The sequence below is a fragment of the Gossypium arboreum genome, chromosome 5 (genome assembly GCF_025698485.1).
Source record: "Gossypium arboreum isolate Shixiya-1 chromosome 5, ASM2569848v2, whole genome shotgun sequence".
Taxonomy (NCBI): Eukaryota; Viridiplantae; Streptophyta; class Magnoliopsida; order Malvales; family Malvaceae; genus Gossypium; species Gossypium arboreum.
The window spans coordinates 48621041-48693129 of record NC_069074.1 but is presented as its reverse complement, the minus strand read 5'-3'; positions in this window follow the sequence as shown (position 1 = coordinate 48693129).

Below are 72089 nucleotides of genomic sequence, written 5' to 3'. Positions count from 1 at the left end.
CATTCTCAAATGCTATCACATTGTCAACTAATCTTATTGGAAGGGGGTGAGGCTGTAACACTTCTAACTTCCGTCTTATATATTCATGCATATAACTTAACACTTATCAATATATATATAATTTGCTTCAAATAACTCAACATGCATATTCATTTTACACAACCCTCCTATCATCTTATACAAAAAAATACACTTATACATATGTTCATAATTCTCAAATAGAATTACCATGTGTTCATAATTCTCAAATAGAATTACTCATAACATTCATTTAATTTCACAAGTTACACTCATAGCATCACACAATTGCCAATCAACTTGAACAATTATCATAATATAAGCTTTCTCTTCATCTCATCTTTCATATTCCAAGAGAAATTCTTATTCACAACTCATTCATTATCACATAAACATCATGAACTAATACTCTTACCTTTTACGAGTCTCATTTTATCTTAATATTATCACAGTTATATAATTCACTTTAGACAGACTTACACACATATTCATATCTTAAAACAAATGCACTCAAACATACATTCCACGAATTTGAGTTAATCTATTTATCACATCGAATTATTCAAATAAGTTAGACACATAATATCATGTCAATGTCAAACGAACATGGATGAGTTTATAATGATGTAAACTTTCACTTCTTTTCACTTTTCTATATTTCTCCACTTATATCTATTTCATTTTACACTTGATCTCACACATATCATCACAAGTCACCAAGATCAATTTTTAAGTACACCAATATATCCACCAAATTATATGAACTTACTTAACCCCTTTTTGCACGTCGATGGTAGCTTGATTGGAAAACACTTCTGTCTCAACAGACCTATTTCATCGGGATCGTGAGGCATCACACTATCACAGGTAGTAATATGGCATATATAGCTTAACTCTTGCACATGTTAGGTTAGTTTGAGAACCGACTAAACTATAGCTCTGATACCACTAAATGTAACACCTCTTACCCGTATCCGACGCCGGAACAAGGTACGAGGTATTACTAGACTTGACTACTTGTAATCATTTAAAATCGATACATAAAATTTCATCAATTTTAAACTTTTCAAACATATTCAAGACTATCTACATTAAATGACTTTATACAATAGAGACCTTCAAATAACATAGGTCAGTATTTTAGGCCAACTCCTAGCAACATAATAATAATTAAACGAGTCCCCATACATGCCAAAGACTTAAGAATACTTTAAAACCTTTATATATCAATCAATAGTTTGATAGTGTGATTTAACCTCCGACGACCTCCAACTCGAGCTAACATCTGCTATACTATAGGAAAAAGGAAAGGGAGGGAGTAAGCATAATAGCTTAGTACGTAAATATGTAAATATTAATAAACAATACATTATCATACATTAAACAAAGTCACAATATGTTCCCGGAACATTACCATCACAAACACTCATACTTTCACTATTACAATTATAAACAAGTTCAAAATAAGCTGTCTAGCAGAGTACCAGTAGCTAAATTATTTATTTCTAGAGATACAAAAATCAAAATTACAAACCGTTAATTTTCCTTGAAACTAGATTCACGTATATTCTTACCATAAAATTTTCAGAATTTTTGATTTAGCCAATTTGTACAGTTTATTCATTGAAGTTAAACCTGTTTCACTGTTCAACTTCCTGACCACTCTTCACTACAAATAAATTTTATCTTCATAAAAAACTCATATGATGTTCTCGTTTATTTTATTTGAAACTAGACTTATTAAGGATTGCAAACATATAAATTATATCCCGTAATTATTTTTGTAAAATTTTTAATGATTTTTCAAAGTTAGAACAGGGGATCACGTAGTCATTCTGAACCAGTCTCATAGAAACTTAAGTATCTCAGAATATAGAATTCCTTTGCTTGCTCTGTTTCTGTTATATGAAAATAGACTCATTAAGCTTTAATTTGATATCTCATTCAGTCTCTGATTCAATTTTTAATATTTTTGGTAAATTTTTAGATTCTCATCACTGTAACTATCCAGAACAGTTTTATTGTCAATTTTGATCTTTCACACTTCAATTGTATGCATCACTTACCCATAACAATCTTTCCAATTTCCAATCACATATCAAACATATTACTCATAAGTTATACACATATATACTTACACTTATCTTCACAATGTCATACATAAATTCATTTAATCAATTTCCTAGTTGAACACTTCGGAATAATAACAGATACGCGATGGTATCGCACACAGTCCACCTTTAAAATCGAAGCTCTCTTGTACACATAGTGGCCTTCACTTAGCACCACTCATGTGATCTAGCTCAATTTTTCACATAATTTTGGCTCTCTTGTACACATGGTGTACACATAGTATCACCCATGCGACCTAGCTACCTCATAATGTCTCGTAGCTCTCTTGTACACATGGTATACATCCTGTATTACACATGTGACCTAGCTACATACCATCTGTATCTTTCGATTCAGAAGGTTCAAATGGGAAGTATCTCACTTTCTAATACTTTATTCCATTCTTCCAATAGTCAATTATGATTCAAAAATCAGCTACAATACATAAAATATGCTGAAATATAAAAACGTAATAAAGATAATGTATTATTTACATACAAACTTACATACTTTCTCATTTCCATGTCGAATTAATATTGAACATCTAAATCATCATAATTATACTTACTTTCAATACCTCGGCAATCATAGTAAATATTTTAATTTTACATTGAAACATGCATAAATTAATGCTTATTATACTTATGAACTTACCTCGATACTAAAACGACCATTTTACTAACTTTTTCGATTTTCGATTTTTCTCCCATTCTAGGTTGAAATCTCGTTTTCCAGGAATCTAAAACATCATAATTTACTTGTTTAATTAATGTACTATTCAAAATAGTCCTTAACTCAAACTTTGGTAAAATTACAATTTTGCCCCTAAATTTTTGCATATTTACACTTTTGCCCCTAGGCTTGGGAATTAAACTTCATCCCTTATTCTTATGTTTTATGACATGCTGATCATTTTTCCCTTCCATGGAAACATCAAATTCTCACTCTAACACATAGTTATGAACAATAACAACTTTTACCGATTAAGCCGTTTTACTCATTTTTGCTTAAAACCGCTTAGCAAAAGTTGTTTAACATAATTTCAGCCTTTATATTCTAAATAAAACATCAAAATAAACACATTTCACCTATGGGTATTTTTCCAAGTATGAACCCTAGCTTAAATTATTGCTAGAATAAGCTTAATCAAGTTACCGGGATTCTAAAAACATAAAGAGCTTGAAAAACGGGGCTAGAACGGACTTACTATTGAGCTTGGAAAGCTTGAAAACCCTAGCCACGGCTTCCTCCATGCTAATTTTGGTCTCCATGAAAAAGATGAGTCAATTTTGACTTTATTTTCCCTTTTTATTTCTTTTAATTACCAAAGGACTAAAATGCCCTTAAGGCCTTTCTTTAAAATTTTGTCCTATTCATGCCCATTTTTGTCCAAACGAAATATAATGGTCTAATTACCATTTAAGGATCTCCTCTTTAAATGTAACATCCTAATTTTCGAATTTATTCGCGGTTTTCAATATTTTGTAAAGATTTTAAAATTTTGTATTCGGATGTGAAATTAATATTTTGAGTAGGTAAATGGGCTTATAGAAGGCCCATGTGTTGGCCAAAACCCGGTTGAATTTTTGAATTTTTGGACTTAGGAGTTAGGGGTTCTGGCTAGATGGTCCTTGTATAGAGTTATGGGAAAATTGCATCACAAAAAGAGCCTTGGTAAAGTGGCCAGGGTGACGCCACTAGGCTCCTAAAAAGGTGGCGTGTGGAGCTTTGAGGGAGGCGTGGGATCGATCCCCTGTGTTGACAAATAGATGCATTTATTTTTAAGTGCAGGAGGGGTAGTGTTGGAGTCCAGGTGGATTCTGTTAAAGGAGAGTTTGGATCAGTCCAAACGCTTGGATTAAGGAGTGATAAGGGGAGAGATTTAAGGGATTAGGAGAGAGGTTAGGAGTTGGCTGAATTTTGGGAATTGAAGGGGGAAAAATCGACAGAGGGTTATGAGGTTAGTATTTCGGCACCTATGGTATTGAGTGGTGCCGTTCCTTTCTGCTCAGACATCACAAGGTTTTTCTTTTCTCTCTTTTTCCTCTCTAGCCAAAACTACCACTTCCCTATTCTTCTTTTTCTATTTTTCTTCTTCAAAACTATTCATCAATTCTGCTGTTCATCAATACTTTTGCCGAATCCATAAAAGCCGAAATCTTGAACACACATTACAGGTACCGATTTCTTCAGAGCCAAACCCTTTAACATTGTGTTTCCATTAATCAACGATTATTCTTTTGGAACTCTAGAGACCTATCAGCAATTCTACATCCAGGTTATAGTTCCACATTGTCATCTCCTTCATCACCCAAAAGCCGAAAAACCATAGATTTGGGGGCTTATAGCCGAAACTTCAAAACTTTGGGAGTCGAGTTCTACCGTCGTTTGAAAGATAAATCTGCATCAGATTGCATGGAGATCAAAGAGGAGTAAGGGCTAAGTGTTCATCATCTCAGATCTGGTTATATTTTACAAAGTTAGGAAAAGCCGAAGTCCCTAAAATCTAGGGAGGCTGTCGATTTGGGCATGTGGCTCTAAGGGTTTTAATCGACGTTTTCATCAATGATTAGTGTCTTCTTAAGTGTTGAATTGAAGGCGTGGGTTGTTGGAGCAATCGGATTCGGAGCTAGCTATCGATTTTGGCAAAAAGGTAAGGTTTCAAAGGCTTTTAGGGACATGGTTCGATCATGGATAAGTAAGTTTTGGGGTTTAGTGATTATGGTTTGTAAATAAGAATTGTGCTAATCAATTGTAGGACATCGAAGAGATCTCAGTAGCCGTCGACGCGAATCAAGTGTGTACCGAACACCCTTTCTTAGCTCAATTCGGCAAAAGCCGAAATGCCGAAATTCCGGCATTTCATGGGCGTATGCGAATGCTCTCAAAGACGTAGAGTAATTGTTAGATCTAGTACCGTAAGGTGGTAAGTAAGTTTGTGTGACGTCTTAACGTACTTCGAAAAAAGAGGGCCTCGATGGGCCAAAACTGGGCCCAATGGGCTTACGGACCAATATGGGTAAGAGATGGGCAAAGTAGCTCATTAGTTAGATGGTGGAATCAAATTGCATAAAAGCGCTAAAAAATTACTGAAATAGCTTATGTAGTGGCGTAAATTACGAAATTACCCTAAAGAGCATAATTACGAAATACCCTAGGGTTTAAATTGGCTAAACCGCATGATTGATTGATCTTGTATTTTGCATGATATGCTTTTATTAATATCATTGCATGGGATTGGGGTATTGATGGAGGAAGTATAGAAAGTGGTTCATCCACGCACGGAAGGCTTTGCCTCAACTTATCGATATTTGAGTTGCGTTCTTTAACCTGTGGAGTGTAAATTTGGGTGGGTTGAGATATTCCCACATGGAGTGTAGGGTGGTACAGGTGCAAGTGTAGCGGTTGGTGGGTTGAGTAGTCTCCCGGATGGGCTTGCATGCATTACTCTGTTGTCACTTATGTTCTTGAATCGGGCCTATGGGCCACACTGTTATGTAAAAGGGTAAGGCCTTGCTATTGTATTCTAAAAGGGCTTGGTCCATGTGTGTATCGTTATCTGAATGGGGCTTAGGCCCAATGGGCTTGAGCTGATTTGGGCTTTGGATGGGTTTCTCAGATACATCGAGTTTTCCCAAACTCACCCTTTTTCTTCCATCCTTGCGGTGAGCCCTAGTTGGTGGACTTGGAGTAGGCGGGATTCGGAGTGGCCACACGTTTTTCGCAAATTCGTTTTCTTCCGTGAACTAGATTTTCCATATTTTCGTTTATGGTTTTGGGTTTTTTTTGTAATAAGGCTGCTAATTATTTTTATGGTTTGGGTTGTTTCTTTATTATTTAATTCTATTATGATAAAGCTGATCTATGATAACTAACGAAATAGATTAGCTTTAGGACGTGTTTTCAAAAACATTAAGTGATTTCAAAATAACACGAATACGAGTAAGACTTCCGCTAAGCAAACGTTTTCAACCTTAATCATTTTCTTAAGATGGACCTAACCAAACGGTTTTCTCAAAATTATACGAGATGTTAGAGTGTGGCAATGGCGGTGTACATGTCTAGGATTGGATCCGAAGGGAGCTTGGTACTTAAGCAGTCCGACGGATTCACCTCCTCTTCTTCCTGGTTTCCTACCTGGTGCACAGATTCCATTCACTTTAACCTACTTTTAAAAGTGTCTTTTACAACACCAACTAAGTTTTCCAACTAAGTAATACGGAATGTTTTGAACGCTTCGATGCGGCGCATCAGATCCAGTCATAACGTCTAGGTCGGGTTTGGGGTGTTACATTTAGTGGTATCAGAGCCTGGTTGCAACAACTCGGCTGTGGATCGGGTCCAAAAATCTTTAAAAAAAAGTTTTTTCTATAAGTTTTTCAAAGATGTTGAAAGTTTTTCTATTGAACGAGGTTAAATCAATAGTTTTAAAATAAAAGTGTTTTCAAATGAAATCTTTTTATTTTCGGTAAACAAAAACATGGGTTTTTATGGACTGATAAAGAAGTGGCATACTGAATCCCCAGCACCAAGTCTGTAAGTGTTCTTTTTCAGCTTTAAATATTTATATGGAAATGGACTGGAAATAATACTATAGATAGTACTGAGCCTTAGAGATAGTGCTATTGATAAGGTAGTATTAGGGCTACAAAACTGGGACCGTAGCTAAATTGTGATTGCGCGAAAATAACTCTGAAACTCTACCTGTTCATAAGTCATTCTGTAATAAACAGTGGAACCAGTAAACTAACGTCATAAAATTCGTAATCAGATAAATCGTTATGAGTACAAGGGCTACTCGAGGAAGAGGCCGTGGTCGAGGCCGAAGTAGCACTCAAGCTGGATCTGCGTCATCTGAACACATGCCAACTGGCGAGGTACGTCCACCACCGGTTAATGAAAATGGGCCGTATGACCGGGCCGCAGGGGATGACGCTCTGTCTCAGGCCATGTTGAGGGTTTTGGAAAGGGTGGCCGGAGCTAACATCGGCCCATGAATAGGGGTCCATTTCGAACGCCAGCCAACTGATTTGAGATTTTTAAGGCGTATCTAGAGTGGCCCCAAATGTGGCCGAGTCTTGGTTGGAAGCCTGAGCGGATCATGGATGACTGGACCGCTCAAGAGAATGTAATTGAAAGGCGGTGTCGTTCTTTGCGGGATGAAGCGTATCGATGGTGGATTCTCGTGAGAGAGGGTACCCGGTGAGAGGGTAACATGGGAGCTGTTTAAACAGACCTTTAAGGCAAAATATGTTAGAGCTAGCTATGTGGAAGCACGCAGAAAGGAGTTCTTAAATCTGAATCAGGGAAATAAGACCATTGCTGAATATGAGGTGGAGTTTCTACGATTGAGTCGGTATGCTAATGGCATCATTTCCACCGAATACGAGCGCAGCGTTCGTTTTGAGGATGGTCTCAGAGATGAGTTAAGGGTGCTCATAGCTCCGCAGAGAGAGCGAGATTTCGCTGCACTGGTAGAGAAGGCTAAGATAGCCGAGGAGGTGAAACAAACTGAACGGAAGAATCGTGATAGGGATTAGAATCGGTTCAGGAGGGATGCTGGACCAGTGGGTGCTGCAAATCGAAATGTTAAGAGAGCTAGGATGGAGGAACCGGTTCGAGCAGTTTTGGTGAACACAGGTAGACCGCAACCTTGTGGGGATTATGCGAGAATGCATCAAGGAGAGTCTTTGGAAGCGTTAAGGGCTTGTCTTCATTGTGGGTCTAAGGAGCATAGGATTAAGGATTGTCCTAGGAGGGCCACTCAGCTCGTGGGCGAACAAGGGGTCTGGCGACCGCTCAACTCTGTGAGGGATGGACCGCCCGCCAAGAGGTCGTGGACAAGGTCGCGGTGGTAATGGCCGTGGGACGTGGGGCACCCAAATAGGGTATTGGTAACGCGGATGCTCGTCGGCCACTTTGGTGTATCTTCGCTTCGTCATGAGGAGAGTGACCTTTTGATGTCATAACTGTACGTTTTTATCTATGGTGTACCTTATACTACTCTGATTGATGTGGGATCAACCCATTCATATGTGGCATATAACATTTACGGGCACTGGGTGTGCACTTCGAGGAGACTGTATGGGGTGTCTGTGATAAGTCCTTTAGGTCATTCGGTTAAGGTAGAGAAACTCTTCAAGGAGGTGCCTTTGGAGATTCAAGGCGGGGTTTTCTGTGGGGATTTGATGGAGTTACCGCTTGAAGAATTCGATTTGATACTAGGGATGGATTGGTTGACCAAGCATAAGGCAACTTTGGATTGTGCAGCTAAGAGGATGGTGTTAAGGATATCAATGATGAAGAGGTAATGATTATTAGAGAACGGAGGGATTACTTATCCAATGTAGTATCGGCGTTGAGGGCTGAGAAACTGATGCGCAAGGGGTGCGAGGCATATTTGGCTTTGGTAAGCCAAGTGAAATCGAGGATCGATTGTGGAGACCATCGAAGCTGTTAGGGAATTTCGAGATGTTTTTTCGGAAGAGCTTCTGGATTACCTCCGAATCGAAGTCGAGTTTGGAATCGATTTGTTGCCCGAACGACTCCAGATCTATTGCACCCTATAGGATGGCACCAAGGAGTTAGTGGAATCAAGGCTCAAATTCAAGAGTTGTTAGATAGAGGCTTCATTAGGCCTAGTGTGTCTCCTTGGGGAGCACCGGTCTGCTTTGTGAAGAAAAGGACTGAACGATGCGCATGTGCATCGATTATCTCGATTGAACAAAGCGACGATTAAGAATAAGTATCCACTACCAAGGATTGACGATCTGTTCGATCAATTGAGGGAGCTTCGGTATTCTCCAAAATCGATCTTCGCTCGGATACCATCGCTAAGGGTAAAAGAAGGGATATTCATAAAACAAAGACATTTGAACTCGATATGGACATTATGAGTTTGTGGTCATGCCGTTTAATGATTTAACGCACTGCAGCTTTTATGGATCGATGAATCGAGTATTCCAACCTTACTTGGATCGGTTCAGTAGTCGTCTTTATTGACGATATCTGGTATACTCAAACGGAGGCGAAGCATGATGAGCATCTCCGATTGTCTGCAAGTGTTAAGAGAAAAAGAGCTCTATGCGAAATTGATGAAGTGTGAATTCGGTTGAGGAGGTAACCTTCCTAGGGCATGTGGTCTCGCCGAGGGGATTAAGGTGGATCCTCGTAAAATTGAAGCAATTCTGGAATGGAAGCCACCTAGGTCAGTATCGAAAATTCAGAGTTTTCTAGGGTTAGCAGGTTACTACAGAAGGTTTGTGGAGGGTTTCTCGGTGATGGCGGCACCCTTGACAAAACTCATAAGGAAAGGAGTACCATTTGTCTGGACTGACAAACAGCAAAAAGCTTTTAATCGGTTTAAAAAGGTATTGACTAAAGCGCCAGTGTTGATTCAACCGGTGCAGGAAGGACTTTTTATCAGATACGATGCGTCGCATGTGGGGTTAGGTTGCATACTGATGCAAGAGGGCAAGGTGGTCGCTTATGCATCGCGACAGCTTTAGGCTCATGAGGTGAATTACCCTACGCATGATTTGGAGCTAGCAACTGTGATTTTTGCGTTAAAAATTTGGAGACACTACTTATATGGGGAAAAGTGCATCATATACACAGATTATAAGAGCCTAAAGTATTTGTTGACTCAGAAGGAGTTGAACCTTAGGCAACGAAGATGGGTGGAGTTGCTTAAAGACTACGACTGTTCGATAGAGTACCACCCAGGAAAGGCTAATGTGGTGGCGGATGCGTTGAGTCGAAGGGTTGTTACTGATTTAAGAGCCTTGTTCGCATGATTAAGTCTGTACGACGATGGAAGCTTGTTGGCAGAACTGCAGGTAAGGCCTACTTGGACTGAGCAGATTAAGGAAAAACAGTTGAAGGACGATTCATTAGCTCTCCGATTCCAGCGAGTTAAGAGTGGTGAGAACGAGGATTTTGGGTTGAACACTGAAGGAGTTCTGTGCTTTCGTGGAAGGGTTTGTATTCCAAAGGACCCTGAATTGAGGCAGTTAATTCTAAAAGAGGCTCATGGTGGACTCTGTGCCATGCATCCTTGAGGGAATAAGTTATACCGAGACTTGCGAGAAGTGTACTGGTGGCCCGGATTAAAACGAGAGGTGACTGAATTTGTTGGGAAATGTCTGACGTGCCAGCAGGTTAAGGCTGAGCACCAATTGCCTTCGGGATTACTGCAACCTGTGAAAATTCCGCTATGGAAGTGGGAAAGAGTAACAATGGACTTTGTGAGTGGGTTACCTTTGACACCCACCAAGAAAGATTCGGTGTGGGTGGTTGTGGATAGGTTAACAAAATCTGCTCATTTCATACCTGTTCGTACCGACTACTCACTGCAAAAGTTGGCCAAGTTATATGTAGCGGAGGTGGTACGACTGCATGGGGTACGAGTGTCGATAATTTCTGATCGAGACCCTAGGTTTACATCTCGGTTTTGGCGGAAGTTGCAGGAAGCGTTGGGCACACGATTGGATTTTAGCACCGCTTTTCACCCACAGACAGATGGACAGTCAGAAAGGGTTATTCAGGTTCTGGAGGATATGTTGAGAGGGTGTATCATTGATTTTCGTGGAAGTTGGGAGGACTACCTGCCATTGGCAGAGTTTGCTTACAATAACAGCTATCAAGCAAGTATTCAGATGGCTCTATATGAAGTGCTTTATGGGCGAAGATGTCGTACGCTGACGTGTTGGACAGAGTTGGGTGAACGACGAGTACTTGGACCGGAATTGGTGGCAGACACTAAAAGCAAGGTTAGGCTGATAAGGGATCGGTTAAAGAAGGCATCCGATAGACAGAAGTCGTATGCGGATCTGAAGAGCAAAGAGATTGAGTTCGCTGTTGGGGATATGGTTTTCTTGAAGGTTTCCCCTTGGAAGAAAATTTTGAGATTTGGTAAGAAGGGTAAGTTGAGCCCACAGTTTATTGGGCCTTATCGAAATGTTAAGCGGGTTAGACCAGTGGCTTATCAGCTAGAGTTACCACCAGAACTGCATCGTATCCACGACGTTTTTCATGTATCCATGCTGAGGAGGTATCGATCTGACCCAACACATATCATACCAGTCGCAAAAATCGAGGTACAGTCAGATTTAACTTTCGAAGAGGAACCTGTGCAAATACTTGATCGTGACGTCAAGGTGTTGAGAAGGAAATCAGTTCCACTAGTGAAAGTACTTTGGAGGAACCATGGCAAAGAAGAAGCTACTTTGAGATCGAGGAGGCTATCGTCAACAAGACCCTCAACTGTTCTAATAAGGTAAAATTTCGAGGTTGAAATTTCTTTAAGGAGGGTAGAGTTGTAACATCCTGATTTTCGGATTTATTCGCGGTTTTCAATATTTTGTAAAGATTTTAAAATTTTGTATTCGGATGTGAAATTAATATTTTGAGTAGGTAAATAGGCTTATAGAAGGCCCATGTGTTGGCCAAAACCCGGTTGAATTTTTGAATTTTTGGACTTAGGAGTTAGGGGTTCTGGCTAGATGGTCCTTGTATAGAGTTATGGGAAAATTGCATCACAAAAAGAGCCTTGGCAAAGTGGCCAAGGTGACGCCACTAGGCTCCTAAAAAGGTGGCGTGTGGAGATTTGAGGGAGGCATGGGATCGATTCCCTGTGTTGACAAATGATGCATTTATTTTTAAGTGCAGGAGGGGTAGTGTTGGAGTCTAGGTGGATTCTGCTAAAGGAGAGTTTGGATCAGTCCAAACGCTTGGATTAAGGAGTGATAAGGGGAGAGATTTAAGGGATTAGGAGAGAGGTTAGGAGTTGGCCGAATTTTGGGAATTGAAGGGGGAAAAATCGGTAGAGGGTTATGAGGTTAGTATTTCGGCACCTAGGGTATTGAGTGGTGCCGTTCCTTTCTGCTCAGACATCACAAGGTTTTTCTTTTCTCTCTTTTTCCTCTCTAGCCGAAACTACCACTTCCTCTATTCTTCTTTTCTATTTTTCTTCTTCAAAACTATTCATCAATTCTCATTGTTCATCAATACTTTTGCGAATCCATAAAAGTGAAATCTTGAACACACATTACAGGTACCGATTTCTTCAGAGCCAAACCCTTTAACATTGTGTTTCCATTAATCAACGATTATTCTTTCGGAACTCTAGAGACCTGTCGGCAATTCTACATCCAGGTTATAGTTCCACATTGTCATCTCCTTCATCACCCAAAAGCCGAAAAACCATAGATTTGGGGGCTTATAGTCGAAACTTCAAAACTTTGGGAGTCGAGTTCGACCGTCTTTTGAAAGATAAATCTGCATCAGATTGCATGGAGATCAAAGAGGAGTAAGGGGTAAGTGTTCATCATCTCAGATCTGGTCATATTTTACAAAGTTAGGAAAAGCCGAAGTCCCTAAAATCTAGGGAGGCTGTCGATTTGGGCATGTGGCTCTAAGGGTTTTTAACTGAAGTTTTCTGTCAATGATTAGTGTCTTCTTAAGTGTTGGATTGAAGGTGTGGGTTGTTGGAGCAATCGAATTCGGAGCTAGCTATCGATTTTGGCAAAAAGGTAAGGTTTCAAAGGCTTTTAGGGACATGGTTCGATCATGGATAAGTAAGTTTTGGGGTTTAGTGATTATGGTTTGTAAATAAGAACTGTGCTAATCAATTGTAGGACATTGGAAGAGATCTCAGTAGCAGTCGTCGCGAATCAGGTGTGTACCGAACACCCTTTCTTAGTTCAATTCGGCAAAAGCCAAAATGCCGAAATTCGGCATTTCATGGGCTTGTGAGTATGCGAATGCTCTCAAAGACGTAGAGTAATTGTTAGATCTAGCACCGCAAGGTGGTAAGTAAGTTTGTGTGACGTCTTAACGTACTTCGGAAAAAGAGGGCCTCGATGGGCCAAAACTGGGCCCAATGGGCTTACGGACCAATATGGGTAAGAGATGGGCAAAGTAGCCTGTTAGTTAGATGGTGGAATCAAATTGCATAAAACTGCTAAAAAAATTACTGAAATAGCTTATGTAGTGGCATAAGTTACGAAATTACCCCTAAAGAGCATAATTACCGAAATACCCTTAGGGTTTAAATTGGCTAAACTGCATGATTGATTGATACTGTATTTTGCATGATATGCTTTTATTAATATCTCATTGCATGGGATTGGGGTATTGATGGAGGAAGTATTGAAAGTGGTTCATCCACGCACGGGAGACTTTGCCTCAACTTATCGATATTTGAGTGCTGTTTTTAAGCTGTGGAGTGTAGGGTGGGTGGGTTGAGATATTCCCCACATGTAGTGTAGGGTGATGCACGGGTGCAGTGTAGCGGTTGGTGGGTTGAGTAGTCTCCCGGATGGGCTTGCATGCATTACTACTATTGTCACTTATGTTCTTGAAGCGGGCCTATGGGCTACCTTTGTTATGTAAAAAGGGCTAAGGCCTTGCTATTGTATTCGAAAAGGGCTTGGTCCACTGTAATCGTTATCTGAATGGGGCTTAGGCCCAATGGGCTCGAGCTGATTTGGGCTTTGGATGGGTTTCAGTATACACCGAGTTTTCCCAAACTCACCCCTTTTTCTTCCATCCTTGCGGTGAGCCCTAGTTGGTGGACTTGGAGTGGGCGGGATTCGAGTGGCCACACGTTTTACGCAAATTCGTTTTCTTCTGGTGAACTAGATTTTCCATATTTTCGTTTATGGTTTTGGGTTTTTTTTGTAATAAGGCCGCTAATTATTTTTATGGTTTGGGTTGTTTCTTTATTATTTAATTCTATTATGATAAAGCTGATCTATGATAACTAACGAAATAGATTAGCTTTAGGACGCGTTTTCAAAAACATTAAGTGATTTCAAAATAACACGAATACGAGTAAGACTTCTGCTAAGCAAACGTTTTCAACCTTAATCATTTTCTTAAGATGGACCTAACCAAACGGTTTTCTCAAAATTATACGAGATGTTAGAGTGTGGCAATGGCGGTGTGCATGTCTAGGATTGGATCCGAAGGGAGCTTGGTACTTAAGCAGTCCGACGGACTCACCTCCTCTTCTTCCTGGTTTCCTACCTGGTGCACAACTTCCATTCACTTTAACCTACTTTTAAAAGTGTCTTTTACAACACCAACTAAGTTTTCCAACTAAGTAATACGGAATGTTTTGAACGCTTCGATGTGGCGCATCAGATCCGGTCATAACGTCTAGGCCGGGTTTGAGGTGTTACATTAAAACCCCATTTTAATCAAGTACTTATGAATTAGAACACATATTTTGTAACTTTTGCAATTTAGTCCTAAAAGTCCAATTAAGCACTTTATCAGTAAAATTTCTTAGCGATATTTTTACACAATATTTTAATCAATAAATAAACCTTAAAACTTAATCAAAATAAATTTTTTGACTTTGAATTCGTGGTTCTAAAACCATCATTCCGTTTAGGCCCTAAATCGGTACATTAAAGAACTTCGCAAATAAGCCCTAATAGGCAAATTAAACATGCAATCTATAAAATTTCTTATCAATACTCTAACACATGCATCTAATCACTCGGTAAATCATAAAAAAATTAATCAAAATAAACTTTTCTATCTCAGATTTGTGGTTTCGCAACCACTATTCCATTTAGGCCCTATTTTGAGATGTTATATAATATATTAGAAGAATTTATGGATGATGTATGATGTGGAAAATGTGATGAATGTTAAATTACTATTACATGAGTTGTGGGAATTGCAACACGGTTGTACCTGACGAGATCTCGACAAGTAAGTTGTGTGTAAGTAATTCAATAACACTGTGATAATTATGTGTTTAATGTTTGACATTGTATGATACATGTATGTATGACCTAATGAAATTGGTTTGTGTTGATTTAATGAAAGTTTGGCAATAGCCTTGTATCTCGGAAGCCCCGGGTGACCGAAGGAATACTTAAGACTTGGATATCATGACACTGTGATAAATGATAATTGTGCCTATGTAAGACCATGTCTGGGACATGGCATCGGTGATGATATGTGTGCAGTATAAGACCATATCTGGGACATGGCATTGGCACTGACATGAGACCTTGTATAAGACCATATCCGTGATATGGAAACGATATGTGGATCCATGTAAGACCATGTATAGGACATAGCTTTGGTATTCAAATTGGTGTATGATAATCCCGAGCATCCTTTAGTATTCTGGGTGGTTCAACGGGCAATTCAAGATATTTGGGTTAAGAGGTGGAATGATATGATTAAGAATATATGGTACAGGTAGTACACTAAGGTTATGCTTATTGAAACCTCGAAATGTCGGGACCTTGGTGAGCTAAGATGTATGAATTATGATTATACATTTTGTTGCAATACCATGCTAGCTTACATTGTGAAATTGAAAATGGAATCATGTATGGTGAGTTCAATATTAGTTGAAAAGGAACTTATGGTAGTTATCATTATATTTCATTAAAATAGTTTTGGACAGCAGTCATTGTGGGACTTTGAAAATCACCAAAAATGGTGGAAGTCGAATTAGAGACTGAATAATACATGAAACTAAAGCTTATTGAGTCTATTTTTATATAAAGGAAACTGTGTAAGAAAAAGAATTTCATACTATGAGATATTTGAAATTTTGTGAGATAGAGTCAGAATGAATTTTGATTCCCCTGTTCCGACTTTGGAAAATCACTAGAAATTGTAAAAAAATAATTATGGGCTGGAATTAATATTCTTAAAATTAATAATGAGTATATTTTCAAGGAAAATAGATAGGAGAATCATTTGAGTCCCGTACTATGAGATAATTAATTCGTAGTGAAGAGAGGTCGGAACTGCTAGATAGTTAAATAGGGGTAACTTTAAAGACTAAACTGTACTTATTGGCTAGACCAAAAATTATGAAAATTTTATGGTAATAATATATGTGAGTCTAGTTTCAGGGAAAATTAGCATATATTAATTTGGAGCTCCATAGCTCCAAATATAAATAATTTGGTAACTATGACTCGAGAAGACAGCATGACCAGAATATAAATATAAGTGCAATTGTGGTTGTATTATCTTAAGAAGCATGTTAGCATGTTGCTTATTATTTTCATATGGACTGACTAAGTGTAAAGATTACTCCCTCCTTTTAATTTCTTTAGTGTTAACAAGTTAGGTTGGGGTTGAAGATCGTCGGAGATAGCGTGACATTATCAAATCATCAACTTAAGGAAGCTGACATATATATATATATATGTGTGTGTGTGTGTGTTAAGCGTTTTCAAGTGAGTGGCTTGTATAGAGACTTAGTTTTTATTATAGATGTTATTATGAATAGCCAAATGTATTGGCTTGTAATGATCTATTGTATATAGCCATGAGAGGTGGCTTATAATGATTGTGGCTTGTAAGCCAAATTATCCATGCGGTGTGCTCATGCTCATGCTCTGTGATGTGATTATGTTTGTTTGCTATGAATGGGTAATGTATGGCACATGTACATGATGAATGCTTTAGGACCATTTGGCGTAGTCATAGCTATGGAATAAACGCGTAAATTGACATTAAGTTGTTGATGATTGAACATGGACATTTAAAGAATAAGTAGAGATTAATTATTGCGTAATATGCTATGGTTGATTGTTAAAAACGTGCCTTAGTGAGGCATGCTAAATCATTAATTGATGCTACAATATGTGTCTTTAAAGTGGTTAAGTTTGTGAAAAAAATTAAGGCAACAAAAAGGCTTGGAAAATAGCCTGAATATTGGCCACATGGGTTGAGACACGGCCGTGTGTCTTAGCCGTGTGGGGGACACGACCTAGGGACATGGTCATGTACCCAGGGCGTGTGGAGTTTGTATCATTTTCGTGAGAATTTAATTTGTCACACGGCCTAGCAAACGGGTGTGTGGCTTGGCCATGTGGTTCGATTTGCTTGCTGAAGTCATAGTCAGAGAGTTACACGGCCTAAGGACACGAGCGTGTCTAGGGCACACGGGCGTGTTCCTGTGTCCACATTGGCATGTGACTGGGTTTCATGGAAAATTTTTCCAAATTTTCCCGAAACTTCTAAAGTGTCCGGTTTAGTCCCTAGCTACTTTCAAAGTATGTTTAGGGCCTCGCAGGCCCTTCAAGGGACATCATGCATATATACGGATGTTTTTACAGAGAATGAAATCTTATGGCTCGTATTTGTATGTTTGTTTACGATTATGTCCGGTAATGCCTCATACCCTGTTTCAGCCTCGGATACGGGTAAGGGGTGTTACGTCAAGTCCCTATACATGCCATATACTTAAAATCATCGGTACCCAAAATAACAGTTTGATAGTGTGATGCGAACTCCGATAATCTCCAACTCGAGCTAGCTTGGTGACACTATAAAACATGGAAAATAAAATGGAGTAAGCTATATAGCTTAGTAAGCTCATATGAAAGAAATAAGAACTCGTATGAAAGAAATAAGAAAACCTTACCATACATTAACATGCAAGTAATATAACATAAGATGATGTAATTTACCAAAATCTCATGATCATAATTCACTTCCATCACAACTTACCTTGAAATCTCATTTCACGAATTAATAATCACAAGCTTTAAGTACATACCTATACCATCTCGTAATAATTTCATACTTAATCTCATCATTGTTATACCCAATGAACCACTAGGGATAGTAATATCGGATACTCGGGAAAACCTTGCACACAAGGTGCCACATATGTAGCCATTGCTACCTCTATCTCATAACACATATATGCTCGCTCTCGAGCCATTAATGGGCCCACTCACACAAGCTGTCAGTCAGGACATAGCTACTCAGTGCTGCTCACACAAGTTGTCAAGTAACCACAACATATGTTGGTATACTCAGCCACTGGTGGGATGTACAGGACCAGCACCCGGATCACATAACATAAAACCCTAGTGACATGTCACTTGTATGCTAATCTATTCCTAAAGTTTGATTAGGATTTCTCGCTTGCCAAAACATTATCGGACATGTCCACAGAGTCGATTATACAATTCATATAATATTAAAGCATTAAAAATATAATTATAATAAAGCTTATTTAACAGACGAACTTACCTCTGTTAAAAAAACGGCCAAAGGGATCTATTCGTCAATTACTTTGTTTTTCCCCCGATCTAGACCTAAACTTTATTTTTTTTATTTATAATACCACATTTAACTTATTTAATCATCACATAATTCAATTCAGCCCAAAAACACATTATAGAAAAATTTATGTTTTTGCCCCTAACTTTCAACATTTTACAATTTAGTCCCTAGGCTCGTAAAATGAATTTCTTTTAATTTCATCACAACTCAAGCCTAGCATAATATTATGTGTACTCATAAAACCCTACATTTTTCATTTATTCACACTTTTCTACACATTGTACAGATTTTTACAAAAAAGTCCCTATTTAACGTTTTTATAGAAAAATCACTTTACAAACGTTATTTAATTGATAGCAAACATGCATTTTCTACCATAAAACATCAAAATAAAAATATATTCAACATGGGTAAAATTTTAAACTTTAACTTTCTGTCAAATTAGTCCTTAAAATAGCTAAATCAAGTTACAACGATCTCAAAAATATAAAAATCATTAAAAATGGGACAAGAACGGGCTTACAATCGAGCTTGAAAGCTTGGCCAAAGCCCTACCTATGTCTTCCTTGAAATTTCCAGCTATGGGGGACTAAATGGAAAAGATGTACACTTTTATTTGTTAATTTTGTCTTTATTTATCAAATTACTAAAATACTCTTAATGCATAACTTTAAAATTTTACCTAACCATGTCCATTTTTGTCCATCCTGGTATAATGGTCTAATTTCCATTTAAGGACCTCTAATTAAAAGTTCATAACAATTAGACACTTTTAACTTATAGAATTCAAGTTTTGCACCTATTGCAAATTAGTCCTTCTAGTCAAATTGGGCACCCAATTGATAAAATTTCTTAATGAAATTTTCACACTATTATTCTATCATGCTGTAGACCTTAAAATAGAAATAAAATAAATATTTTTACTTCAAATTTGTGACTAAAAAATGAGCTGTTACAAATGTCGTTTTCTCCATAAGCACCTCTTACAACAAATTGTTTGTAAGGTACAAAAGAATTATAGATAGAGATTTCTCATCAAGCTCATTCCATTTTGACTTATCTAAATATGTAGGCTTTTATCCTATAACAACCTTTTTTAGGTCGTTCTGAACCAGTATTACTATAACAGCCCATTTTTCATTGGTGTCGAAAATAGTGGTTTCGGAGCCACAAATCCAACAAATAAGTTTGTAAATATTATTTTTTAATATTTACGAGTCAAATATAGTATTAAAATAAAATTTTAATTGGAAATTGATGTCATTTGAATGAATAATTAGGCTTAAGTGTTATAACCCTAAAGCCAAGTGGTTTTAGAAAATAAGGTATCGGGACCTCATTTCTATAAAACGAGCCATAAATATTTTATTAAATATTTAAAGAGTGTTATTAAGATTATATTAAAGTTTAGTCAAGAAATTTTAATGTTTAACTAATTAATTAATTAAAAGGACTAAATTATAAGAGTTGCAAAATTAAGTTTCAATTAGTTAAAGGTGTCAAATAGCTAAAGAAAGGTAATTAAATGGACTAAAATGGAAAATTTACTTTATAATAAATTAGTGGATGGCTGGTGGCTAAATTTTTTTAATTTATATGATATATTTTTAATGATAATAAAGTAAAAAATTAGGTAATAAATAAAAAGAAAAGTAAAAACATATTTTTTGCTTATGTCTTTCTTCTTCAGTCGTGAGAACTCCATTTTTGGAGCGAGATACATACGGCCAACATTCAAGTGTTGCATGTAGGTGATATTCTTATCTATTTCTCGTAATTTTTATGTTTTTTGAAATTGTTGCAACTAGGTTCAGCTAGCCCATGCCTTCGTTTTTGAAGCTGTTGAAGATTTTGAATGTTGCCATTGATTAATTTTTGTGATTTTAGATGATAAATGATGAATTTGAGGTATTAGTTTTCATTTATAAATATTTTGTTCAGTGATTTTGGATGAATTTAATGATTAAGGATTAAATTGTTGAAATTGTAAAATTCAATATAAATTGTGTGAAATGAGGAAAAATATGTGTTGTTATAGAATTAAAGGAAAATTGACTAACTTTAATTTTAGTTAAAAATGGTAAATTTGCATGTTTTGGGAATAGGGACTAAATTAAATAAAAATAAAAAGTTGAGGGTAATTTTAAAAAAAATCAAAAAGGACTAAATTGCATAAAATGAATTGTTTTTACTGTTTGAATTAATGAATTGAATGAAATTATTAATGTAGATCAAGAAAGAGTGGAAAATCAAGGAGAATAAAAAATTACAAAATAAACTCTGTACTTAGTCATTGCTGCAATTTAGTCAGGTAAGTTCGCATGGTTTAAAATTTAGCATCTATATGATATATTGGATGATATGAAATATTTAATAGATATATTTGATTATAAATGTGTAAATTATTTGAGAAAATTTGTTGAAATTCAATACTTGAATGGAATTGAATGTGGGGTAGAGTACAATTGGAGTGGAGATTGTTGTGGAGACTGTTTTGCAGAGTGGACTGAGGTTCAACATTTGTTCCAAACTCTCGTGCTATACTCTCTATTTTTGTGTGTTTCAGATGGATTATCTCTTATAAGCATTGGTGTGTTTCGGATGGATTAGCTCTTATAAGTATCTGGTGTGTTTTGGCTGGATTATCGATGTACTCGTATCCGTATGTCATTCATCGGATTCTAAATCTCAGTAAGGTAACTTGTTTAGTGATTTTGACAGACTTGTCATATATTTGAGTTTTGAATTGAATGTTTTGATTCATCGATTGAGATTGTGGAAAACAAGGAACACATATCGTTTATTTTTATGCTTATGCTTTGTACTATGCAAATGAAACGGGTAAGAAAAGGGAATGAAACAATAAATTCATAATTGGGATATAATATGATGATATAAAATAATTGATTAGATAAATATTGCTCTTATAAATGAGAATTACTTATGCTATGTGTAACACCCCTTACCCGTACCCAAGGCCGGGATAAGGTACGAGGCGTTACCGGACAAACATACAAATATTAAACTAAAATACGGGCCATAAAATTTCATTCATATTTCAAAACGTTCATTCACTTACACATAGTCCCTTATTTTGTGTCTACTAAGCCCAAAACATTCTTTAGAAAAGATTCGGGACTAAACTGAGAACTTATGAAAATCTTGAAAATTTCATGCTTTAAGGCTCCACACGCCCGTGTCCCAAAGTCGTGTTCCATACACGGCTGAGACATATGGTCGTGTCTCTGCCTGTGTGGAATATACCTAGGCTATTTTCCAAGCTTTGGTCAACCTTAATCTCTTACACACTTATAAAAAATCAAAACAATATAACATGGTATTCATTTAATGATTAAATATTCTCAATTAAACCACAAACATAGCATTTGTATGTCATCATACATGTGTCTCTCATACTCATTTTCCCTTGTTTACTATAGTACCACTTATACATTTATACCAAGATTATCATCTTACAAAATATCTTCAGCTTAATCGTCAAGCATTCATATTTAAAACTAGATCATATCTTTATAAAATCCCATAATTCAGATACGCAAAATAACATGTTTGCCTGAAACATTTCAATTCAACTCCATACCCAACAAGCATTACATTGAGACTAGTCATATATATATATACATGTCATGATACATATCATTCTCTTTCTGTTTTCTTATAAACACATATTATTTATTTCATTATATCAATATTCATATACCATAGTTTCCATGTATTCCACATATATTTATTTTCTTCCTCCTCTCTCCATTCCACATCCTTAATGTATATAGCATTCTTGTAAGTATGATTTCACAATTTACTAATAAATGCTCACATCAGACTGTCCACACGAGTCATAGTCACTTAGTTATTTATAATTTGAGTTACAGAGCTCCAAATTAAGATCCGTAAAATTCATATAAAACTAGACTCACATATCTTTCCACCATAAAATTTTCATAATTTTTATTTTAGCCAATTAGTACAGTTTATTCATTAAAATTTCCCTTGTTTCACTTTTTGACAGTTCTAACCTCTCTTCACTAAAAATTAATTATCTCACAGTACAGAACTTGGATAATTTTCTTGTTGATTTATCTTGAAAATAGACTCATTAGGTATTTTAAAAATATAAGTTTAAGCCTTTAATTATTTTTATCCAAAATTTTGTGATTTTCCAAAGTCAGAACAGGGGATCACGTAATCATTCTAACCAGTCTCACAAAAACATAAATATCTCAAATATAGAACTCCTTTTCTTCCTCTGTTTCTTTTATATGAAAATAGACTCATTAAGATTTAATTTGATATCTTATTCAGTCTCTGATTCAATTTCTACTATTTTTGGTGATTTTTCAAAATCACGTCACTGCTAATGTCCAAAACAGTTTTATTGCTAATTCACTCTTTCACACTTTCTTTGTATTAACCTCATTTTAACATACATATCACAAATCATTTTCACCACATTTCATACATCACAAGTATAGGCCCATGATCACAAGGTCACCATAAAATCATCCTCATGTATAACTTGCTTGTTTATAACCTTACCACATCCTAGTCACTTAATGAACACATCATTCACATAACCAAGTTCATGCACTTATTCATTACAAAACGCACAAAACAATACATAGAGAGTCTCCCGTTGAACACTTCGGATCAATCCTTGATACTTGGTGGTTTCAGCACATAGCTCCACCCATCATAGAGTTTGGCTCTCTTGCACACATGGTGAACACTCAGTACCACCCATGTGACCTAGCCAATTTATCTCGTAGCTCTCTTGTCTACATGGTGTCCTTCACCTGGAGCCACGCATGTGACCTAGCTACATATATCCCGTAGCTCTCTTGTCTACATGGTGTACACATAGTATCACCCATGCGACCTAGCTACATCATAATGTCTTGTAGCTCTCTTGTACACATGATGTGCACTCAGCACCATACGTGTGACCTAGCTACATACTATCTGTATCATCCAATCTTTCCGAAGGTTCAACCGGGATTTATCTCTCTTTTCCAACAATTTCACCAATCAAGTAATTATCCACAAACATATTTCCAATATTATTATAAAATATCATAATACAAGTAATATTGATGTATTACTTACATATAGACTTACATCTCATTTAATATTAAGGCAATAACATTAAATTACACATTGCCTTATGAAAATCATATGAACTTACAATTTCCCATAATATCCATAATCATAGAAATCACATTTATGTATGATAATTCAATGCACTTCATGTACCATAGACATATTTTTAAATCAATTCATAAACTTGGCACCATAATCATTTAATTTAATATAATTCAATTAATTCACTAAATTTAACTTTTAAATATAAATTACAAAGATTATTGTTGTATTATTATCATACCAACTTACATACTTTCAACACCTTAGAAATCATAATGAATATATCAATTTTACATTGAAACATGCATAAATTAATGCTTATTATATATATGAACTTACCTCGATACTAAACCGACCATTTTATCAACTTTCCCAATTTTCGATTTTTCTCTCATTCTAGGTTCAAATCTCATTTTTTGGGATCTAAAACATCATATTTTACTTATTTAATTAATGTACTATTCAAAACAGTCATTAACTCAAACTTTGGAAAAATTATAATTTTGCCCCTAAACTTTTGCATATTTACACTTTTGCCCCTAGGCTCGGGAATTAAACTTCATCCCTCATTTTTATGTTTTATGACATGCTGGTCACTTTTCCCTTCTATGGAAACATCAAATTCTCACTCTAACATATACTTATGACTATTAGGTATTTTTACCGATTAAGCCCTTTACTCGTTTTCACTCAAAACCGAGTAGCACAAGTTGTCTAACATAATTTAAAACCTCATATTCTATCATAAAACACAAAATAAACACATTTCACCTATGGGTATTTTCCCAAATATGAACCCTAGCTTAAATTATTGCTAGAATAAGCTTAATCAAATTATCGGGATTCCAAAAACGTAAAGAACTTGAAAAACGGGGTTAAAACAGACTTACTATTGGGCTTGGAAAGCTTGAAAACCCTAGCCATGGTTTCCCCCATGCTAATTTCAGCCTCCATGAAAAACATGAGTAAATTTTGGCTTTCTTTTCCCTTTTTATTTCTTTTAATTACCAAATGACCAAAATGCCCTTCCTTACTAAACTTTCAAAAATTCCATCTATGTCCAATTTTTTTCCATCACTTAGAAATTGGTCAAATTTCTATTCAAGACCTCCTAATTAATATTTCAAAGCAATTTCATACTAGAAACTTCTAGAATGAAAGTTTTGCAACTTAATCAATTTAGTCCCTAACTTCAAATTGAGCACTTTATGCATAGAATTTCTTCATGAAATTTTCACACAATCATGCAATCATATCATAGACCTCAAAATAATCATAAAATAATTATTTCTATCACAGATTTTTTGGTCCCGAAACCTCTGTTCCAACTAGACCCAATTTTGGGCTATTACAACTTCCCCCCTTTAGAGATTTTCGTCCTCGAAAATCTTACCGGAGTGAAGTTTAGTATCTTTCTCATAATTTCCAGCATTACTAACTAATTGTTTTCAAGATGATACTTTTGGAAACACTCTGTCATCAATTTGAATCCCAAGATAATTCAGTCAACTCTGATATTTCTCTAACATTGTCATTCTCTTGTCAACCATTCTTAGCCTCTGGTCATATCTATAATTATTTTATCACTGAACTCTTTGATTCCACACTTAGGAACTTAGTCAACATGATTCTCATGAATTTCCGTTATATACACCTCATCGGTAAGGGGGTGAGGTCGTACAGTCTCTAACTCGATTCTGACGTATATCTATATGACAGATTTTTTTCATTATCCACATATATCATTATAATCATACTATCCACTTCAAATCTGTCTTACACAAAATTTCCAATTATCTCATTTGAAAAAAGTGGACTCGGTCATACATTCTATGAATTTTGAATAACTTTAGTCATCACATTTACTAATTGATTTAGTCAAGCATGCAACAACATATGTAGGCCAAACAAATATGAATAAATATATCACTATATAAACTTTCATTTGACATATTTTCACATATACATATATCACGAATTCTTATTCATACCTTCCCGAGTTTAACACATCATAGCTACACTTTATTCAAATACTTCAATATTACTATTAAATGGTCAGATGTAGCTCGGTTGGAGAATACTTCATTTTAAACAAAATGGTACTCAATAGTGTCGGGAGACATCACACTATCAAATATTTGTGGCATGTATAACTAAACTCTCACACTTGCTAAGTTAGTTTGAGAATCGACTAAACCTGCTCTGATACCACTAAATGTAACACCCCTTACCCGTACCCGAGGCCGGGATAAGGTACGAGGTGTTACCGAACAAACATACAAATATTAAACTAAAATACGAGCCATAAAATTTCATTCATATTTCAAAACGTTCATTCACTTACACATAGTCCCTTATTTTGTGTTTACGAAGCTCAAAACATACTTTAGAAAGGATTCGGGACTAAACCGAGAACTTACGAAAATCTTGAAAATTTCATGCTTTAAGGCTCCACACGCCCTTGTCCCAAAGTCGTGTTCCATACATGGCCGAGACACATGGTCGTGTCTCTGCCAGTGTGGAATATACCTAGGCTATTTTTCAAGCTTTGGTCAACCTTAATCTCTTACACACTTATACAAAATCAAAAGCATATAACATGGTATTCATTTAATGATTAAATATTCTCAATTAAACCACAAACATAGCATTTGTATGTCATCATACATGTGTCTCTCATACTCATTTTACCTTTTTTATTATAGTACCACTTATACATTTATACCAAGATTATCATCTTACAAAATATCTTCAGCTTAATCGTCAAGCATTCATATTTAAAACTAGATCATATCTTTATAAAATACCACAATTTAGATACGCAAAATATCATGTTTGCCTCAAACATTTCAATTCAACTCCATACCCAACAAGCATTACATTGAGACTAGTCATATATATATATATATATACATGTCATGATACATATCATTGTCTTTCTGTTTTCTTATAAACACATATCATTTATTTCATTATATCAATATTTCATATACCATACTTTCCATGTATTCCACATATATTTATTTTCCTCCTCATCCTCTCCATTCCACATCCTTAATGTATATAGCATTCTTGTAAGTATGATTTCACAATTTACTAATAAACGCTCACATCAGACTGTCCACACGAGTCATAGTCACTTAGTTATTTATAATTCGAGTTACAGAGCTCCAAATTAAGATTCGTAAATTCCATATAAAACTAGACTCACATATCTTTCCACCATAAAATATTCATAATTTTTGGTTTAGCCAATTAGTAAAGTTTATTCATTACAATTTCCCTTGTTTCACTTTCTGACAGTTCTGACCTCTCTTCACTTAAAATTAATTATCTCACAGTACAGAACTTGGATAATGTTCTTGTTGATTTAGTTTGAAAATAGACTCATTAGGTATTTTAAAAATATAAGTTTAAGCCTTTAATTATTTTTATCCAAAATTTTTTCATTTTCCAAAGTCAGAACAGGGGATCACGTAATCATTCTGAACCAGTCTCACAAAAACATAAATATCTCAAATATTGAACTCCTTTTCTTCCTCTATTTCTTTTATATGAAAATAGACTCATTAAGCTTTAATTTGATATCTTATTCAATCTCTGATTCATTTTCTACTATTTTTAGTGATTTTTCAAAATCACGTCACTGCTACTGTCCAAAACAATTTTATTGCTAATTCACTCTTTCACACTTTCTTTGTTTTAACCTCATTTTAACATACATATCACAAATCATTTTCACCATATTTCATACATCACAAGTATAGACCCATGATCACAAGATCACCATAAAATCATCTTCATGTATAACTTGCTTGTTTATAACCTTACCACATCCTGGTCACTTAATGAACACATCATTCACATAACCAAGTTCATGCACCTATTCATCACAAAACTCACAAAGCAATACATAGAGAGTCTCCCGTTGAACACTTCGGATTAATCCTCGATACTTGGTGGTTTCAGCACACAGCTCCACCCATCATAGAGTTCGTGTGACAGCCTTAAAACGACCCTAGTCGGAATGTGGTTTCGGGACCACAAAACTGAGGCATAAAAATAATTTGATATTTATTTTGATGCCTATAATATGTGTTAACTCATGTGTGACATTTTTGATGCTTTAATTTAGAGTTATAAATGTGAATTTCACTAGAAAGGACCTAGTAGTAAACTTTAAAACTATGAGGGGGAAATGTGTAATGACTAGTTGATCATGCATGCAAAAATGAGGGGTTTGCATGTCAACTTCCCCATTTATTAGCTAATGGCCGGCCATGACAAGGGTGTATGGGCTAAACATGTCATGAAACATGTTTTGTTGGTGCATTAGGGAGAAACAATAAACAAATAAGTATGGGTGATAAAGAAAGAAAAAAAAATGTGTGTGAAGGCTTCTCCCCCCCATTGCCGTGAGTAGAGGAAAAGAGGAGAAAAAAATTTTTGTTCATCTTTTTTTTCACTTTCTTTGAGCTGAAATTCTAAGGAAGAAGGAAGGGGTCTTGCTTCAAGCTTGGTTTGGAGGGGGGATTAGGAGGAGGTTTGGCCATACTTGTGTTGAGATTAAGGTAAGTTTGATGTTTTGCCATGAGATTCATGTATATTTTAGTAGTTAGCTTGAGTTCTAACTAGCCATGGTTCAAATCCTCACTATGTCATGGAGATGATATTCGGCTAAGGTGAGATTGTGTTGACATCATTTGCATGCTAAAAGTGAAACTTTGTAATGGTGCATGTGATGGTGGATTGATGATTTTTGAATATTCTTTTTAACACTTTCGAGTGAGAGTTTGATAGATACTATGAGATTAAACTTCATGACATTGTAAGCTTGTAAGTTGGATGATGAAATCCATGCTTTGTGATGGTAAATGGTGTGGAAGGAACATTCGGCCATGATGAAAATATATGGGATAGTTATAATCAATTTGAGATTCGGCCCTTGCACCTACATGCATATATGTTGCACATGATGTATTGGTATGACATATATACTATCTCAAGGTGTATATTTGCTTGCGATGTTGTTTGGTTATGAAATAAATGAGAGATGTGTATAGAGCTACAATATGTAATGCGTTAATTAGGAAAATGTATGCTATTTTTTGTGTAGTATTAAGTGTAAAATTGGCCTCAACATAGACATGCATATTCGCCAAAGGAAGTAGATTGGTGTGCATGTATTCGGTTAGAGGCAACCATATTGAAGCCTTATCTTGGCTTAGATTGTTGACCAAATGGGTAATAAGTGAGGATGGTTGCGAATATACAAACATACATATGCATGTGTAATTGAATTATGAATGTTTAGCAAGAGGGTTAAACTAGTTGATTTATTGATTAAGCTCAAGGAGTTAAAGAAGGAGAATCAAGCAAGGGAAAGACGAAGGTCATCGAGTAGCCGACTTGGACTATTTTACCCAACACAAGGTAAGTCATTAAGCATATATTTGATATTGCTTAAATGATTGTAATATCTATGCAATTGTGTTTAATGAGATGAAATATATACAAATGTATGTGTATGAAAAGATGATAATGTTGAACGTAAAAGAGATAGTGAAATGTGTAGGAAGTTTGCTTGGCACTAAGTGTGCGAGAAATAGATGTGTACGGTGATTGAGATTGGCAATTGAAAGTGTGCGAGCTTGTAATGTATGGCACTAAGTGTGCGAGTTTGGACTATATGGCACTATGTGTGCGGGCTTGAATCACATGGCACTAAGTGTGCGTGATTGAGTATTAAGCACTATGTGTGCGAACTCTACATATATCTCCGATTGAATAATTATATGGAGGTGTGACTCTATCGAGATGAGTATGGACAGCGGAAAGAGTAAGTACCTTGAGTTCATGGCTAATAGATGCTATGTTCATGCTCGGGGTGGAGTTGGTAAGATTTAAATCTATGTGATGATTTCAATTGCATTCCCGTAAATAAGGTACCGTGGAATAGATGAAAGTTCATTTGATTGCATGATTGTTGCGGAAATGAAATGATGTATGGAAATTGCTTCAAATATCCTATTGAACAGTATATGAAATGTAAATGTATGACTTGGTATGAGATTGATCCGAAGATCTAAGGAACTATGGTATAGTTCGGTATGGCTGGAACACTTGGCCTTGTTTCATTATTTCATTTTATGATAGTTGTATTAATGGATGGTTGTGGAATGCTTATGACTTCTCGAGTTATAAACTCACTCGGTGTTTTCTTGTCACCCATTTTAGGTTTCTTGGACTCGTCTCCTTTTGGGTGTTTGTAAATCACAACGAAGTCATCACACCGTGAGCAATTTTTGGTATTGTCTTCTTAGTCAACTTAGGAGAACATTTGGCATGTATGGGCTATTTTGTTTTGTTAAATTTTAGGTTGTAAACTTTAAGCCATGTGAAAATGGCCTATGTGGTCGTTTGAGTGGGATGCTAGAATCTATAGCCACGAGTCTTAGAAACCTTAATTTTGATAAGGTGGCCATAATTTGTGTCACGTATGATGGATGATTAGTAAGGCTAAGGAAGGATTCATGAAATTGGCATAGTCCACTGCAGTAACTGTTGCGGACAGCAGCAGTGATATGAGATCGAAAAATCACTAAAAATAGTAGAAGTGGAATTAATAGCTAAAAAAAATTACTTACTCGAAGCTTGATGGGTCTATTTTCATATGGATGAAACGAAACGACCATATGAGCTGTATTTTAAGAGATATCCAAGATTTCGTGAGACAGGGCCAGAACGGTTTCTGGATTCCCTGTTCCGACTTTGAAAATTCATTATAAATTAACCAGAGATAATTAGGAGTCATACCACATATGTATAAATTCCACTTTGAGTCTAGTTTCTATAGAAATAAACGGCATCAGTATTGAATCCCTACACAGGGAGTTATTCCAGTTGTAACGCACGAAGGTCAGTGTAGTCAACCCCTGTAACATGGGAGACTTTAACTAATAAACTGTACTAATTTGCTTGACTAAAAATTCTAGAAAAAAATATGTAGATGGAAATATGAGTCTAGTTTCAGGGAAAAATTACGAAACTGATTTTTGAGTTGTAAAACTCAAGTTATGATTTTTGAAGCGACTAGTACACAGATTGGCAGCTTGTCTGGAAAATTCTCAATAAGTGGCTTGAAGTCTGTTAACACCTCGTGTTCGACTCCGGCGACGGTCTCGGGTTCGGGGTGTTACAATTTTATTGGTATTAGAGCTATGGTTTAGTCGGTTCTAGGACTACCGTAGCGCGTGTGAGTCTAGCTATACATGCCAATGTGTTAGTGCTTAAAAATGTGATGACTTCTGACGGTCGAAATTTTTGTTTTGATTAGCAAATGGAACCTGGGGTAGAGAGACCCTTGGCGGATGACGTTGAAAGTGTAGCGGCTGCTCCTGCGCAAGGGACACCGCCTGTTGAGCCTCAGTCATCCGCGAATAATCAAGATGAAGGGGCGAAACAAGCCTTCTTCACCATGATGAATGAGTGGGTCGCATAATATGCCCGAACCAATCCGATTGTCCAACCATTCCCAAATTTAAATAATCCACCCCAAGAGCCCGTAATGCCATCGTTCTTGATCCTGTGAGGCTGAGTAAACCACCGTGGACTTGATTAGGAAGGGTGGGGCCGAGGAGTTTAAGGCCATAGTTCGATGATGCCGAAAGGGTGAGTTCGCTTGATAACACCATTAGAGTGTTTGATGAACTGTCATGCACACCCGATGAATGTCTTAAGTGTGCTATATCCTTGTTGAGACTCACCTACTATTGGTGGAGGACCTTAATTTCCATAGTCCCAAAGGAACAAGTTACTTGGGATTTCTTCCAAACGAATTTCAAAGAAATACATTAGTCAACGGTTCATCGATCAAAAGCGTAAGGAATTCTTGGAGCTCAAGCAAGGTCGATGATTCAGATCGAATCTGAACATGAGTTCGTAAGACTTAGTCGGTATGCTCTGGAGTGTGTGGCTGATGAGGTTGCTATGTGAAAAAGATTTGAAGAGGGATTGATGAAGAGTTAAAGCTACTGGTGGGTATTTTGGAGATAAAAGAATTTGTAACACTAGTTGAACGAGCCGCAAGGCGGAAGAGCTCGGAAGGGAGAAGAGGAAGGCTGAATTTGAAGCTAGAGATTATCATAAAAGATCGACGGCAAGGCTCCATTTTCTACTGTAAAGAAGTTCGAGAGGACACAAATAAGTCGAGGGCGACATGCGGGATTTCCATTAGAGCACGACCATCGATGGACTCACGAGCTACTTCGGTAGCTAGTGTGGGCAATAATCGTCAAGAAAAGCCCGAATGCCCCCAATGTGGAAGACGACACATAGGTGAATGTTGGGGTAAGTCTGTTAATAGGGCCTGTTATGGATGCGGTTCGAAGGACCATTTCATTAGAGATTGCACGGAGCTAGATGAGAAGAATAAGATGCAAGGTGCAAGATCTAGTGGGACGACGGCTAGAGGTAGACCCCCGAGGATTTCAGGAGGTAGGGGTGGTAATCAGAGAGGGGTCTCTGATACGGTTGTTCGATCCGAGACTCGTGCTCCTGCTAGAGCATATGCTATCCGCGCACGAGAGGAGGCATCCTCCCCTGACGTTATCACTGGTACTTTCACTCTCTTTGATACTAATGTGATTGCTTTGATTGACCCTGGTTCCACTCATTCTTATATATGCGAAACCTTAGCATCCAAAGAAGACTTTACCTATTGAGTCTCATCGAGTTCGTAATTCGGTGTCAAATCCCTTGCGTCGTTACGTGCTTGTTGACAAAGTGTGTAAGAAATGCCCCTAGTAATTCGAGGATCCTGTTTTCCAATGGACTTGATGCTTTTGCCGTTCGATTTAATTTGATGTTATCCTCGGTTTAGATTGGTTGACCGTGCATGATGCGGTTGTGAATTGCAAAGGCAAAACTATTGATTTGAGATGCTAAATAATGAGATAATCCGAGTTGAGTCTACGGACTTAAAGGGTTGCCGGTATAATATCGCAATGTTGGCCCGTAAATATGTGAGAAAGGGTGCGAAGCATACCTTGCATATGTACTTGATGACAAGGAATTGGAAAAGAAACCCGAATCTGCGGTGGTTTGTGAATAGCCGGATGTTTTTCCGAAGAATTACCGGGTCTACCACCTGCTCGGAAGTAGAGTTTGGTATTGAGCTTGTACAGGACTATGCCGATTTCGATAGCTCCGTGATCGTATGGCACCAACCGAGTTAAAAGAGTTGAAAGCTCGGTTGCAAGAATTGACGGATAGAGGTTTCGCCGACCCGATTTCTCACCTTGGGGTGCACCAAGATTGTTCGTGAAAAAGAAGGACGGAACCATGAGGTTGTGCATTGACTATCGTCCGTTGAATAAAGTGACGATAAAGAATAAATATCTCATACAGCGTATTGATGACTTGTTCGATCAGCTAAAGGGAGCCTCGGTGTTTTCAAAGATAGATTTGAGATCGGGTATTACCATTATGGATTCGAGATTCGGACGTACTCCAAAACCGCTTTCGAACGAGGTATGGTCACTACGAGTTCTTGGTGATGCCGTTCGGGCTCACTAATGCCCTCGCGGTATTTATGGATTTGATGAATCGGATCTTTAGACAAGATTTGGACCGGTTCAGTAGTTGTGTTCATCGATGACATCTTGCTCTATTCAAGAGATGAGACCGAACATCTTGAACACCGAGATTAGTGTTGCAAATTTTACGGGATAAGCAGTTATACGCTAAGTTCAGAAGTGTGAGTTTTGGTTAAGAGAGGTTAGCTTCTTGGGTCATGTGGTATCTCGCAGATCGGTATTCGAGTCGACCCAAGCAAAATTACAGCCATACTTAACTGGAAACCTCCAAGAAATATTACCGAGGTTCGAGCTTTTTGGGACTTGGTTACTACCGACGGTTTGTAAAAGGATTCTCGATGATAGCCACACCCATGACGTAAACCGCTTCGAAGGATGTCAAGTTTGAATGGACGGAAAAGTGTCGAAAAGTTTCGATCAATTGAAAACTCATTTGATGAAGCTCCAGTTTTAGTGCGCCCGAATCGGCAAAGAGTTTGTCATTTATAGTGACGCCTCCTACTTGGGTTAGGTTGCGTATTGATGCAAGAAGGTCGAGTTGTGGCCTACGACGAGACAATTAAAGCCACATGAGAAAAATTATCCGACCCATGATCTCGAATTGGTTGCCATCGTATTCGCCTTAAAGATATGGCGACATTACTTATTTGGTGAGAAGTGCCATGTGTATTCGGATCACAAAGTCTCAAATATTTGATGACTCAAAGAGACTTAAATCTGCGACAAAGACGTTGGCTCGAGTTGTTAAAAGATTATGAGCTTGTCATTGATTATCACCGGAAAGGCTAATGTGGTTGCGGACGCCTTAAGCCGAAAATCACCGCTTGTTTTACTTCTGAGCAATGAATGTACACTTGTCTATTCTACCCGACAATGTGTTAGTAGCCGAATCAAAGGCCAAACCATTGTTAGCCGAATTAAAGGCCAAACCATTGTTGACTCATCAAATTCGTGAAGCTCAAAAAGTTGATGATGAGTTGGTTGCAAAACGGGCTGAGTGTGTTCCAAACAAGGAATAGGAGTTTCATATTGGTGATGACGATTGTTGAGGTTAAGAAGTCGTCTGTGTGTTCCAAAGAATTCGGAACTTATTTCAATGATTCTGAACAAAGCCCATTGTAGCCGAATGGCAATCCACCCGGGGAGTACGAAGATGTACAACGATTTGAAACGTCGGTTTTGGTGGCATGGTATGAAACGGGACATCTCCGACTTTGTTTCGAGATGTTTAATATGTCAACAAGTGAAAGCGGAACATCAAGTGCCTTCAGGATTGCTTCAGCCGATTACGATACCCGAGTGGAAATGGGATCGAGTCACAATGGACTTTGTGTCCGGACTGCCATTGTCAGCAAGTAAGAAGGACGCGATTTGGGTTGTTGTTGATAGACTGACTAAGTCGGCTCACTTTATCCCTGTGCATACGGATTTTTCATTGGATAAACTAGTTGAATTATACGTTTCTCAGATTGTGAGATTACACGGGGTACCGATTTCTATTGTGTCGGATAGAGATCCGAGATTCACCTCGCAATTTTGGAAGAAATTGCAAGAAGCTTTGGGTACCAAGTTGCATTTCAGCACCGCCTTTCACCCCCAAACCGATGGTCAATCCGAGCGGATAATTCAAATACTTGAGGATAGGTTGAGATGTTGCATCCTCGAGTTCAGTGGTTCATGGGAACGGTACTTACCTTTGATTGAATTCGCTTACAACAATAGTTTTCAATCAAGTATTAAGATGGCGCCTTACGAGGCCTTGTACGGCGTAGATGCCGTACACCATTGTTTTGGACCGAGCTCGGTGAGAACAAAATTTTTGGAGTGGATTTGATTAAAGATCTGAACAGAAAGTAAAAGTAATCCGTGAAAATCAAGATAGCCTCGATCGTCGAAGTTGTACGCGGATCTCAAACGAAAAGACATTGAATATCAAGTGGGAGATAAAGTGTTTCTTAAAGTTTCGCCTTGGAAAAGATACTCGATTTGGCCAGAAGGCAAATTGAGCCCGAGGTTCATCGGGCCATATGAGATATCCGAACGAGTCGGTCTAGTTGCGTATCGTTTAATTTTGCCCCCTGAACTTGAAAAGATTCACGACGTCTTTCATGTTTCGATGCTTCGGCGCTATAGATCTGATCTGTCGCACGTAATTAGTCCATCAGAGGTTGAAATTCAATCCGATATGAGTTATGACGAAGAACCGATTTGTATCCTAGCTCGTGAAGTGAAGGAGTTGCGAAACAAAAGGGTTCCGTTAGTAAAAGTGTTATGGCTCAAACACGGGATGGAAGAAGCTACTTGGGAACCCGAGAGCTCTATGAAAGAGCGTTACCCAAACCTATTTACCGGTAAGATTTTCGGGGACGAAAATTTCTTAAGTGGGGGAGAGTTGTGATAGCCTTAAAACGACCCTAGTCGGAATGTGGTTTCGGAACCACAAAACTGAGGCATAAAAATAATTTGATATTTATTTTGATGCCTATAATTTGTGTTAACTCATGTGTGACATTTTTGATGCTTTAATTTAGAGTTATAAATGTGAATTTCACTAGAAAGGACCTAGTAGTAAACTTTAAAAGTATGAGGGGGAAATGTGTAATGACTAGTTGATCATGCATGCAAAAATGAGGGGTTTGCATGTCAACTTCCCCATTTATTAGCTAATGGCCGGCCATGACAAGGGTGTATGGGCTAAACATGTCATGAAACATGTTTTGTTGGTGCATTAGGGAGAAACAATAAACAAATAAGTATGGGTGATAAAGAAAGAAAAAAAAATGTGTGTGAAGGCTTCTCCCCCCCATTGTCGTGAGTAGAGGAAAAGAGGAGAAAAATTTTTGTTCATCTTTTTTCACTTTCTTTGAGCTGAAATTCTAAGGAAGAAGGAAGGGTCTTGCTTCAAGCTTGGTTTGGAGGGGGTTAGGAGGAGGTTTGGCCATACTTGTGTTGAGATTAAGGTAAGTTTGATGTTTTGCCATGAGATTCATGTATATTTTAGTAGTTAGCTTGAGTTCTAACTAGCCATGGTTCAAATCCTCACTATGTCATGGAGATGATATTCGGCTAAGGTGAGATTGTGTTGACATCATTTGCATGCTAAAAGTGAAACTTTGTAATGGTGCATGTGATGGTGGATTGATGATTTTGAATATTCTTTTAACATTTTCGAGTGAGAGTTTGATAGATACTATGAGATTAAACTTCATGACATTGTAAGCTTGTAAGTTGGATGATGAAATCCATGCTTTGTGATGGTAAATGGTGTGGAAGGAACATTCGCCATGATGAAAATATATGGGATAGTTATAATCAATTTGAGATTCGCCCTTGCACCTACATGCATATATGTTGCACATGATGTATTGGTATGACATATATACTATCTCAAGGTGTATATTTGCTTGGGATGTTGTTTGGTTATGAAATAAATGAGAGATGTGTATAGAGCTACAATATGTAATGCGTTAATTAGGAAAATGTATGCTATTTTTTTGTGTAGTATTAGTGTAAAATTGGCCTCAACATAGACATGCATATTCGCCAAAGGAAGTAGATTGGTGTGCATGTATTCGGTTAGAGGCAACCATATTGAAGCCTTATCTTGGCTTAGATTGTTGACCAAATGGGTAATAAGTGAGATGGTTGCGAATATACAAACATACATATGCATGTGTAATTGAATTATGAATGTTTAGCAAGAGGGTTAAACTAGTTGATTTATTGATTAAGCTCAAGGAGTTAAAGAAGGAGAATCAAGCAAGGGAAAGACGAAGGTCATCGAGTAGCCGACTTGGACTATTTTACCCAACACAAGGTAAGTCATTAAGCATATATTTGATATTGCTTAAATGATTGTAATATCTATGCAACCTGTGTTTAATGAGATGAAATATATACAAATGTATGTGTATGAAAAGATGATAATGTTGAACGTAAAAGAGATAGTGAAATGTGTAGGAAGTTTGCTTGACACTAAGTGTGCGAGAAATAGATGTGTACGGTGGCGAGATTGGCACCGAGTGTGCGAGCTTGTAATGTATGGCACTAAGTGTGCGAGTTTGGACTATATGGCACTATGTGTGCGGGCTTGAATCACATGGCACTAAGTGTGCGTGATTGAGTATTAAGCACTATGTGTGCGAACTCTACATATATCTCCGATTGAATAATTATATGGAGGTGTGACTCTATCGAGATGAGTATGGACAGCGGAAAGAGTAAGTACCTTGAGTTCATGGCTAATAGATGCTATGTTCATGCTCGGGGTGGAGTTGGTAAGATTTAAATCTATGTGATGATTTCAATTCCATTCCCGTAAATAAGGTATCGTGGAATAGATGAAAGTTCATTTGATTGCATGATTGTTGCGGAAATGAAATGATGTATGGAAATTGCTTCAAATATCCTATTGAACAGTATATGAAATGTAAATGTATGACTTGGTATGAGATTGATCCGAAAGATCTAAGGAACTATGGTATAGTTCGGTATGGCTGGAACACTTGGCCTTGTTTCATTATTTCATTTTATGATAATTGTATTAATGGATGGTTGTGGAATGCTTATGACTTACTGAGTTATAAACTCACTCGGTGTTTTCTTGTCACCCATTTTAGGTTTCTTGGACTCGTCTCCTTTTGGGTGTTCGTAATCACAACGAAGTCATCACACCGCGAGCAATTTTTGGTATTGTCTTCTTAGTCAACTTAGGAGAACATTTGGCATGTATGGGCTATTTTGTTTTGTTAAATTTTGGGTTGTAAACTTTAAGCCATGTGAAAATGGCCTATGTGGTCGCTTGAGTGGGATGCTAGAATCTATAGCCACGAGTCTTAGAAACCTTAATTTTGATAAGGTGGCCATAATTTGTGTCACGTATGATGGATGATTAGTAAGGCTAAGGAAGGATTCATGAAATTGGCATAGTCCATCGCGAAGGCATTGCGGACGGCAGCAGTGATATGAGATCGAAAAATCACTAAAAATAGTAGAAGTGGAATTAATAGCTAAAAAAAAATTACATACTCGAAGCTTGATGGGTCTATTTTCATATGGATGAAACGAAACGACCATATGAGCTGTATTTTAAGGGATATCCAAGATTTCGTGAGACAGGGCCAGAACAGTTTCTGGATTCCCTGTTCCGACTTTGAAAATTCATTATAAATTAACCAGAGATAATTAGGAGTCATACCACATATGTATAAATTCCTCTTTGAGTCTAGTTTCTATAGAAACAAACGGCATCAGTATTGAATCCCTACACAGGGAGTTATTCCAGTTGTAATGCACGAAGTTCAGTGTAGTCGACCCCTGTAACATGGGAGACTTTAACTAATAAAATGTATTAATTGGCTTGACCAAAAATTCTAGAAAAAAATATGTAGATGTACATATGAGTCTAGTTTCAGGGAAAAATTACGAAACTGATTTTCGAGTTGTAAAACTCAAGTTATGATTTTTGAAGCGACTAGTACACAGATTGGCAGCTTGTCTGGAAAATTCTCAATAAGTGGCTTGAAGTCTGTTAACACCTCGTATTCGACTCCGGCGACGGTCTCGGGTTCGGGGTGTTACAATTTTATTGGTATCAGAGCTATGGTTTAGTCGGTTCTAGGACTACCGTAGCGCGTGTGAGTCTAGCTATACATGCCAATGTGTTAGTGCTTAAAAACATCATATTTTACTTATTTAATTAATTTAATATTCAAAACAGTCATTAACTCAAACTTTGGAAAAATTAAAATTTTGCCCCTAAACTTTTGCATATTTACACTTTTGCCCCTAGGCTCGGGAATTAAACTTCATCCCTTATTCTTATGTTTTATGACATGCTGGTCACTTTTCCCTTCTATGGCACCATCAAATTCTCACTCTAACATATACTTATGACTATTAGGTATTTTTATCGATTAAGCCCTTTTACTCATTTTCACTCAAAACCGAGTAGCACAAGTTGTCTAACATAATTTAAAACCTCCTATTCTATCATAAAACACAAAATAAACACATTTCACCTATGGGTATTTTTCCAAGTATGAACCCTAGCTTAAATTATTGCTAGAAAAGCTTAACCAAATTACCGGGATTCCAAAAACGTAAAGAACTTGAAAAACGGGGTTAGAACGGACTTACTATTGAGCTTGGAAAGCTTGAAAACCCTAGCCATGGTTTCCCCTATGCTAATTTCGGCCTCCATGAAAAACATGAGTAAATTTTGGCTTTATTTTCCCTTTTTATTTCTTTTAATTACCAAATGACCAGAATGCCCTTCCTTACTAAACTTTCAAAAATTCCATCTATGTCCAATTTTTTTCCATCACTTAGAAATTGGTAAAATTTCTATTTAAGACCTCCTAATTAATATTTCAAAGCAATTTCATACTAAAAACTTCTAGAATGAAAGTTTTGCAACTTAATCAATTTAGTCCCTAACTTCAAATTGAGCACTTTATGCATAGAATTTCTTCATGAAATTTTCACACAATCATGCAATCATATCATAGACCTCAAAATAATCATAAAATAATTATTTCTATCTCAGATTTTGTGGTCCCGAAACCTCTGTTTCAACTAGACCCAAGTTTGGGCTATTACAACTCTCCCCCTTTAGAGATTTTCGTCCTCGAAAATCTTACCGGAGTGAAGTTTAGTATCTTTCCCATAATTTCCAGCATTACTAACTAATTTTTTTCAGGATGATACTTTCAGAAACACTTTGTCATAAATTTGAATCCCAAGATAATTCAGTCAACTCTGATATTTCTCTAACATTGTCATTCTCTTGTCAACCATTCTTAGCCTCTGGTCATATCTATAATTATTTTATCACTGAACTCTTAGATTACACAATTAGGAACTTAGTCAACATGATTCTCATGAATTTCTGTTATATACACCTCATCGGTAAGGGGGTGAGGTCGTACAGTCTCTAACTCGATTCTGACGTATATCTATATGACACATTTTTTTCATTATCCACATATATCATTATAATCATACTATCCACTTCAAATCTGTCTTACACAAAATTTCCAATTATCTCATTTGAAACAAGTGCACTCAGTCATACATTCTATGAATTTTGAATAACTTTAGTCATCACATTTACTAATTAATTTAGTAAAGCATGCAACAGCATATGTAGGCCAAACAAATATGAATAAATATATCACTATATAAACTTTCATCTGACATATTATCACATATACATATATCACGAATTCTTATTCATACCTTCCCGATTTTAACACATCATAGCTACACTTTATTCAAATACTTCAATATTACTATTAAATGGTTAGATGTAGCTCGGTTGGAGAAACTTCATTTTAAACAAAATGGTCATGATTAGTATCGGGAGACATCACACTATCACATATTTGTGGCATGTATAACTAAACTCTCACACTTGTTATGTTAGTCTGAGAATCGACTAAACCTGCTCTGATACCACTAAATGTAACACCCCTTACCCGTACCCGAGGTCGGAATAAGATACGAGGTGTTACAGGACAAACATACAAATATTAAACTAAAATACGAGCCATAAAATTTCATTCATATTTCGAAACGTTGATTCACTTACACATAGTCCCTTATTTTGTGTCTACGAAGCTCAAAACATACTTTAGAAAGAATTCGGGACTAAACCAAGAACTTACGAAAATCTTGGAAATTTCATGCCTTAAGGCTCCACACACCCTTGTCCCAAAGTCGTGTTTCATACATGGCTGAGACACATGGTTGTGTCTCTGCCTGTGTGGAATATACCTAGGCTATTTTCCAAGCTTTGGTCAACCTTAATCTCTTACACACTTATACAAAATCAAAAGCATATAACATGGTATTCATTTAATGATTAAATATTCTCAATTAAACCACAAACATAGCATTTGTATGTCATCATACATGTGTCACTCATACTCATTTTACCTTGTTTATTATAGTACGACTTATACATTTATACCAAGATTATCATCTTAAAAAATATCTTCAGCTTAATCATCAAGCATTCATATTTAAAACTAGATCATATAATTATTTCTCTAACATTGTCATTCTCTTGTCAACCATTCTTAGCCTCTGGTCATATCTATAATTATTTTATCACTGAACTCTTTGATTACACACTTAAGGACTTAGTCAACATGATTCTCATGAATTTTCGTTATATACACCTCATCGGTAAGGGGTTAGGTCGTACAGTCTCTAACTCGATTCTGACGTATATCTATATAACACATTTTTTTCATTATCCACATATATCATTATAATCATACTATCCACTTCAAATTTGTCTTACATAAAATTTCCAATTATCTCATTTCAAACAAGTGCACTCACTCATACATTCTATGAATTTTGAATAACTTTAGTCATCACATTTACTAATTAATTTAGTCAAGCATGCAACAACATATGTAGGCCAAACAAATATGAATAAATATATCACTATATAAACTTTCATCTGACATATTATCACATATACATATATCACGAATTCTTATTCATACCTTCCCGAGTTTAACACATCATAGCTACACTTTATTCAAATACTTCAATATTACTATTAAATGGTCAGATGTAGCTCGGTTGGAGAATACTTCATTTTAAACAAAATAGTCATCATTAGTCTCGGGAGACATCACACTATCACATATTTGTGGCATGTATAACTAAACTCTCACACTTGCTATGTTAGTCCAAGAATCGACTAAAACTGCTCTGATACCACTAAATGTAACACCCCTTACCTGCACCCGAGGCCGAGATAAGGTACGAGGCGTTACCGGACAACCATACAAATATTAAACTAAAATACGAGCCATAAAATTTCATTCATATTTCAAAATGTTCATTCAATTACACATAGTCCCTTATTTTGTGTCTACGAAGCTCAAAAGATACTTTAGAAAGGATTCGGGACTAAAACTAAAACTTACGAAAATCTTGAAAATTTCATATTTTCAGGCTCCACACGCCCTTGTCCCAAAGTCGTGTTCCATTCATGGCTGAGACACATGGTCGTGTCTCTGCCTGTGTGGAATATACCTAGGCTATTTTCCAAGCTTTGGTCAACCTTAATCTCTTACACACTTATACAAAATCAAAAGCATATAACATAGTATTCATTTAATGATTAAATATTCTCAATTAAACCACAAACATAGCATTTGTATGTCATCATACATGTGTCTCTCATACTCATTTTACCTTGTTTATTATAGTACCACTTATACATTTATACCAAGATTATCATCTTACAAAATATCTTCAGCTTAATCGTCAAGCATTCATATTTAAAACTAGATCATATCTTTATAAAATACCACAATTCAGATACGCAAAATAACATGTTTTCCTGAAACATTTCAATTCAACTCCATACCCGACAAGCATTACATTGAGACTAGTCATATATATCTATATATATATGTCATGATACATATCATTCTCTTTCTGTTTTCTTATAAACACATATCATTTAATTCATTATATCAATATTTCATATACCATAGTTTCCATGTATTCTACATATATTTATTTTCCTCCTCCTCCTTTCCATTCCACATCCTTAATGTATATAGCATTCTTGTAAATACGATTTCATAATTTACTAATAAATGCTCACATCAAACTGTCCACACTAGTCATAGTCACTTACTTATTTATAATTCGAGCTACAAAGCTCCAAATTAAGATTCGCAAATTCCATGTAAAACTAGACTCACATATATTTCCACCATAAAATTTTCATAATTTTTGGTTTAGCCAATTAGTACAGTTTATTCATTAAAATTTCCCTGTTTCACTTTCTCGACGATTCGACCTCTCTTCACTAAAATTAATTATCTCACAAGATAGAACTCAGATAATGTTCTTGTTGATTTATCTTGAAAATAGACTCATTAGGGATTTTAAAAATATAAGTTTAAGCCTTTAATTATTTTTATCCAAAATTTTGTGATTTTCCAAAGTTAGAACAGGGGATCACGTAATCATTTTGAACCAGTCTCATAAAAACATAAATATCTCAACATATAGAACTCTTTTTCTTGCTCTATTTCTTTTATATAAAAATAGACTCATTAAACTTTAATTTTATATCTCATTCAGTCTCTGATTCAAATTCTACTATTTTTCGTGATTTTTCAAAATCATGTCACTGCTACTATCCAAAACAGTTTTATTGCTAATTCACTCTTTCACACTTTCTTTGTATTAACCTCATTTTAACATACATATCACAAATCATTTTCACTACATTTCATACATCACAAGTATAGGCCCATGATCACAAGGTCACCATAAAATCATTTTCATGTATAACTTACTTGTTTATAACCTTACCACATCCTGGTCACTTAATGAACACATCATTCACATAACCAAGTTCATGCACTTATTCATCACAAAACTCACAAAGCAATACATAGAGAGTCTCCCGTTGAACACTTCAGATCAAACCTCGATACTTGGTGGTTTCAGGACATAGCTTCACCTATCATAGAGTTCGGCTCTCTTGGACACATGGTGAACACTCAGTACCACCCATGTGACCTAGCCAATTTATCTCGTAGCTCTCTTGTCTACATGGTGTCCTTCACCTGGAGCCACGCATGCGACCTAGCTACATATATCCCGTAGCTCTCTTGCCTACATGGTGTACACATAGTATCACCCAATCTTTCCGAAGGTTCAACCGAGATTTCTCTCTCTTTTCCAACAATTTCACCAATCAAGTAATTATCCACAAACATATTTCCAATATTATTATAAAATATCATAATACGTAATATTGATGTATTACTTACATATAAACTTACATCTCATTTAATATCAAGGCAATAACATTAAATTACACATTGCCTTATTAAAAATCATATGAACTTACAATTTCCCATAATATCCATAATCATAGAAATCACAATTATGTATGATAATTCAATGCACTTCATGTACCATAGACATATTTTTAAATCAATTCATAAACTTGGCACCATAATCATTTAATTTAATATAATTCAATTAATTCACTAAATTTAACTTTCAAATATAAATTACAGCATTATTGCTGTAATATTATCATACCAACTTACATACTTTCAACACCTCAGAAATCATAATGAATATATCAATTTTATATTGAAACATGCATAAATTAATGCTTATTATACATATGAACTTACCTCGATACTAAAACGACCATTTTATCAACTTTCCCAATTTTCAATTTTTCTCTCATTCTAGGTTCAAATCTCGTTTTTCAGGATCTAAAACATCATATTTTACTTGTTTAATTAATGTACTATTCAAAACAGTCATTAACTCAAACTTTGGAAAAATTACAATTTTGCCCCTAAACTTTTGCATATCTACACTTTTGCCCCTAGGCTCGGGAATTAAACTTCATCCCTTATTCTTATGTTTTATGACATGCTGATCACTTTTCCCTTTTATGGCAACATCAAATTCTCACTCTAACATATACTTATGACTATTAGGTATTTTTACCGATTAAGCCCTTTTACTCGTTTTCACTTAAAATCGAGTAGCACAAGTTGTCTAACATAATTTAAAACCTCATATTATATCATAAAACACAAAATAAACACATTTCACCTATGGGTATTTTTCCAAATATGAACCCGAGCTTAAATTATTGCTAGAATAAGCTTAATCAAATTACCGGGATTCCAAAAACGTAAAGAACTTGAAAAACGGGGTTAGAACGGACTTACTATTGAGCTTGGAAAGGTTGAAAACCCTAGCCTTGGTTTCCCCCATGCTAATTTCGGCCTCCATGAAAAAGATGAGTAAATTTTGGCTTTATTTTCCCTTTTTATTTCTTTTAATTACCAAATGACCAAAATGCCCTTCCTTACTAAACTTTCAAAAATTTCATCTATGTCCAATTTTTGTCCATCACTTAGAAATTGGTCAAATTTCTATTTAAGATCTCCTAATTAATATTTCAAAGCAATTTCATACTAGAAACTTCTAGAATGCAAGTTTTGCAACTTATTCAATTTAGTCCCTAACTTCAAATTGAGCATTTTATGCATAGAATTTCTTCACGAAATTTTCACACAATCATGCAATCATATGATATACCTCAAAATAATCATAAAATAATTATTTCTATCTCAGATTTTGTTGTCTCGAAACCTCTGTTTCAACTAGACCCAATTTTGGGCTATTACACTATGAATGAATTTATCTATATCATGGATAAATACACTAACTCATGAATTGATAATGTTGTTTAGGCTTATGATAAACATTGGGAATGGAATGGAAAGTAAATAAATAGAAAGGTCCTTAATTTTATAAAAGGTTGATGATTGTATATTATGTCTTCTAAGATCCTATTATGTTATGAATGATAAATATATGTGACACTGATGAACTTACTCATTAATGAGTTGATGGTTATATAGATTTATGAATCTTATGGCATTGGTATAGGTTTATAGTTATTCTATAAAGTTCATTATTGAAATGGAATATTATGTTTAAAGTTTACATGAGCTTACTAAGCAATCATTAATTACATAGTTATTTTCCTTTACTTTGTAGATTATCGGAAGCTCGATTGGTTTGAAGTTCGTCGAAGATCTATCACACTATCCAGTGGATAATTTGGTAGATTTTGTATAATTTGACTAAGGTTTATAATGACATGTATATGGTTATTTGTAATGGTATTATGACGCATGTGTTAATGGTATTTTAGTATGTATAAGCTTTGGAAAGCTATACTGGTTTGGTTCACCTTGATGCATTATCAAATTATGTGATTTTAGTTCTTTAAAGTACTTGTTGATATGAATATCTTGGCATGTTGATGATGGTTTAAAAATGGATGTGACATGTTTTAGTTCATATTTGAGCTAGGTCAATGTGTATGGAAAATGACAATATTAACATGTATAGGTGGACTTGTATTTGGTGTTAGTTAAATGTTAGTTGATGATTTTGGCATGTATAAGTTGTTTTGATACTATTTGATGTTGGTTGGTTTGTGTCATTTTGGTACTTTTGATGCCTCATTAGTATGTCTTATTGTGGCAGTGTTCTGATGCATGTTTGAATGGCCAAAATGGTATGTGATGAGTTAAATTCAATATAGCCAAGATATGGTAAGTTTTGAAATGGTATTGAACTATATGTTTATGATTGAAATGTGGTAAAGGGTACATGTTTAGGTAAGTTTGAATGTTTGCATTTGATGTGCCTTATATTGCATATTGGTTGAATGGATTTGATATTTTGAAATGGTCATTTTATGCATTTTGGTAAGGTTATGATACTTTGAATGTGTGCAAAAAATTCCTTTAGGTACATGCTTGATTGGGTGAAAAAAATGGCTTGATTTTGACAAATTTCTTGTGCACACGGCTAGAGACACGGGCGTGTGACTCAGCTGTGTGTGACATATGGCCATGCGACACAACCACGTGTCTCCTATAGGTTTTAAGGCTCACAAGTCAGGCAATTACATGGCCTAACACATGGCTTGACACATGGGCATGTAGGGCTATTTTGAGTGGTACACGGCCTAGCAAACGGGCGTGTGGCTTGGCTGTGTGACCCAAGTCAGAGCGTTACACAAGTGAGGACACAGGCTAGGACACAATCGTGTGTCCCTATTTTGAATGTTACACAGTCTGAGACGCGAGCGTGTGTCTTAGCCGTGTGAGGCACACAGCCTGGCCACACGACCATGTGACCAATATATTCAAAATTTTGTAAATTCTTCCTATACTTTCCAAATGTTTCCAATTTAGTCTCGAATTGTTTCAAATGTATTTCTAGGGCTGTGAGGGCTCGATTAAGAGACAATGTGCATGTAAATGAATGATTTATGTTATATTTATATTAGTGTGTAAATGTTTGTTTTGATGTTTTGTTTTTATGGTAATATCCGTAACCCTATTTCGAGACGGATACGGGTTAGGGGTGTTACAATTGTAGTCATCCGAACTTACAGTAAACTAAAGTTTATGATCCCATTAAACTTCTCAATATTGAATCTCATTGTCGTCATCTCTAAATGGGTTTTTTTGTTTTTCAAAATCTTAATCAAGCTCCGATACCAGGTTGTTGGGATTGACCCGTATAAATGATCTAACATAATTTAGTGTAGCAACTTAAACTAGTTTTGGTACTTGAAGAGCTTGAATGGAAATACTTTAATCATGTTTTCATTAAGTTTTTTTATTTTAGTTAAAATTCAATAAAAAATTTAATTTGAGTCTTTTATTGACCTGAGGGGTCGAATGAGGCCTAAAGGCGAGCTAACATACTTAGTAAGTGTACAGGAAACCATTTAAAGGCGTAGGAACTCAAAGCTGGTCACTGTGTCACAACACGGGGAGTTCAATGTCACAACATAAGGAGTAGAATGCTAGAATTGCTATACTACCTTTGGTGTCATGACATACCCCTGAAGTTACCCTTTCGATGTTGCAACACAGGCAGTAGGGTGTCGCAACACCGACCTGTACAGGATTAATTACGAGTCAAGGGCATTTTGGTCCATAAAATGGAAATTAACACAAGAACGTTAGCAAAGTTAGGGTTGAGGACAACGTCTATCCTAATTCTATAAATAGGCTCATTTAGCACTTGTTTAGGGGCAACTTTCATATTCTAAAGTTTTCTTTTTATAGTTTTAGTTTTTTAGTTTTTCCTTCTTTAAGGCTTTTGGTTTATTTTAGTTCTATTCTATTTTTTTTTTTGGAGAACTTGAGTTGTAAACGTTATTAAACTACTGTGGATTTTGTGCTTCAGTAAATACAATTAAAGATTTTCTTAAAACTTTTGTAACACCCCAAACCCGACCTAAACATTTGGCCAAGTCTGGAGAGTTACATTAAACCATTTCTAGAACATCCAACTTTTAATAATAAAGTTTGAACGATTCGAAGCCATATTGAAGATTATAAACAACCATAAAATCTAGTTGTTAAAAACAACGAACTTAGAAAGAAATAATGACAAAAATATAATAACATAATAAGATGATGAAGCAAAATGACTGAGCTCCCGATACGTTGACACGATCAAGTTTGTGGGTTGCTTGAAATCCAAACATATAGAATAACTCAGTGTGTGTAACTTATGTATACAATCAATTAGAATTATATATAACATAAATGTTTTTGATTTCTCTTTAATAAGACAGTTCTCAAAATCAAATATAGAGTCGAGAACACCATATATTAGATATAGTTGCAGAACAAATTAGATACAGATGTAGATTCTTACCCCCATTCGCTACACACCATATTCGTCCATCCCTACTCCCCATATAGGGTATCAAATACCCATCCATCCTTACATGCCACATAGTGACTGTATGTCACGTTTCAAAATAATTACAGTCTAGCTGCCATGTCAGAATGCGATAAATCTCCAGTATCAAATATATGCTTGTGGCTTAGCCACCAAAATTGACAGATTATTAAACTGGGCACACATCCTCCTCTACACAATCCCAACCCAACGTAGATACAGATTTAACATATATCAAATATGCATATATAGTGATACAAATTCAAATCATACTCACGTAATATTGTCGCACTTACTTATCTGATTTCATCTTAAATATATATGAGTAAATAACATGTTATTTAGTAACAAATCCTCAGATAACAAACTTTATTGCCTAATTCCGATCATACGGACCCCACATTAGGCCTACGTTCGATTCGAACGGCATCTACAGCCCTAGGGAAAAAATTAATTTTTGGCCCACACACCGTGTGGATTTACACGACCTGTATGGTTGGCCCGTGTGATGCACACGGCTTGACACAAGGTCGTGTGGCTTATCACAGTGCCTCACATGGTCTGTCACATGGCCTGGCACATAGCTGTGTGACCCAAGTTAAAGAGTTACATGGTCTGACACATGGCCTAACATACGCCTTTGTGACACAAGCCAGGGAGTTATATAGTCTAGACATATGCCCGTGTCATTTGCTCGTCTGACTCACCATCAAAATAGCCCCTCACATGGCCTGGCACACACCTATGTTGCACACTCGTGTGACCCAATTCAGAGTTACACGGCCTAAACATGACCTTACACACAGTCGTGTGAGGCATACGACCGTGTGACACCGACAATAATGTTTTCTAGCTTTCGCCGTTGGCAAAAATTCAGGTTTTCGTTACACACCTAGGATGGATTTGATGTAGAAGCACCAGAGATGATCTCGAAACCTAAAAACATCATTAGTATGACCAATTAGACAATTATTCCTCAACTAACCGCTAGAATTAGTGCACAAACCAAGGTTTCAACAAAAAGTTTCAACGCAAAATCCCAAAACTCAAAGCACACTTACCCTCGTACAAAAAACACATCAATGTAAGAGCCTAAACTAATGGAGGATCCTGACAAGCAACCCCTTCAGCTAGAAAAAAGGACCAATTGAACACTTAGGAAAAGTAATTGAACAAAACAAGTAGAAACCCAATTTGGAAAATAACAACGAGAACAACATAAATAAGAATTTGACAGTACAACTTATGCTGATAATCTTTCAGACAAACACAATGAATTACCAATCCTCAACAGAACAATAGAAAAAAATTAACGAAAGAAATCAAAGAAAAAGAAAAAGAATAGAGGAGTAGAAAGCCCATGAAAAGAAAGAAAAAAATATAAAAGAGAGAAGAGGGAACGTAAACAATTTAATTATTTTATTTTTAAAAATAAATAAATTTTAAAAAATATCATAAAATATATTTCCCCATTGGTAACACAGATACTCAAACACCAGACCAAAGAGAGCATAGAGACTTAACCATTAAACCACTAAGCTCATCCTTGGCACAAGTTAACGCAGAAATAAACTTAAGTCAAAAGTTCAAGGATAATGTTTTAAGTTAAAATAAAATAACTAAAATATAACAAAAGTGAGACTTGAACCTCCAATCTTAGATACATAAATAGAGTACTTAGCCACAGAAATAGAGACTTAATAATGATAGAGTTAACAATCAAACATTCAAAAATTTAGGGTGTTACACCTTTCCCTTGTTTGTTATTTATGTTTATGTTTATTATTAAGTTTATTGTGCTTATGAGATCTATGAGGAACTAATCCACTTATGGGGGATTAGTGAGTGAAGGTTTGATTAACTGATTACTATGTAGGGTTTTCTTAATGGATCAGCTGTTTGAGAGAGGAAGAACTTAAAGCTTAGGCTTGATAACCCTAGGAAGTCATTTAGGTAGGAATTAACCCAAAATTGGTATGGCCTATCCATGAACATCTTAGGCCCGAACTAGTCTAGACTGTGAGGTCGAGAGATAAGTAGTTCTTGTTGACTTGTTAGTTTAGTGGAAGATTGAGAGATGCTGCTAGGGTAACAACTAGTTGATTGAGTAGAAACCCAAAATAGGAATTAATTATGATCACTAAAGCGAGCTAATCACCCATGCTTAGTTTTGATTAAGTTAGAATTCATTTACCCGAAGTTCACTTTATTTTCACTATTTTTATTTTCTTTATTATTGTAACACCCTGAATTTAGGCCTAGAAGTATTGGGCCTTGAGTGCGGGTCCGTAAGGAGGTTGTATATAGGTATTTAATTGTACAATGAAATAACACAATTAAATGTCTGCTTTGGTGGTTAATGGCCCTGAGAAGTGTTAGAGAAATCATGGGTTCAAACTTGGGCTTTAGCAAAAATTTTGGTATTAAGTGAAAAAAAAAAGCTTGGATGCCTGGATGAGGGTTTTTAAATTATTGTGTTAAATAAATGACACAAGGAAGCTTGTAGTCTAGTGGTTGTGGCGTCATTAAGATTGTATGGGAGCCTGGGTTCAAGCCTTGGCTCTTACAATTTATTTTGGTTTTTTTGAAGGGAACCTGGACTTTGGCCTTTAGGCCTTATAATTAATTGGGGATAAAATATGACACAAAAAGCCTTATGGCTTAGTGGCAAGTAGCGTGTGGAGCATTTGAGGGGAGGCATGGGTTCGAATCCCATGGCAAGCAAAGAGCATTTATTTTGCTAACAAGGGGCGGCAAGAGTTGGTGTTGAATTTAAACTCGATGTTGGAGGATCCCACATCGGAAGCTAACATAAGAGTGGATCTGTCGGCTTTAAATAGAGGAACCATGAGGAGAGTAAAGGTACCTTTCTTGGCTGATCCCTTTCGCTGTATGACGTGCTCGTTTGGGTTGGGCGTCGGCTAAGAGTGCTCGGAGCGTGGATTAACTCCAGTCTCCTATCAAGTGTGTGTATTTCTCACCACTCTAGCTGTAGGATGGCTACTTCGGGCCGCGATGGGCCGAAAGGGGCTATGTGGGCCCAATGGACCTACGGGCCCAATTGGATAAGTTGTTTGATTGTGTAGTAAATATTGGACTAGGCTAGGTGAATCTCATATTTGTGGCTAGATTTGGGCTAAAAGGGCCACACGAGGGTGTGGGTCCATTTGGGTCGATAATAGGCTTTAGGCCCATTCGTATTGTTATCCCTGTTTAGAATACTTTAGTTTACCAAATTACTGAAATGCCCACAAATTGTAAAATTACCAAAGTACCCTTGATTTACAAAATTACCGTTTTACCCTCTATTTATAAAATTACCGTTTTACCTTCGATTTATAAAATTACCATTTTACCCTTGATTTATAGAATTACCATTTTACCCTCGATTTATAGAATTACCGTTTTACCCTCGATTTACAGAATTACCATTTTACCCTCGATTTATAAAATTACCAAAGTACCCTCAATTTATAGAATTACTGTTTTACCCTCAATTTACAAAATTACCATTTTACCCTCAGTTTACAAAATTACCGTTTTACCCTCGTTGAGAAATTACTGAAATACCCCTATAGGATGTAATTACCAAAATACCCTTAGTTTGTAAAATTACCAAAATACCCCTAGTTTGTAAAATTACCGAAATACCACTGGTTTGTGAAATTATCGAAATACCCTTAATTTGTAAAATTACCAAAATACCTTTAATTTACAAAATTACAGAAATACCCTTGACTTTCTAAAAATTATAGAAATACCATTAGTTTACAAAATTACTGAAATACCTTTGGTTTGTAGATTTACCAAAACACCCTTGTAGGATGAAATGACTAAAATACCCCTAATAGGTAAAAAGACCGTAAAGCCCCTGTAGGGTAAAGTGACCGTAATACCCTTGTATGGTAAAATGATGAATATGCCCTTATGTTCCGTATGACTGATGTGCTTAGGATTTACATATATTGATATTGGATTAGTTAAGTTTGAGTGACAGGTGGTGGTTATCATAGGTGATTGATTATGAAAACGTTTCAACTTCAACCCATAACAGGTGTGTACTAACCCTCGTAGTAGCTTAGATTAATATCTGCTGAGAAGCCGAAATGCTAAAATACCGGCATTTCGAGAACTTGTAATGTTGCGTGTGGGTATAGATGAGATAAATACGATAAGATCGGTGTTTGGATCGATGGAACGGGTAAGAACTCAATTTTGTGCACGATGGTAAGTTGGGCCTCAATGGGCAGGAATTGTGCCAAATGGGCTTTTGGGCCCATTTGGGTAAAATTGATGGAAAATGGAATTTGGAAAATTTGCATGTTAACACGATTAGTATTGTTGTAAAATTTAGGTTAAGCAGGCTTAGTGGGCTAAATCAGCATTCGTAGGGCCCATTAGGGGTTTTGGGCCCAAAAGCCCGAATTTCATAAGTGGGTTAAAGATCATTGTTTAAACACTCAGAAATATTGAAAATTGTAATGAACATGGAAAACCCTGATTTTTGGTAAAATTATGAAAATGCCCTTTTAATATGAAAAATGACTGTTTTGCCCTTATGGGCAAGTGACTGACTTGGACTATGTGGTTGACGGATTTGATTGTGAATATATGTTGGTGATATGAATGACTTGACTGTGATTGCTTGATTCAAATATGGGCATGACATTCTGCATACATGACATATTGCATGGGATATGGGTTATATTGATGGAGGAAGTGCTAAAAGGGCTCTCGCTTGGCCATCAAAAGGGCTTTGCCCGTTTATCGAAAGAGCTTTGCCCATTATTAAAAGAGGCTAGGCCTCAGTTATATGATAAAGCAGTTATGCTGCCAGTGGAGAGTTTGGTTGGGTGGGTTGAGTTATTCCCCACATAGGGAGCTTGGTTGGTACGGGTGGAGAGTAGCGGATGGTGGGTCGAGTAGTCTCCCCAAATGGGCTTGCATACATTCATTGACATTACATGTGACATTGAAATGGGCCTAAGGGCCATACCGTTTGCAGTAAAGGCTTCGGCCCAGTGAAATGATTTATGAAAAGGCTTCAGCCCAGTGATATGATTTATGAAAAGGCTTCGGCCCAGTGATATGATTTATGAAAAGGCTTCGGCCCAGTATATGTCAAGACTAAATAGGGCTTTGGCCCAGATTGTACTGATACCGTGTTATTTACTATTTGTTTGTTATTGGGATTACACACTGAGTTTTCGTAAACTCACCCCGTTTCTAACTGTGCAGGTAATCCCTAAGCTTAGATGGTTTGGAGCTGCGAGGGACTCGGAGATGGCAACACTACTGTTTCTATTTCTTTTAATTGCAATAAGTAGCCGATTTATTTCTTTATAAGTTTTATCTTATTAATATTATTATTTGGTTTTGGGTTGTAATAAGGCCATTTTAATTATTTTTCTGGGATTATTTTATCTTATACCCTATATTTTTCTGATAACAATATGAGTTAGACCTAGGGCGCATTTCCAAAATGATAATTATTTTCAAAATAACAGAACGATACAATTAATCGGTTTATCAAAAATATCTACTTAAATGAATTCCAACTCGTTTTTCTCAAAACCTAACCTAGCACCAAAGTGTGGCAATGGTTGTGGGCATGTCTAGGATTGGATCCAATCAAGAGCTTGGTACTTAAGTAGCCTTCTAGGCTAACCTCTTCTGTTTCGGATACCTACCTGGTGCACAACTTCCATTCACTTTATTAACTTAGCAAAAACTATCTTTTAAAACACTAAGAAGGACGTTGAAAGAGGCATGGGTTTTCTTAAAAACTTCAATGTGACACGTCGGATCCGGCCATAACGTCTGGGCCGGGTTTGGGGTGTTACAATTATAAAACCCAAGCATCTTCTATTGATGTTTTATCGTAATATTACTTATTTAAAGTCCTAAAAACCCAAAATAGGAATTAGTTATGCTCACCAAAGCAAGCTAGTCACCCATGCTTAGATTTGATTAAAGTTAGAATTCATTCACCTGAAGTTCACTTTATTTTTGCTATTTTTATTTTCTTTATTATAAAAAGCCAAAAATCTTCTATTTATGTTTTACCGTAACATTATTTATTTAAAGAACTAAACCCACAATAGAAATTAGTTATGATCACCAAAGCGAGCTAATCACCCATGCTTAGATTTGATTACCCAAAGTTCACTTTATTTTCGCTATTTTTATTTTATTTATTATAAAAACCCAAAAATTGTATATTTATGTTTTATCATAATATTATTTATTTAAATTACTAATTAGATCTACTTATGTTTAGGTTAGAGTTAATTTAGTATTTGCCTCCATTAGGTATGATCCTCGGACTACTCACCTATTCCCTTTGAAAAACTATATTACAACCTGACCAAAGATTTGTATGAGATGCCTTCATGTGAAACAACTAGGACGGACAAATTTGAGGTATTATGAAACATGTTAGACATTATGGCACAAATGATGAAAATGGTACAAGAAATATATGTAGTGCTGCCTCTAAGGAAAGAAGACATATCTAACATTTACAGCTCGAATCATGAGAACCCTTGTATTATTGATGACCATAATGAGATTCTGTAACGCCCCAAAAAAAATCCCGAACTTTCTTTTTATGATGGTTTTGATAAAAGGTGTGCTTAATATTCCTAGTCAAGTGTTATTTATTTGATAATAGGCCTTGGTTAAGTTTAGAGTTCAAACTTTGGGGTGAAGGAAATTATAGTTTAATAATTAAAAGAACCTTGATGGCAAGTAGTTTGGGTTTTAAATAAATGAAGGAGGAATTGGGCACAAGGAGCCTTGTGTTAGAGTGGTAAGTAGCGTCACATGTTGGGCTTAGAGGTGGTGTCACATGCTTGGCAAGGAGGTTCGGGGCTCGAATCCCTCTATGCTTAAAAGAAAGATTTATTTTTGCTCAATAAATGGCCAGTAGGGGCGTTGGATGTGAACTCTGAAGGGAGTGATCAGAGGAGAAATTTAAGGAATGGATTAAGGAGTTATCAGGGAGAAAAGTTAGGAGATGAGGGGTGCAAAGAAGTGGAGCCGAATAGGGAATTTTGGGGATAGGTAAATTCGACTATAGTATATATAGGTGCTGAAATTGCTTCTCTTCCTTTAGCAGAATTCCTCATTTTTTTTCTTTGTGTTGCCGAAACACTTTTCTCTCTAAGTGCTCAGAAGCTGAATTCCTTGTTCCTTGCTTGCCGATTTTCCATTCTTTCTCTTCTCAAATTCACTTTTGATTCACCTTTGGTTTTAGTCAATTAATTCTTCTCTTCTTCTTATTTCAACCGAATAACCACTTTCACCATACAAATCTCAAAAGCTGAATACCTCTTTGGCTGAAGACCCTCTATGCAGTCACTACTCCCTCTAATACTCTCGATTCTTGTGTAAGTACTTTGCTCTTTTAGTCAGTTTTCTTGGTACCGATTTCTTCTCTCCCTCTCTCTTTCTAAATTGATTTTGGTAGGGCATTAGTATCGAATCTCGAATTTCAGATCTATGTGAAATTACTCCCAAGGCATTTTGGGGTTTGGGTAAGTGTTCCCCTTTTATTGGTTAAGGTTGGCTGAATGGTCATGGATGTTTTAAGAGTGACTTAAGATGATTGTGATTCACTTGTTGGTTAGTTCGTAATGATTAATATTGATGCAGATTTAAGGGATACTCGTGATTAGTGATCAAGGAAGGTCTGTAAGGCTTGTCATTCAAGGTAAGGCAAAGGTGAGATTTTCAGCTTTTGGTGATCGTATTTGATAAGTGTGTGATTAATCATTGAGTGATATCATTTGTAGGTTCGTGGCTAAGGAGATCACAGCACGTCTAGTACCAGGTGTGCACATACACTGCACACACACAGTAGATCGGCAAAAGCTGAAATACCGAAAAGCCAGAAGTTTGGCTGCAATAGTCTTGCCAGTGCGCGAACACTCGTAAGGGGGGAACCGATAGGTTATCAGAGGCCTCATGAGTGATTCCATGGACTTGGGCCGTTTATTGGCCAACCAGTCCAAAATGGGCTAAATGGGCCCGATGGGCTGTAGGGCCCATAATAGACAAAATTGACAATTTGATACTATGTGATTGATGCATGATATTCATGATAAGTTTTAAAGATTTATGAATGAATCGTTCTTGAGACTAACTTATTATCACGATTAAGGCAAGTGCACCTATCGAATAATAGTATAGTTCAACAAGACCGGATTGTTGAACCCAAAGGAATCACGAGTACTAGTATTTACATCCTTTTTATTATCTAGCCTAAATATTAAGAGGTTTGGTTATCTAAACTAATTACTAACTAAGAATGCAAAGAAATAAAACTTGGGAAAATACTTTTGGGAAAATTCGATTGATTGAGACAATACCTAAGAAAAACTCCACCCAGACTTCACTTGTTATTTGACTCTGAATCAGATGATTTATTCATTTGACTTGATCCGTAGAAATCCCTAAGTTATATTATTATCTCTCTCCAGACTAATAACGTCTAACCCTAGGTTGAATAATTGAAATCTCTTTCTAATTAACACCCTAGAATTGCATTAACTCGATCTATGGATTCCCTTATTAGGTTTCACCCTAATCTGGTAAAATCCTGTCACCCTATCTCTAGGCGCGCAATCAACTCCGATTAATTATGACAATTTTACTCTTAGACAGGGTCTATTCCTCCTCTAAATAGGAGCATTAACTTGAATTAATATCCTGGAATATTAAAACAAGAATTAGGAACACATAATTAAGAACAAGTCAAATATTTATCATACTTGCTATGTTAGTCCTAGAACCGACTAAACCTGGCTCTGATAATAATAAAATTGTAACACCCCGTACCCGAGACCGTCGCCGGGGTCGGACACGAGGGGTTAACAGACTTCGTTCACTTAATTTCACCGTTCATAAAAAAAATTTTCCAGACAGCTGGCTAACTGTGTCACCGTCACCTTAAAAATCATATCTTGAGTTCTACAACTCGAAAATCAGTTTCATGATTTTTTCCTGAAAATAGACTCATACATCCATCTACAAATTTTTTTATAGAATTTTTTGTTGGGCAAATTAGTACAGTTTATTAGTTAAAGTCTCCCCTGTTCCAGGGTGCGACTACACTGACCTTCATGCATTACGACCTGGATATCTCCCTGTACAGGGCTTAAATACTGATGCCGTTTGTTTCTTTAGAAACTAGACTCAAAAAGGAATCCATACATATATGGCATGACTTCTAAATGTCTCGGGTTAATTTATAATGAATTTCCAAAGTCGGAACAGGGAATCCAGAAACCGTTCTGGCCCTGTTTCACGAAAACCTAAATATCTCTTAACATACAACTCATATGACCGTTTCGTTTCTTCCATATGAAAGTAGATTCATCAAGGTTCATTTAAATAATTTATTCACTATTTAATTCCATTCCTACTATTTTTAGTAATTTTTCACATCCACATTGCTGCTGCTGTCAGCATCTGCCTTTAAGGTAGACTTTACCTATTTCATAGTTTCCATGATTCAATTAGCCCTTTTTGCATACATAGCACAAAGTATAATCATGATTAACCATTCCAATGGCTAATCGTTTCCAAACATTTCCATACCTCTTAGTGATCAACATACAAACGATTATAGTACTATGCTAAAAACGTATATAAGCCATTTTCGCATGGCTATCCAAGGTTTTACATACCAAAGTTCAAACAAACATAATAGCCTATACATGCCGAAATGTTCTCCTAGACCAACTAAAAAGAAGATACCAAAGGTGGCTAGCCGGTGTGATGACTTCGATGACGGTCCCGAATACGCAAAAAGTTGAGTCCAAGAAACCTAAAATAGGTGACAAGCAAACGCCGAATGAGTATATAACTCAGTAAGTCATAAGCAATGCACTACCAACCATTAATAACATTATCACAAGAGGAAACAAAATGGAACGAGGCTAATTACTCCATTCAAACCGAACTATACCATAGTTCCTCAGACCTTTCGATTCAATCTCATACCAAGTTACACATTCACATTCCATATACTAATCAATAGGATATTTGAGGCATTTTTATACACCATTTTGTTTTCGTTACAATCATACAACTACATGGCCTTTCCCTTATTCCACGATAATTCTTATGTACGTGACTTTAATTAAAATTGTCACATAGGTTCAAAACTTACCAAGCTCAACTCCAAATATAAACATAGCGCCTATTAGCCATGAACTCAAGGTACTTACCCGATCCGCTGTCCGTGGTCAACTCAATAATGTCGCACACTCAGTGTCAATAGTGATTCAAAACATATAGTGAGTCCGCACAATTAGTGCTATATAATCAACTCGCACACTTAGTGCTATATGATCAAACTCGCACACTTAGTGCTGTACAAATTTTAAACCCGCACACTTAGTGCCATTCTCATGATCACAAATGTTTATACCCGCACACTTAGTGCCGAAATCAACAACTCAATACATCTCACCTCTTTTCTTTCCATTCAATACTTTCATCACCACATACATACATGTATATAAATTTATCATTCCTTTCGGCATAATTACATAGACATTATGTCTATTTAAATCAATACAAAATATATGCTTAGTGACCTACCTTGTGTTGGGTAAAATTAGTTCCAAGTCGGCTACTCGATGACCTTCGTCTTTCCCTTGCTTGATTCTCCTTCTTTAACTCCTTGAGCTTAATCAATAAATCAACTAGTTTAACCATCTTGCTAAACATTCATAATTCAATTACACATGCATATGTATGTTTGTATATTTGGCAACCATCCTCACTAATTACCCATTTAGTCGATTATACACATAATTAAAGGTAACATCACGAACGGCATACTTATGTATATTTATACATATATATATACACTTCCAAATGGGCATCACAATTAGATTTAACACCACCTTCATACTCAATTAGATGGTCGAATGTATGTATATATATACAATGTCAACTATAACATCTTTTAAACACCTAATTTCATCTCATGAACACTTAATCAAATTTTCCTAATCTAGCATATATTTTCACATCTATTTGTAACATCATGTAAATTCACATATAACTACATTTCTTAAGTTCTACATCTTAATGCCCATTATAGCCACTCCCATGGTCTAAATCTAACAATCGTCAACACCTACCTTTTCACTATGTTTGTCGAATATTCATTCTCTTCTTAGTCCTAAATTCGGCACTTCCAACAAATTAGCTTAACAATTCCAACTTTCATGCTAACATCCCAAGCAACTTAACACATCCATATAACTAACATGTTAATAGCTTCAAGGTATCAACTAAAATTTTTAAGCTTCTTTGTCAAATCCGAATTCTCCAACAACCCCAAATCCAACCATGGGATAGATAGAATTCAAACTAACAACTAAAACATGCATGAGTCTCATGGACAACATCAAACATACCTTGGTCTAGCAACCACCATGGCTGATTTTCTCAAGCTTTTCCCCCCCCTTCTTCTTAGGACATTCGGCCAAGCAAAGAAAATGAAAGGATGGACACTTTTTTTTTTCTTTTCTTTGTTTTCATCTTATTCCTTTTTCATTATTTTATTCTTTCTAACATAACCACTAACTAAACATGTTTGCAACATGTTTCCACTCATAGCATGGCCGGCCATCATGCTTAACTTTTGGGTAAATTGAAATGCAAACCCATCATTTTCACATTATGCATTAATAGCCCACTTTACATTTGCCTAGCACATTTCTAGATTTTCTCACATAAGTCCTATTTGATAAAAATTCACTTACAATTAACAAAATCCAAACACGAAATTTTCACACATGTATATGTACATATAATGAGCATCAACTATAACGGTCAATTATTTTTATGTCTCGGTTTAGTGGTCCCGAAACCACTTTCTGACTAGGGTCAATTTAGGGCTGTCACAACTCTCCCCCACTTAAGAAATTTTCATCCCCGAAAATCTTACCGGTAAATAGGTTTGGGTATAATTCTTTCATAGAGTTCTCAGGTTCCCAAGTAGCTTCTTCGATTCCGTGTTTATGCCACAACATCTTCACTAATGGGATCTTCTTATTTCACAATTCTTTCACTTCACGCATCAAAATGCGAATCGGGTCTTCGTCATAACTCAAATTAGGCCGAATCTCGATCTCAGATGGAGTGATTACGTGCGATGGATCGGACCTATATCGTCGAAGCATCGAGACATGAAAAACGTTGTGAATCTTCTCAAGCTCAGGGGGAAAAATTAATCGTTATGCGACTGGTCCAACTCGTTCGGATACTTCATACGGGCCGATGAATCTCGGACTCAATTTGCCCTTACGGCCAAATCTAAGCACCTTCTTCCAGGGTGAAACTTTGAGAAATACCTTGTCCCCAACCCGATATTCAATATCTCTTCGTTTTAAATCCGCGTACGACTTCTGACGATCTGATGCTGCCCTCAGACTCTCACGAATTATACTTACTTTCTGTTCAGCATCTTTAATCAAATCCACTCCGAAAATTTTACTTTCACCGAGCTTGGTCCAAAACAATGGCGTACGGCATTTTTGACCGTACAAAGCCTCATAAGGTGTCATCTTAATGCTTGATTGAAAGCTATTGTTGTAAGCGAATTCAATCAAAGGCAAATATCATTCCCATGAACCACAAAACTCGAGGATGCAACATCTCAACATATCCTCAAGTATCTGAATTATCCGCTCGGATTGACCATCGGTTTGGGGGTGAAAAGCGGTGCTAAAATGCAACTTGGTACCCAAGGCTTCTTGAAATTTCTTCCAAAATCGTGAGGTGAATCTCGGATCTCTATCCGACACAATAGAAATCGGTACCCCGTGTAATCTCACAATCTGAGAAACATACAATTCAGCTTGTTTATCCAATGAAAAATCCGTACATACGGGGATAAAATGAGCCGACTTAGTCAGTCTATCAACAACAACCCAAATTGCATCTTTCTTACTTGTCGACAATGGCAACCCAGACACAAAATCCATCGTGACTCGATCCCATTTCCATTCAGGTATCATGATCGGCTGGAGTAAACCCGTAGGCACTTGATGTTCCGCCTTTACTTGCTGACATATTAAACACTTCGAAACAAAATCAGAAATGTCTCGTTTCATACCATGCCACCAAAACTAGCGTCTCAGATCGTTGTACTTTTTCGTACTCCCCGGGTGAATTGACATTCGGCTACAATGAGCTTCGTTCAGAATCATTGAAATGAGTTCTGAATTTCTTGGAACACACAACCGACTTCTGAACCTCAAACAATCGTCATCATCAATTTGAAACTCTGATTCCATATTCCGAACACATTCAGCCCATTTTGCAACCAATTCATCATTGACTTTTTGAGCTTCACGAATTTGATGAATCAACAATGGTTTGGCCTTTAATTCCGCCACTAGTACATTGTCGGATAGAACAGACAAGTGTACATTCATCGTCAGAAGGCAAAAAGTGATTTACGACTTAAGGCATCCGCAACCACATTAGCCTTTCCGGGTGATAGTCAATGACAATCTCATAATCTTTTAACAACTCGAGCCAACGTCTCTGTCGCAGATTTAAGTCTCTTTGAGTCATCAAGTATTTGGGACTTTTGTGATCCGAAAATACATGGCACTTCTCACCAAATAAGTAACGTCGCCATATTTTCGAAGCGAATACGATGGCAGCTAATTCGAGATCATGGGTCGGATAATTTTTCTCATGTGGCTTTAATTGTCTCGACGCATAGGCCACAACTCGACCTTCTTGCATCAATACGCAACCCAACCCAAGTAGGGAGGCATCAATATAAATGACAAATTCTTTGCCCGATTCGTTTGCACTAGAATTGAGCTTCGGTCAAATAAGTTTTCAGTTAATCAAAACTTTTCTGACATCTTTCCGTCCATTCGAACTTAACATCTTTTTGAAGTAGCTTCGTCATTGGTTTGGCTATCATCGAGAAACCTTTCACAAACCGTCGGTAGTAAGTAAGCAAGTCCTAAAAGCTCGAACCTCGTAATATTTCTGAGGCTTCCAGTTAAGTATGGCTGAAATTTTACTCGGGTCAACTCGAATACCCGATGTGGATACCACATGACCCAAGAAGCTAACCTCTCTTAACCAGAATTCACACTTACCGAACTTAGCATATAACTGCTTATCCCGTAAAATTTGCAACACTAATCTCAGGTGCTCAGCATGTTCGGTCTCATCTCTTGAATAGACCAAGATGTCATTAATGAACACAACTATGAACCGGTCCAAATACTGTCTGAAGATCCGATTCATCAAATCCATAAATACCGCAGGGCATTAGTGAGCCCAAACGGCATCACCAAGAACTCGAGTGGCCGTATCTCGCTCAAAGCGGTTTTGGGTATATCAAGAATCTCGAATCCAGAATCGATAGTAACGCAATCTTAGATCTATCTTTGAAAACACCGAGGCTCCCTTTAGTTGATCAAACAAATCATCAATACGCGGTAACGGATATTTATTATTTATTGTCACCTTATTCAGCTGACGATAATCGATGCAAAACCTCATGGTTCCGTCCTTCTTTTTCACAAACAATACTGGTGCACCCCAAGGTGAGAAACTTGGTCGAGCGAAACCTCTATCCGTCAATTCTTGCAACCGAGCCTTCAACTCTTTTAACTCGGTTGGTGCCATACTGACGGAGCTATCGAAATCGGCGTAGTCCGTGTACAAGCTCAATACCAAACTCTACCTCCGGATAGGTGGTAAACCCGTAATTCTTGGGGAAAACGTCTGGTATTCACAAACCACCAAGACTGATTCGGGTTTCTTTTCTAACTCTTTGTCATCCAAGACATACGCAAGGTATGCTTCGCACCCTTTCTTACATATTTCGAGCCAACATTGATGATATTACGGTGGCAACCCTTTAAGTCCGTAGACTCAACTCGGATTATCTCGTTATTTGCGCACCTTAAATCAATGGTTTTTCTTTTGCAACTCACCACTGCGTCATATACGGTCAACCAGTCCATACCAAGAATAACATCGAATTCATCAAATGGTAAAAGCATCAAATTGGCCGGAAAACAGGATTCTCGGATCATTAGAGGGCATCTTTTACACACTTTGTCAACAAGCGCATATTGACCCAAGGGATTTGACGCTCGAATTACGAACTCAGTAGACTCAACAGGTAGAGTCTTACTGGATGCTAAGGTTTCACATACATATGAATGAGTAGAGCCAGGGTTGATTAATGTAATTACATTAGTGTCAAAAAGAGTGAAAGTACCAGTGATAACATCAGGGGAGGATGCCTCCTCTCGTGCGTGAATGGCATATGCTCTAGCAGGAGTACGGGTCTCGGATCGAACAGCCGTATCAGAGGCCCCTCTCTGACTACCACCCCTACCTTTTGAAATTCTCGGTGGTCTACCTCTAGCTGTCATTCCACTAGGTCTTGCACCTTGCATCCTATTCTTCTCAACAAGCTCCGTGCAATCTCTAATGAAGTGGTCCTTGAACCGCTTGCCGTAATGTGCCCTGTTAGTAGACTTACCCCAACATTCACCTATGTGTCTTCTCCCACATTGGGGGCATTCAGGTTTCTCTTGACGGTTATTGCCCACACTAGCTATCGAAGTAGCTCGGGAGTCCGTCGATGGTCGTGCTCTAATGGAAATTCCCGCAGTCGTCCTCGATTTATTAGTGTCCTCCCTGAACTTCTTTACAACCGAGAACGGAGCTTTACCCGTCGATCTTTTACGATAGTCTCTAGCTTCAAATTCAGCCTTCTTCTTCTCCTTTCCAAGTTCTTCCGCCTTGCAGGCTCATTCAACTAGTGTTACGAATTCTTTTATCTCCAAAATACCCACTAGTAGCTTTAAATCTTCATTCAATCCTTCTTCAAATCTCTTGCACATAGCAACCTCATCACCACACACTCCGGGCATACCGATCGAGCCTTACGAACTCATGTTCAGATTGAGATATTGTCATACGGCCTTGCTTGAGTTCCAAGAATTCCTTACGCTTTTGATCGATGAACTGTTGACTAATATATTTCTTTCAAATTCTATTTGAAAGAAATCCCAAGTAACTCGTTCGTTTGGGACTATGGAAATCAAAGTCCTCCACCAATAGTAAGTCGAGTCTCGCAACAAGGATATAGCACACTTTAGACATTCATCGGTGTGCATGACAGTTCATCAAACACCGAATGGTGTTATCAAGCGAACTCGGCCCTTTCGGCATCATCAAGTAACTCGGCCTTGAACTCCTCAAATTTCGCTTCCTAATCAAGTCTGGTGGCTTACTCACCTCACAGGATCAAGAATCGATGGCATTACGGGCTCTTGGGGTGGGTTATTCAAATTCGGGAATTGTTGGACAGCCGGATTGGTTCGGGCATATTGCGTGACCCACTCATTCATCATGGTAAAGAAGGCTTGTTTAGCCCCCTCACCTTGATTATTCGCAGATGACTGAGGTTCAACAGGCGGCGTCCCTTGTGCTATGGTAGTCCTAGAACCGACTAAACCTGGCTCTGATACCAATAAAATTGTAACACCCCATACCCGAGACCGTCGCCGGGGTTGGACACGAGGGGTTAACAGACTTCGTTCACTTAATTTCACCGTTCATAAAAAAAAAATTTCCAGACAGCTGGCTAACTGTATCACCGTCACCTTAAAAATCATATCCTGAGTTCTACAACTGGAAAATCAGTTTTGTGATTTTTCCCTCAAACTAGACTCATACGTCCATCTACAAATTTTTTTCTAGAATTTTTTGTTGGGCAAATTAGTACAGTTTATTAGTTAAAGTCTCCCCTGTTCCAGGGTGCGACTACACTGACCTTCATGCATTACGACCTGGATATCTCCCTGTACAGGGCTTAAATACTGATGCCGTTTGTTTCTATAGAAACTAGACTCAAGAAGGAATCCATACATATATGGCATGGCTTCTAAATGTCTCGGGTTAATTTATAATGAATTTCCAAAGTCGGAACAGGGAATCCAGAAACCGTTCTGGCCCTGTTTCACGAAAACCTAAATATCTCTTAACATACAACTCATATGACCGTTTCGTTTCTTCCATATGAAAGTAGATTCATCAAGGTTCATTTACATAATTTATTCACTATTTAATTCCATTCCTACTATTTTTAGTGATTTTTCACATCCACATTGCTGCTGCTGTCAGCATCTGCCTTTAAGGTAGACTTTACCTATTTCATAGTTTCCATGATTCAATTAGCCCTTTTTGCATACATAGCACAAAGTATAATCATGATTAACCATTCCAATGGCTAATCGTTTCCAAACATTTCCATACCTCTTAGTGATCAACATACAAACGATTATAGTACTATGCTAAAAACGTATATAAGCCATTTTCGCATGGCTATCCAAGGTTTTACATACCAAAGTTCAAACAAACATAATAGCCTATACATGCCGAAATGTTCTCCTAGACCAACTAAAAAGAAGATACCAAAGGTGGCTAGCCGGTGTGATGACTTCGATGACGGTCCCGAATACGCAAAAAGTTGAGTCCAAGAAACCTAAAATAGGTGACAAGCAAACGCCGAATGAGTATATAACTCAGTAAGTCATAAGCAATGCACTACCAACCATTAATAACATTATCACAAGAGGAAACAAAATGGAACGAGGCTAATTACTCCATTCAAACCGAACTATACCATAGTTCCTCAGACCTTTCGATTCAATCTCATACCAAGTTACACATTCACATTCCATATACTAATCAATAGGATATTTGAGGCATTTTTATACACCATTTTGTTTTCGTTACAATCATACAACTACATGGCCTTTCCCTTATTCCACGATAATTCTTATGTACGTGACTTTAATTAAAATTGTCACATAGGTTCAAAACTTACCAAGCTCAACTCCAAATATAAACATAGCGCCTATTAGCCATGAACTCAAGGTACTTACCCGATCCGCTGTCCGTGGTCAACTCAATAATGTCGCACACTCAGTGTCAATAGTGATTCAAAGCATATAGTGAGTCCGCACAATTAGTGCTATATAATCAACTCGCACACTTAGTGCTATATGATCAAACTCGCACACTTAGTGCTGTACAAATTTTAAACCCGCACACTTAGTGCCATTCTCATGATCACAAATGTTTATACCCGCACACTTAGTGCCGAAATCAACAACTCAATACATCTCACCTCTTTTCTTTCCATTCAATACTTTCATCACCACATACATACATGTATATAAATTTATCATTCCTTTCGGCATAATTACATAGACATTATGTCTATTTAAATCAATACAAAATATATGCTTAGTGACCTACCTTGTGTTGGGTAAAATTAGTTCCAAGTCGGCTACTCGATGACCTTCGTCTTTCCCTTGCTTGATTCTCCTTCTTTAACTCCTTGAGCTTAATCAATAAATCAACTAGTTTAACCATCTTGCTAAACATTCATAATTCAATTACACATGCATATGTATGTTTGTATATTTGGCAACCATCCTCACTAATTACCCATTTAGTCGATTATACACATAATTAAAGGTAACATCACGAACGGCATACTTATGTATATTTATACATATATATATACACTTCCAAATGGGCATCACAATTAGATTTAACACCACCTTCATACTCAATTAGATGGCCGAATGTATGTATATATATACAATGTCAACTATAACATCTTTTAAACACCTAATTTCATCTCATGAACACTTAATCAAATTTTCCTAATCTAGCATATATTTTCACATCTATTTGTAACATCATGTAAATTCACATATAACTACATTTCTTAAGTTCTACATCTTAATGCCCATTATAGCCACTCCCATGGTCTAAATCTAACAATCGGCAACACCTACCTTTTCACTATGTTTGCGAATACTCATTCTCTTCTTAGTCCTAAATTCGCACTTCCAACAAATTAGCTTAACAATTCCAACTTTCATACTAACATCCCAAGCAACTTAACACATCCATATAACTAACATGTTAATAGCTTCAAGGTATCAACTAAAATTTTTAAGCTTCTTTGTCAAATCCCAATTCTCCAACAACCCCAAATCCAACCATGGGATAGATAGAATTCAAACTAACTACTAAAACATGCATGAGTCTCATGGACAACATCAAACATACCTTGGTCTAGCAACCACCATGGCTGATTTTCTCAAGCTTTTCCCCCCCTTCTTCTTAGGACATTCGGCCAAGCAAAGAAAATGAAAGGATGGACACTTTTTTTTTTCTTTTCTTTGTTTTCATCTTATTCCTTTTTCATTATTTTATTCTTTCTAACATAACCACTAACTAAACATGTTTGCAACATGTTTCCACTCATAGCATGGCTGGCCATCATGCTTAACTTTTGGGTAAATTGAAATGCAAACCCATCATTTTCACATTATGCATTAATAGCCCACTTTACATTTGCCTAGCACATTTCTAGATTTTCTCACATAAGTCCTATTTGATAAAAATTCACTTACAATTAACAAAATCCAAACACGAAATTTTCACACATGTATATGTACATATAATGAGCATCAACTATAACGGTCAATTATTTTTATGTCTCGGTTTAGTGGTCCCGAAACCACTTTCCGACTAGGGTCAATTTAGGGCTGTCACACGAATGGTCATGGATGTTTTAAGCGTAACTTAAGATGATTGCAAGTCACTTGTTGGTTAGTTCTTAATGATTAATATTGATGGAGATTTAAGGAATACTCGTGATTAGTGATCAAGGAAGGTCTGTAAGGCTTGTCGTTCAAGGTATGGCAAAGGTGAGATTTTCGGCTTTTGGTGATTGTATTTGATAAGTGTGTGATTAATTGTTGAGTGATATCGTTTGTAGGTTCATGGCTAAGGAGATCGTAGCACGTTTAGTACCAGGTGTGTACATACACGGCACACACACAGTAGATCGACAAATCCCGAAATGCCGAAAAGTTGAAATGCTGAAAAGCCAGAAGTTTGGCTACAATAGTCTTGCCAGTGTGTGAACACTCGTAAGGGGGAAACCGATAGGTTATCAGAGGCCCCATGAGCAATTTCATGAACTTGGGCCGTGTATTGGCCAACCAGGCCAGGATAGGCTAAATGGGCCCGATGGGCTGTAGGGCCTATAATAGGTAAAATTAGTAATTTGATACTATGTGATTAAAAAACATATGATTTCATGACTATGAGTATGATTGGGCTTGACGGGCCAAATGAAAGTGATTAGGCCTGATGGGCCATATGAATGTGATTGGGCTTAATGGGCAATATGAATTAGATTGGGCCTAAAGGGGAAAAATGAATAAGTATGGATCTATTAGTATTTAGTAAGGGGTTATGGACCCCTTTTTTTTTGGTAACTACTCAATCAGGCATAAAACTTAAATAATTAATTAATTGCGACTATGGGCGAGTCATAAGGTTAAGGTGTGGCAATAGGTATATGCTTGTCTAGGATTTGATTTAGGAAGAGCTTGGTACTCAAGCGGTCTGAATGACTCACCTCCTCTTCTCTGGAATCCTACCTGGTGCATAGTATTTATTCACTTTAGCCAACAAGGACTTGTTAACGGGCCAAGGTAAGTAATAAACCCATAATAAGGAGAAATTATCGAAATGCCCCTAAGGGCGAGAATGACTAAAATACCCCTATGTGTTGAATGTAAGATTTATGGATGTTGCTTGTGTACCTACTGTGTTCATATGATATTCTGTTTTGGTTGTATATAGGTTGGGAATTATGGAACGGAGGAATTATATGAGGATCGCACGGTTGCTTGACGACCGTGGATCCACCGATAGCTTTTTAAGCCCAATATATGATTGGCAGCTTTGCTGAAACGTTAGGTGGTACCGCAACTGGGCTACAATTAGAGTGTATCAGATAGGTGGGTCAATATTTATATCCCTACATCGAGTGTATCAGGGGATGGAGATGGTGTGTAGCGATTGGATGGGTGGGATTCGTGCATTTTTGGTTGCTTTACTTCTGTTTTGATATTGAATTGGGCTCAGGCCCAAAAAAACTTGCTATTGCATGCTTTCCTATTTGCCGAGTACACACTGAGTTTTTAAAAAACTCACCCCCTCTTTTATTTTTCTCAGGTGATCCTCAGTAGGTGCTTCGACGGTAGGAGGGACTCCGAGGTGGCCAGCTAGCAAGATGACTTGGACTTCTTTTCTTAAGCCTATAATTTCTAGTATTTAAAGTTATTTCAGTCTAAAATGTAATAAGGCCTTTCCTCCGGTTATTATTCAAATTAGAATTATATTTATTATTATGCTTTATATTTGCTAGAAGTAGAACATAGTTTTCTTAAAACCATAATTATTTTTAAACACTTCGTTTGCATAACTCAATTTTTACATGACAAGTTTTCATAGATCATCTGTTTTAAATAAAGCTTCCACAACTGAAAAGAGATTTTACAAAGTAATTATTATCATACAAAAAGGAATAGTTTTTTTAAAATACACCTCGCTTTGGAAGTAGCAAATACAAGCTGGGATTTTACTCCAGGTTTTTATTCTAAAGAAGGGATTTCAATGAAAACAAGGTTTTAGACAAAACACTTCAATGTGACACGCTGGATTCGGTCATAACGTCCGGGCAAGGTTTGGGGTGTTACATTCTATGGTATCAGAGCCAAGTTACAAAACTCAGGCTGTGAAGTTTGCCTTATTATTTGGGTTTTTTTTAAAAAAAGAATTGGATCACATTGTTTTGGAAAAAAAATCTTGCTGTACGGCACACCGGGTCTCCGACGTCGAACCAAGTAAGTTCTTTTATTATTAAGCTTGTTCAATTTGATAAATTGTAGATAGTTAGTTGGCTACTTTAAATAATTATACTGAGGCTTTTAGTTAGAGTGAAATTGAAGCCAGTAGGACCTTGAAACTATATAGGATTTACGAAAACAACTTTCTTTTAATACTTTCATAAAACATCAGCTTAATTATTGAAACTAAATAAAAATTCATAAAATTTCTAATCCAAATAATATGTGAGTCAATGATGAGCACTAAAAGAGGTGCAAGAGGCCGTGGCCGAGGCCGCTGAAGTGTTAGGGCTGAATTATCGGCATCGGGCCATGTGCCCAATGTTGGAGTAGAAGAGGCTCTGGCCTCACCTGTGGCTGAGTCTGGACCATATGATCGGGCCACGGGGGATGATGCATTGCGCAGGCAATGCTGAGGATTTTGGAAAGGGTTGCAGGGCCCAATAATGGTACAGGAAATCGGGGGTCAATTCCAGAGCGACTTCGATCAAATAGGGCTGAGATCTTTAAGGGCGTGGCTGGTGTGGCTCCTAACATGGCTAAATACTGGTTGGAGGCCACTGAAAAGATAATGGAAGACTTGGACTGTTCACCTAAGCAAAAGTTGAAAGGGGCAGTGTCACTGCTTAGGGAAGAAGCTTACCAGTGGTGGCTGACAGTGAAAAAGGGCACCCAACCTGAGCAGGTCACTTGGGAGTTCTTCAAAACTGTGTTTCAAGGGAAGTATGTGGGTGCGAGTTATGCGGATGCTAGAAGGAAGGAGTTCTTGAACTTGACCTAGGGAAACAAATCTGTGGCAGAGTGTGAGGCGAAATTTCTACGCCGTAGTAGGTATGTAAGAGGTATGGTGGCAATGGATTATAAGCATTACGTTAGGTTTAAGGGTTGTCTTAGGGATAGCCTCAGAGTATTGATAGCTCCACAAAGGGAGCGAGTTTTCTCGGAGTTGGTAGAGAAGGAAAAGATAGCAGAGGACGTGAAGCACGCTGAACGCCTGAATCGGGAAAAAGAAAGGGGTAAGAATAAAAGGGAGGCTGAGACTCCTGGTGTTGGACAGAGGCCTGGGGCTAGGGCTAGAGTTAATGGGCCAGTTAGAGCAGGGCCCCTTGTTGTCAATCCAGGGGTGTTGCCTTGTGCTACTTGTGGAAAAAGTCATACAGAAGAGTGTTGAAGGAGAACAAGAGCCTGTCTGAGTTGTGCTTCCATAGAAGAGAATGTCCTAGAATACCGGATCAGAGGCAAGCCTTTGGTAGAGGCAATGGACAACCATCGAAGGGTGGTCAGTAGCCGTCTAGAGGCTGTGGTCAGGCCAGGGTGGAAACAGTTTGGGCCGTGGAACACTAGGTAGAGGTACTGGTCATGCTGAGGCGAGACAACTAGCGTTGGTCTATACAGCACATCATCGAGAGGACGGAGATGCTCCAGAGGCAAATACTGGTGCGTACTTAACCCATAGTGTGTTATTTACTTAGTTTGGAATTAGAGTTTGTAGCGAGAGCGTGGTGTGGTATTTTGTGTTATGCAGGTGTACTGATAGTTGGAGATTTCGAGGACGAAATTTCTTTTAGGGGGTAGAGTTGTAATGCCCCCAAAAAAATCCCGAACTTTCTTTTTATGATGGTTTTGATAAAAGGTGTGCTTAATATTCCTAGTCAAGTGTTATTTATGTGATAATAGGCCTTGGTTAAGTTTAGAGTTTGAACTTTGATGTGAAGAAAATTATAGTTTAATAATTAAAAGAAGCTTGATGGCAAGTAGTTTGGGTTTTAAATAAATAAAGGAGGAACTGGACACAAGGAGCCTTGTGTTAGAGTGGCAAGTAGCGTCACATGTGGGGCTTAGAGGTGGCGTCACATGCATGGCAAGGAGGTTTGGGGTTTGAATCCCTCCATGCCTAAAAGAAGGATTTATTTTTGCTCAATAAATGATCAGAGGAGATATTTAAGGAAGGGATTAAGGATTTATCAGGGAGAAAAGTTAGGAGATAAGGGGTGTAGAGAAGTGGAGCCGAATAGGGAATTTGGGG